The sequence below is a fragment of the Lissotriton vulgaris genome, chromosome 6 (assembly GCF_964263255.1).
Source record: "Lissotriton vulgaris chromosome 6, aLisVul1.2, whole genome shotgun sequence".
Taxonomy (NCBI): domain Eukaryota; kingdom Metazoa; phylum Chordata; class Amphibia; order Caudata; family Salamandridae; genus Lissotriton; species Lissotriton vulgaris.
Window position 1 is genome coordinate 1065410820 of NC_141694.1, and position 72089 is coordinate 1065482908.

A 72089-nucleotide genomic window follows, 5' to 3' on the forward strand; every position below is an offset into this window, starting at 1 on the left:
TAGTTCCAATGATGTAGAGACAAACAGAAAATGTAAATGCTGCCTTGTAACTCAAGGCTACAGTGAAGATCAGAGTCCGCTAAATAATCACTCCAGGACAAGGGATGTCAGGGAACTCTTTCTACCCTTCGGGAGAGGGGTCACAAGGGTAGATTCCTCCTGTCAGGCATTTAGGAAAATAACACAATGTTCCCCAGCCAAAGTCAACATAAAGGCTTTTTAGTAAACAAAACCATATAAGCCTTCCCTGCGTGAACCAGAGACGGTTCACCAACAGGGAAATCAGTGAAGGGCTAACTAGCCCCTTAGAAAACACTTGAGGGCTTGACCTCCCTGCATGCACCGGAGATAGCAGGCCAGCACGTATACCCCGGATTAAGGCGGCTGCTCCTTGCAGGGTCAGGGACCTTAGGCAAATGTTAAGGTGCAGAAATTGCACACCACGGAGGATGCAGGTCACCAGGAGAAAGTACACAACATAGTTTGCTCCGCAAGAACCAGAACCGGTTCAGCCAACGGAGCAAACGTCTGAAAAGCGCCAACCCCCAAGGCTGCCACACTATAAAGATGAGCGAGTCACTGCAACCAAGAGACTTGAACAAACAAACTGTGTTGGTGCCCTTCTGGTGGGCTGTAACAGTACATCCCTCTCCCGAAGAACAGTGACAGAGACCAGGTTTCTTGGGAAAATGCTTATGGAACAGTTGAATGTAACGAGGGGCATGTACTCCCAAAGCAGGTTCCCATGTATTCTCTTCATCACCGTATCCCTTCCAAGCTACCAAATATCACAATTTGGTTCTGTATATCTTTGAATCCAGGATACCCCTCACTTCGTATTCCAATTCTTCATTCACCACAGGGAAGCCTCTCTTGGTGGCTGCATGAGCGGGTTTGAGTAAGGAGGTGTGCAAGGCGGGATGAATTCTCAGTGAGGAGGGCAAGGCTACCTTAACCACTACAGGGTTGATGAGTTTGATGACTTTATAAGGGCCTATGTATTTGGGGTTAAAGATGCTATATCTCTTAAACCTTATGTTTTTAGTGGAGATCCATACGTAGTCCCCCAGTTTGTAAACAGCCCCACAGGTCTATGTCTATCTGCGCATGCCTTGTAGCTTCTGTTTGCTTCTTTCAGCCCTCTCTGCGTGTTCTGTAGTGTCTTTTATATATGAAGAACCCTTTGTCTTACTTCAGGTAAGGCCTCTGTCCTCACTGGATGCAAAAAAGGAATGAACCTCGGGTGAAACCCACATGTGCAGAAAAAAGGAGAGTATTTGGTGGAACTATGGATTGCACTGTTGTACGCAATTTCAGCCAACCAAAGACTATCTACCCAGGTTTCTGTTGTATGTCCACATAGCACCTTAAATATTGTTTTAAAGTTTGATTAACCCTCTCGGTTTGGCCGTCAGTTTGAGGGTGAAAGCTTGTAGACAGGTTGGGTGTTATCCTGAGAGCAGTACACCATGTTTTCCAAAACCTGGCAGGGAATTGGGAATCATGATCGGACACTACCACTTGAGGTAATCTGTGTAATCTTACCACGTGTATTAACAACAATTGAGCCAATTGACTGGTAGTGGGGACATTTTTACAGGCGATAAAGTGGGCCATTTTGGTAAGATAATCTACTACCACCAGAATGGTGGTGTATCCTTTGTCTGGTGGCATACCAACAATAAAATGCAAGGAAATATTCTCCCACGGTTGTTCCGGGGTTGGCAAAGGTTGTAGCAGTCCTGCTTGTTTGGCATGTGAGGCCTTCATCTGGTTACATGTCACACACTCCATGACCCAGGAACGGGTGTCTTTTTTAACTGTGGGCCACCAGAATTGGCGCGTGATTCTCTCTGTAGTTTTTCCACTCCATTGTGACCCGCACAGGGAAGGACATGACACCAGTTGAACACTTGTTTTCTTAAAGAACTGATGGGGATCAACAACTGGTTCCCACGTACCGGAAGAGCTTCTTTGATGGACCATTCCGGATGTTCTGCTAGCCATTTCTGCCAAACATTGTTTAGAATACTCCGAGCCACGCTTTTGAGAAAGAGCCCTGTAGCGGTGGCACATATGACATGTTGAGGATCAATAATGGCTTTCACTTCGGGTTCTTCCATTTTATGACTGTAGATTTGCCGTGTCAATGCATCTGCTTTCTTGTTATCTTTACCTGGCCGATAACTGACCCAAAAATCAAACTCTGCAAAGAACAGGGTCCACCGAAGTTGTCGAGGGAACAGATGGATGGGTGGCTGTCATAAACTGCAGATTACGGTGGTCCGTATATACCGTGACCACATGTCTGGCGCCTTTAAGAAAATGTCTCCACTCCTGGAAGGCGTCTTTAATAGCCAGAAGCTCCTTTTTGGCTATGGTGTAATTGCGTTTTGCAGGAAGGAGCTTCCTAGAGTGATATGCCACAGGATGGAGTTGACCTGTCTCAGAGTGACGTTGCGACAATACAGCTCCGACAGCATGATCCGATGCATCTGCTTCCACGATGTACGGTTGGTCAGGATTGGTGTGTACCAGAACTGGAGCAGAGATGAATGCCTCCTTTAAAGCCTCAAACCCTTTTTGCGGTTCTTCGGTCCATTGAAAAGGAATCTTCTTCTGTAGTAAATGCGTGAGAGGAGCTGCCAATGAAGAGAACTGATTGATGAACCGACGGTAAAAGTTGGCAAACCCTAAGAAACATTGGATGTCTCTAACGTTTGCAGGGGTAGGCCAATCTCTCACTGCAGCGATCTTTCTTTCCGACATTTCTTGTCCCCTAGGAGTTAACATCACCCCCAAGAATTCCACTGTGGTCACTCCAAACTCGCACTTGCTGATCTTACAAAAATGATGATGTTTTGCAGAGTTTGAAGGATGGTGCGTACATGACGTGGATGACTTTCAACGGAGGGACAGTAGATCAGTATATCGTTGATATACACAACGACAAAATGATCCAGGAATTCTCTTAACACGTCGTTCAGGAAGAAATGAAATGCGGCTGGCGCATAACGAGGTATTCATATAGGCCATAACGCGTCTTAAAGGCCGTTTTCCACTCGTCGCCCCTGCGCATTCCTACCAGAAGGTAGGCCCCTTTTAAGTCCAGTTGTGTATATATCACGGCATTCTTAACGTGCTCTAACAAAACCGGGATCATGGGTAACGGGTGCCAGTTCTTTACCGTGATGGCATTTAATGCCTTGAAGTCAATGAAAGCTCTCAATTCCCCCTTGGCTTTAGGAATGAAGAATAGAGGCAAAGCTGCCAGTGATTTGGACACGCGGATAAAACCCAACGCCAGATATTTGTCCAAGTATGTCTTAAGGTGGGTGTTCTCTGGTTCAGTTAAGGCATATACCCTTCCAGTGGGAACAATGGCTCCAGGTATCAAATCTATTTGGCAGTCATATTGCCGATGCGGTGGAAGGATTTCAGCCTTAGTATCATTGAACACCTCCGCTTAGTCATGGTATTCACTGGGGAGTGTAACTGGATGTTCTGCTGCCGTAGCTATCTGATGACAGGTAGACAGTATTTGTAAAGAACTAACCTCCCGGGACCTACAATGCTGAACACAATAAGCAAAGGTATATCGAACGCCTTTTTCCTTCCAATCTACCTGGGGGTTGTGCAGCCTCAACCATGGTAACCCCAATATTACGCCATATTGTGGTGCTTGGATCACATTGAAGGGCAGTCTTTCTTGGTGGTTATATCCTTGATGCACTTCCATGATTTCGGTTTGAAACCGAATGGGTCCTGCTTCCAAACTTCTTCCATCAACAGCGAATACTGCTTCTGGGGTGTTCTTGGCCTGTAAAGCCAACCTTAATAACGTGGCTTGTTCATGATCCATAAAACATCCAGTAGCACCGGAATCCAACATGGCAGATACTGAACACCACTCCCCATTTATAAACAAGGATAGATCTATGACGAAGTGTTGTCTGGTACTCAAGGTGTCATCACTTAAAGGGATGTAACTGGGGCTTGAAGAATACCTTTCTTCCTTCCTCAAGCTCGATCGTTTCCCGCCGCTGCTTCAGATGTAGCAGCCATTTGTTTGCGCGATTCCATGCGAGGAGACTTGCTTCTGAGTATACACTCCTTGATGAAGTGGCCCTTCTTCCCGCAATATATACAGAGTCCTTTTTTGCACCTATATTCCCTATCATCAGGAGTCAGAGAGGAACGCACCGTTCCTATTTCCTTAAGCTCTGTTTTATGAATGGTGGAATGGTCGGAGGTCCTTGTCTGATCCATGCGCTAAGAAGAACGGTCTCTTCGCTTATTTTCTCCTCGTCTTTCACTGAGATGGTGGTCTAAGTGCAAAACTAAATGTATTAAAGCTTCACAGTTCTCGGGTTGTGGTTCTATTTGTGCCAACACATCTTTCATGTCTTCTCTGAGCCATCTATGAAGATGGCTACCTGTTTTGCTTCCGGCCAGCCAGTCTCTGTTACTCGACTGCGAAAGTCATTCAAATAGGATACAAGATCCCAGTTCCCTTTTCGTAACTCCAATAGATCTTTGTCTGCTGAAAGGGTGTCTGACCTGTGATTAAAGGTTCTTTCAAAATCCCTTATGAAGGAGTCCCAATCATACAGCAAGGGGTCGCCTTGTTTCACCAACTGATCTGCCCATTGGGCTGCATCTCCTGCGAGATATGAAGTTAAGAAGGCTATCCTGGCATGGTTGGTAGCGAATACCTTGGGTTTACATGAAAAATGAAGTAGGATTTGGGTGAGAAAGACCTGAACTTTGCTGCTTTCACCATAATATCTCTCGGGCGGCCAAAGGAACGGGTGTGGGTATTTCCACAACTAAGGGAGGAGAGTGGGATGTTAATGACATGCCTGCATTGAAAGGATTTCTTTGCATCCTATCTACTGTGGCTTGTAAGGCAGCGGTCTCTGCCCTAGAAGCCGCTAATTCTGTCTGTACTAACTGTAACGCAGGAACTAAATCCTCTAGAGTGGCCATATCTCAACGTACAACCGGGAGGATGTAATCCGTAGGCCGATTACTCTGTTGTGGCCGGAATCTTCAGGATCGTACATTGCTAGTATGGTCCACCTCTCGACACCACCACGGTCTGAATGAGTATACACAGACTCCGCGGAGTGGTCAAGCGGGGGAAGAGAAGGAAGGGAACAGCAGGGAGGGCGACCTAGAAGAAAAGTATAACATGTATAAGAATCATGAACAACCCAGTTCCTTCTCATTCTACCTATCTCCTAACAGTGAAAATACATCTAGATAATGAAGTTACCTGTTTAGAAAATAAACCTCTCTCTTCTCTTCTTTAAGTTAAACTATGACTGCTGGTAGTTCAGAGGCAAGAACCCTATGAGAGAATGCCCTTGTCAGTAATGGTTCAATAAGTCATCACAATGAATCAGGAGGAACAAACAGGCTATCACATACCCTAATCACCACTCAGCAGACTGAGACAGGGAAGCGGAAGAGCTGTCCTTGTGCTCACTCACATAACCCCTGCTTCTGTGTATAAAAAGAAAACCAGCATGACTCCAAGAAAATATAGTTCCAATGATGTAGAGACAAACAGAACATTTAAATTCTGCCTTGTAACCCAAGGCTACCGTGAAGATCAGAGTCCACTAAATAATCAAATCAAATCAAATCATCTTTATTCGGTTTTCCATTATTTCTGAAAGACCATAAAAGTTTCATAAAAATACATCAATGTCATGTTCATATATATAAAAACCCATTAAAAACATAATAAAAATTCACATTTTTAAGTTTCAGGTATAAAAAACTGTTTTTACCAGTATTCATATGCACGAAGAACAGTTTGATCCAGTTTATCAGAGATTGGTGCGATGTCTAACACAAAATTTAAGGAAGTACACTATAGATTTTGTCATTGGTTTATTTTCCAAGAACTGTAAGGCCAGATAGGCTGGACGACACTGACGCAACTTCAGAACCTTCAAAAGTGGAACTATCCACCACCTGCGTGGTGAAACATAAAACTTACAGAAAAAAAGTACATGAATAGTAGATTGTAAAGAAATAAAATCACAGGGGCAGGGAGAAAGATTTACAGACCAATCATTTTGAGAAGGGAAGGAAATCATACGATGAAACATATTAAACCTAAAACGGGTCAACAGAAATTTGCCATAATGATTTAAGTTAAACTGTAGGTATGGGAGGATAGCAGTAAATAATCACTCCAGGACAAGGGATGTCAGGGAAGTCTTTCTACCCTTCAAGAGAGGGGTCACAAGGGTAGATTCCTCCTGTTAGGCATTTAGGAAAATAACACAATGTTCCCCAGCCAAAGTCAACATAAAGGCTTTTTAGTAAACGAAACCATATAAGCCTGCCCTGCATGAACCAGAGATGGTTCGCTAACAAGGAAAGCTGTGAAGGGCTAACTAGCCCCTTGGAAAACACTTGAGGGCTAGACCTCCCTGCAAGCACCGGAGCTAGCACGCCAGCACGTATATCCCGGATTAAGGCGGCTGCTCCTTGCAGGGTCAGGGAACTCGGGCAAATGTTGAGGTGCAGAAATTGCACACCTCGGAGGGCGCAGGTCACCAGGAGAAAGTACACAACGTAGTTTGCTCCGCAAGAACCAGATCCGGTTCAGCCAACGGAGCAAACGTCTGAAAAGCGCCAACCCCCAAGGCTGCCACACTATAAAGATGAGAGAGTCACTGCGACCAAGAGACTTGAACAAACAAATTGTGTTGGTGCTCGTAGCACCCTTACCAGCCTCCTAACAGCAAACTCCTCACAGGACGAAAGTAATCGGCAGCGCCCCTGAGCCTGATTCTTGTCTTCTCCTGTCAGATACCTTCTGACAGTGGTGAGTTTTTGGATACCGAGGCAATAGCCTCATTACTCCATATTCGTTTGGAATTTTGTAGTCGCTGTTTAGGTTGTCTTATTGGTGTGTGACGCTTTGTCACAGCCGCTGCCCCGGAACCGCTTTATCGTTCCGATGCTTTGACCGCGTCATGACGTCACCAACGTCCTGACGCCGAGGCTCCTGTGAAATGTAGTCTCACGCACGTATTAAGTTTTCCTAACACGCCACGTCAGTGTTTTCCGGCAGCTCTTCTGGTGGGCTGTTACAGTGAATGTCATGTTTAAATTGAACTTATATAATTGTATGTTCTTATAATTTCTTCCACCTCCAGAGTTTGACTACAGGGGTCTTCCCTTCTTTTGCCCTCCTCCCATGGGGCATTTAGGTCTCTACTCCAGGGTAAGAAGGACCCTCTCTCATGTATTATGTCTCCAAAATGCACACAAAAGAACCTCACGTTACAGATATCGCCACCCACTATTAATGAATTGTAAATGTGGCTGAATGGAATATTGTTAAAGTGATCATAAAGACTTTTCATTGTATTTTCATTTTCCTCTTGTTTTCCAGACTTTGAAATTAGTCCTTTTCCCTGTGTAGTGTGATATAGAGTCACCCCACCTCGTGGCATCTTATCACCAGAAGGCTGGTAAGAACGGAGCCCTTCATTAATTTTAGGTCCTGATGAATGCCACGGACCCGATCGGGCCATAAGGCAGAAACATGTGGACCGCACCTACAACGGTGAGGGGAACAGTAATTTCCATTGCTCGGTTCACTTGTTTTTAATACCATATAGTTGCCAGCTACATTAAAATTAATTTGTTAACTGTAATGTTTTTTAAATTTCACTCACTTGTCACAGGCTCCCACTTAGTTTAGAAGTGCATTCATGTCGTCAGGTGTATGCCCACTCTCCACCAAACCCAGTTTCTGGAGGGCGAGGATTGGTCAATGATGAAGAATGACACCAGGTAGTGTGTGAGACCAGTCCGTCACTTTTTGTGAGATGCCATCACTCACAATTTAAGTTTTACCTAGGTCACTACCCTGGGAGTGGTCCCATTTTGTGTTGAACATTGTATGTTGGAGGCTGGCCTGCTCCTAGCGCCCCGTGCCTCTAGTTCCCTCCCCCAGGAGCCACTGGGGATAGTGTGGTTATACGTTCAGTATTTCTCAAGAAACCATTGGCAGACCAAACGGACCTGAAAAACTACCACCCATCTCTCTCCTCCCCTTCGCAGCCAAAGTCACCGAGAGACTCGTAAACACCCAGCTGACCACTCATAGAAGAGAACTCCATCCTGGACGCCTCCCAGTCTGGATTCTGTAGCAACCACTGCACCGAGACCGCCCTCCTCGCCGCCACTGACGACAACCGCATACTACTCGACCAGGAACACACCGTGGCCCTCATCCTTCTGGACCTCTCTGCAGCACTCAACACAGTCTCTCATCGCACGCTCGCAGCCAGACTTCACAACACGGGAATACGAGGAGCTGCCCTCGACTGGATCCAATCTTGCCTCTCCAGCAGAACCCAGAGGATTCGACTCCCTACCTTCCTTTCTAAGCCCATGGAAATCAACTGTGGAGTACCCCAGGGATTATCTCTCAGTCCACGCTCTTCAACATCTACATGGCCCCCCTCGCCGCCATCATCAGACAAAATGGGCTCAGCATCATATCTTACGCCGACGTCACCCAGTTCATCCTCTCACTCGCTAAGAACCCCGAGGACACCAGACTATGTTTCCAGAAAGGTATGAAGGACGTGGCAGGCTGGATGAAGGACAGCTGCCTGAAGCTAAACTCAGAAAAGACCAGGATCCTCATCCTCAGACCCTGCACCTCCGCCTAGAACAACACCTCGTGGCCCACCACCCTTGGAGCCCACCCACCCCTACGGACCACGCCCGGAACCTCGGCATTATCTTCGACTCCTCCCTCTCTATGAACCGCCAGATCAACGCAGTCGTCTCCACTAGCTTCAACTGCCTTCATTCCCTCCGTAAGACCTTCAAGTGGATCCCCCCAGACTACAGCAAGACCGTCACCCTTGCACTCATCACCAGCAGACTGGACTATGGCAAAGCCCTCTACACCGGAATCAACAAGTCTCTTCTGCATTGGCTCCAGACCATCCAGAACGCCGCTGCCAGACTCATCCTCGGGACTTCGCTAGTCCCTGTTCAGCATAATGCGTTGTGGTGCTCCTGCCCCACCCCCAGTGAACGACTTCTCCGGTGCAGCAGGCGGTCCACTGCCCATACGACTTTGTAAGTTGTAATCGGCAAAACTGTGGACCACCACTACTGCGCCACTCACGACTGCCAGACTCGTAATTATGCCCTAATTTTTTTTCATGATCTGTTTTTCTAAATTGTCCAATGTATTTTTAGCACAATTTGTGCACTTTTGTCATTTTTTCTCTCAAAGGTATCAAAATCAGTTTTAAGTGACAGCTGAAAAGATTAAGAGGTTTATCTGCTTCATCACCACCAATGACCACCTGTTGTGTAGGTCACTGCCACATGCCGGAAAACACCCCGGAGGGGATACCATGTTCCTGAATCCCCCTGACCCTCAAAATATGTGCTATTAACTAAAAGGTTTTACCTTGAAGGGCTTCCTATTGACATGCCCCCTTTGTCCCACGCATACACTTGTTAGCATCTGCAGTCAGCGCTCCCTCGAATCGTAACCCTATACCCCTCTGCCCTTTCACATGACTGTCCAGCAACACACCACGTGCCCTTCCGCGATCAATTTGTAAAATAAGGATTAAGCTCTAGCGCCCTCTATGGGCTTTGCCTAGAAGTATATCTGATTGCAGATCTTTGTTGCGTGAGACAGTGGTAGAACAAGCGTCTCAGAGTTGAATCGACGCTCTTCTAAAGTATGCGGTCTCTTCGAGAAACCAAGATGGAGACCTGCTTTTGTGGAAACTATTAAATGTAGAGACTGAGTAACTGTGTGAAAATAAATTTCGTTCAAATGCTTACGAAATTTCTTCCCCCTAACCAAGGTCTTTTAGCCGAGAGAACCTTGCATGCTGGGACTTGTGTTTTTTTATTTCCACCACTCAGTATGTGCTCAAACCCGTAGCATACAAAGAGCTGTTTGGTAAGTAAAAATAAAAAAAGTATCACAAATGATAAGGGTATAACTTGAAACCTGTCCTAAAGAAACGCAAGTGTACTTACTGTATGTAAAAAGAAATTGACTCCCGACGTGTCGGTCGTGGTTTTCGAGACCGAAAACATTATGAGCCGAGTTAAGGTCCGCTTCATTTTTTTGTTAACGAAGGCCAGTGACTGAGTTCTGACGATTTCCCAACTCCGGTTTCATAAACGCCCAGGAATTAATGTATGTCTTCCTCTGCAGGGCAAGTGGTGGGCGCCCACATAATCACGTCACATGCTAGTAGTGGGAAGTGACTCTGTAAAAGATACTTCCAGGCGAACTTCCCTCCCAAAACACCAAGACATGCTAATGTTCCCTGTCAGGCTTTCCAGGCCTGCGCCCTGTTGCCTGCTTCAGCCATCTAGTGTGGAACCTACATTTACATCACCGCAGCAGAGAAGCGACCTCCGAGCCAAATGCAGCACAGATTCCTTCGGCTCCGGACCTCCGTCAAAGTCCAACTTCACGCCCAGAAACAAAACAGACATTCCCTGCCACCCGTGCCTGCTTGCATCTAGACCCTCTGTAGTTTGTAGAGATTTTCTTGCTTAATACTACAGCATAACAACAGTATTTACGTCACGGTAACACAATGACATTACATAACGACAAACAGGTTTACATCATAGAACATCTGCTATAAAGCAATGCTTTAAATGAGGCGGTACTGTCCGGTACTGAGTACTGGCACTTTTCTATTTTGAGAGGGAAAGTGCCTGCACTGCTCAAGAGAGACATACCGCTTTTATTTGGAGAGTGCAGGCACTTCTCAGAAACAAGCAGGGACTCTGATACAGGGTACCTGCCTTCCATTTTTCCATTTCAAGCCCTGCTATAAAGTATAGGATAACAGTAATAGTATATAAAACCTACATAAATAATATTGTAAGAATATTACGCAGCATTAAGTTTTAACATAATAGTGCCGATAGAAACAGCACTTCAAATATCCCAAGACATAAGACGCTACCGTGAAACCCACCGTGGCATAAAACAGCTCAGCAGTGCAATAGAGTGCACCGTATTATACACAATAAAACGTATGCTAAAGAGTGGTCTCCCTTTGAGGGGTTGGTGTGTACAAAGCAGGGCTCCCTATCTGCCTGGAAGCAGGCCCTGGCTTTCAAAGAGCCCGTGCCACTGTGCAGTGCCCCCACCGCTGGACGTGCACTGGCAGTGTCTCCTAGCAGCCGCATGCAGAAGGCCCATTCACTTAACAATTGAGGAGGGGGGATGCAGGGGCCCAGTTTGTTTAAACCGCCTCTGTCTCCATTCACAGCCTGGTGTCCAGGGGCATTATGCCGACGACAATGGAACCAAAGGCCTATTGTGCCTGAAAAGAAAGCAGAACGGAGAAAGAGATGCTGAACATGAAAAGAGTAATGGAACAAAATTGGTAAAAAAAAAAAAAAAATCTCAAGTCTCACAGCCGAGAGGTTGGTTACCTTTTGCCTGTTTGGCCTATTGGCCGTTGTTTGTGGGGATGGGAGCGGTTAGGGATGCAAGGAGAGCAACATTAGCCCCCCTCCAAGTGGCACCATGTAGCAGGGGGGAGGGGGGTCTCTGCTGAATAATAATTATTGCAAGTATGCTGGCACAACAATGTAGTTCTCATGCCACTTCTTAAGTTGCGATTCCAGTTGACAAGTTATTGAATGACTAAGTGCTTTCGTAGCACAGGTGGGATTTTAGGCGCCTGTTTACGGACTGGACAGAAGATGACCAGCAGAGCACCGGGAAGATATCGCCTGATTAATACAAAAAAAGCTAGTCAAACAAATAGGCGCCCCCGCACATTAATGCCACCAGTTGGCACTGGGGACCAGCTGGAAGACTCGGGTGAAATTGCACCCAGGGTAGTTTCAAATTAAACGGACAACCGTCCCAGTACACTAACGCATCACATGCAACAAATACTCACAATCCCACTGTGAGCAAAGTATGTTGGTCTCATCTGTGGTTGTGTACATGAAAACAATGTTCATTAAAATGGCAACAGGTTTATCAACAAATGTCGTCATTTCTGTCCGTTGTTGTTGCGGTAAAGTCTGTGATATGTAAAATGTAGCATCTGTAACTGTGTGACGTCAGGCTGTGCCAGGCTACAGAGGTCCTGGTGTTCTTGCTAGGGAAGGGAGCGCGCATGGCGTGCCCCTGGGAGCACAGATTAATATGTTTAGTGACTCGGCGAGCACAAAGGGCCGCCATTGTAGGCCCCTGTGAATGGCCGTCAATGGGAGGCGGCATATGCGGCCTGTCACTGCAGGTGCCCACATCTGTTCTTCTGTGGGCAGATGCTCTCAGAGAGGGGGAGCCGGGCACGCCCCGGACCAGCCCACCCTCTTTTCAAAATCACTTTCTGCAACACTTACTCTAATAACAACCTCCCCTTGCCTCATCCACCCCTTGGCCAGGATGTAAAAGTTAGTGCTGGAAAAACATACTGGTGTGTGTGTGTGTGTGTGTGTGTGCGAGGGGTGGGGGGGCGAGCGGGCCGGAGGGCTGAGTAGAGAGAGGAAAGAGACAAATGTACATTTGAGGCATATTGATTAAACTCCTTATAAGCTGTGACACAAAGCACAGTAAGCACACCAGTACATGTCCTGATAAGTGATTTATTTGGCAAGTGGAGACTGCTGAAAGCAGGTGAGATAGATCACTGAGTTAATGCTACTGCTGCATAAGGATGTGCAACTTGTAAGTAATAAGTTCGAAAGTAAGTTTGCTCAGATATGTGTGTAATGAGCAGGACTACATGCCAAAGCCTACTGAGATGGCCTTGTGAGTTACTGAAGCATTTACCCTACCGTCCTCTCACTTAAAGGGATCACATGGTAAGATCTACTAAAGCAAATAAACTAGGACATCTGAGATTTGCATATTCAGAATTTGACACATACAAGGCGGTCCTCCCCTTTTCACTGCATAGAGGAAAGAACCTTTGTACCAAAAGCAGTGTTAATGTCCACTCCCTGCATTATTCTATTTCAGGGTGGAAGCCCTCCTGGAAGGTTGTACCGTTAACGGTAAAGCGCCTGAAAGTCCATAAATTCGCAGTTCCTCCCTTTCAACCCCTAAATTGTCAACCTCAGACTCACCACGGACTGGTAATGGCGAGATAGAAAAAAGTAGAGGAGGTGGCAATATTGGAAGATGAAGACCCCATACTAGCCCAGTTCAGGAAGGACCTCAAGACCTTGCTATTCGGATGACCGCAGCACTCAACGGAGCCTCCCTCTTTCCCCCCAGTGCCTTAAGACCCTCACAGGTGAGTAGTTGTGCTTTACCAACCCTGATTGATTGATTGATTGAATTTCCTGTCAAATCATCATTGTTATTATGAGAAGATATCAGCATGAACGGGCCACGGAGGCGCAATCAGAATCACTGACGACTCTGATTAAATATCTGAGGACTAGAGGAAAGGGTGAGAAGGCCAAGAATTGGAGAGAGCGCCCACTAGGTCCCTTTCTCCTTCTTCCTTGAGCATGAAAGTTTGTGAAGTGTGTATAGTGCAGAAATCCCTTTCAAAGCCTACTCAGATAGTCCAGCGAGTTAAAGAGACTTGCAGTTGAGTTTGGTGCGCAACGTCAAAAGCAAGGTAGCTCAGATGGTTCGAAAGACTGCTCCAGGGATGTATTGTGGAGGTTCCCAGCTGAAACTCTAATCAGATAGCGCCATCCATCAGAGGTCGTGTTGACCAGTAGATCACAGGTTCGATTGTAAATCACTACAGACCTTTAAAACAACTCCCACGGATCGATCTCTGTGTAATGTGCAGGTCACGAGTTTAAATCCAAGTGAGACAGCTTAGCCAGAAAGAGTGCCTGTCTATAGAGGGCTTCTAGACCTTTAGATCACATGTTCAATCTAAAGAAACTCAGCTGGTTAAAACAACTGCATAGAATGTGTAGGTCAGTAGCCCAAATCCCATTACCATAGGCAAGCAGTTATTCGTTCGGACGCAGAGATCTGCAAATTGCGGGGCCAAGTTCCAGTGAAATAACTCAGCAGGCTAAGTTCCTGATGCAGAGAGCTGGGGGCACCCTGCAGCTTCAAACACCAGTTACATTAATGAGGGAGTAACTTGAAGCAGGAATTAGCAAACTGTTCCCTTATTCAAGTCCACGAAATTGTGAGAGCCATTGCTGTGTAAAAAAGTTTATTATCAAAGAAACAGAAAGCAGAGTTATGAAATGCACTGTTTATTCGAATTTTGATGCCATGAAGTTGCACCCAATGTCATGCTGTATGAATATTCTTTCCTAAATCTATTAAATTTCCAGTCATTAAAGTGGTTCAAATCCTGAAATAGCACACAATAAAATGTGGACTGTGTGTAGGCGTGCATTTCCTTAAATGCCCTGGCCTCTGGGGATCATGTAAGCATTAAATGGCTCTGTTGATTACACATGGTCGGTGGAACCCCGTGGTAATGCGGTTGTTCAAGCACTTCAGCAGGGGTGGTGTTACAGTTGCCATTTGATTAAGGAGCCTTGTTTAGCGCAAAACCACAAACGGAATCACCTTTAGGGGCTTCCTGGCTGCAGGGTGGAATGCAAGTTGGAAGATTTAACAAAACAAATCTTTTTGAGCATCAGAGGAAGTTTGGTTTCACTTAACACACATAGCTCTCCCATATTCAGAAACTGTGATGAGAAAGCACCCTAACAGGAGTGGACGTGTAAATTACCTTGTACTGAACCAGGTATGTGAGGATGGATTACATGAGGCACACGGTCTCCTTGGTGATGTAATGCATCTGTTCACATTTAATTCGTATTAATTTCGTAATTCAGTACACAAGACTGTCCTTAACAATGACAGTACCAAATCAGGATGAAAAAAAACAACTGCTTGCACACCGATAAACACAGGCAGAGAGTGAATCTCCCACAAATACCCATATAAAAAAAAAGAAACTTTTTGCAATTTGGGACTCGTGGAACCATAGGGTCAATGGAGAATGAGAAATTACAATTCCCAGAATGCAGAATATTGATGATAAAGGTTGTCCCATCTGGAGTTGGTAGTTTTTTAGACACAGGATGGTGGTCCATGTGCCTGGCCCTGTGTCCCCAGCTTTGGAGACCCATGGCATGAAAACAGGGATCAAGTCCATGATGGGGCACCTAGGAGCGGTACCATGGCATCAACCCCAGAGTCTGAGGGTGGAATGGACTGTCAAAAGCAATCTTTTTTCAGATTTATGTCCGTGAGTTAGTAAGTAAGTACATTTTATTGTTTGAATATTTAAAATCTTACAATATTACACATGCGATATAAAAAAGAAACAAATAAATTGCTATATTAATTTAAAAACAATTAAAATGCCAAGGCACCGTAAAATTCATTTGGTTGCATAAAAAATTACTTTTTTTTTAAATTATTGTTCTCCAATTTCTTTTTCACTGTCTATAGAAATCTTACGAAGGTAGCGTTTAAACTTATATCATTTGACTGTAGACACCGTATCAGGGCCTGCCTACATGTCCTTATTCCACGTACCCTAAGTGGTAATTTAATTAATGTTCTTCTCTCATTTAGGAGTTCGGGACAAATGCATAATAGGTGGAGAATATTCTCCTCACCTTTGTCACACAATCTACACGTTGTTTGTTCTTCAATATTTTTCCACGGGGGAAGATGACAAAGTACCGGCAGCATTCCAAATCTCGCTTTAAGAAGCACCTGTTTATTTTTCTCAGTCCAGGGTATTTCCAAGTATTGTTGTATTCCCTTTTTTTTTTGTAGCCATTTATTACTGACCAGGCATGTTTTCTCTCTATGAGGATGGCTTTGTCACTTACAATAGATAATTGCTTTGCAGTTTTATTAATTATTTTTTTGAACGATGCATTGGTTATATTGTTTTCCCAGATATAAGTAGCTGCAAAGTCATCTATTGCTACCTTGAGGTAGATCCATGCGGCTGAGTTTACGTTATTATTTATTTCCTTCCATAGTAGCTGTGATATCTCATTTTCATGGTCATTTTTTATACGCTTCCAGATCTTGATAAATTGCCCTTGCCTCGCATATTGTTGGTTGGTTAATCCAAACTCCAACCTAATTTGTGCGGATGACGCATTCCCAGGGAGTTGAAAAAGTACCCTTTATGTTCTTGTTAGGGCCTTATTTATTGTTTCCGTATCCTTTCCCATTAGTGCTTCACTACCATACGTGATAGTTGGGAGGAGTCTTGCCCCTATAATGCTCAGGAGTGGACCATATGTGAGGTTACTGAATGACTTCTGTACAGTTCTAAATGCTGCAGTTAATGCATTCGCCTTTCGTTGTATATCCTTTTTATGAAACAGGTAATTACCCTTTTCATCAAATAACACCCCCAAATATTTATATACCTCTACTTGTTCTAGTTGGGTCTTGTCCATGTACCATTTGGTTTTATATCTTATCTTGTTTTTCTTAGTGACTACCATAATCTTGGTTTTTGCTTTGTTTATCACCATCCCCTTTTCCTTTGCATACTTTTGCATTCGACTGATTAGGCGTTGTAGTCCAACTCTAGTGTGGCTTAGAAGGATAACATCGTCTGCATACAATAAATTAGTAATGTGCTTATCACCTATTTTTGGAGGGTGGGCATTTGTTTCATCAAGTATCCCAGTTAAATCAGCCAGAAACACATTAAAAAGGAGAGGAGCTAAAACACATCCTTGTTTTAGTCCTTCAGTTGCTGGGATCTCCTTTGATAATGTTTGTCCATCCCCCATCCTCACCCTTACCCATGTGTTACTGTATAGGAGACGAATCAGCTTCAATAAAGCCACTGGTATATTCTTTTCCTGAAGTTTTTTCCATAATAGATTTCTTTGGACACAGTCAAATGCAGATTTAAAATCTACACAATATAGGTAAAGAGGTTGCTTAGCTCTAATTGATTTGCTCATAAGCAGGGACAGAACCAATATATTTGTCATTGTCCCCAGTCCTTGTATGAAACCCGTTTGGTTCATAGGCAGAATCTTATTTTCCCGAACCCATTCACTGAGATTTATAAGCAAAATCCTGGCAAACAACTTGGCATTGGTGTCTTGAAGCGTAATTAGCCTATAGTTTTCTGCAAGTGCCAAGTTGCCTTTTTTGAATATTGGCGTGATTAAAGATCCTCTCCACGACTCAGGTATAACTCCTTTTTGAATGACTTCTCCATATAGTTTTTCTAGATGTAATGCCCATAGTTCTGGATTTTCTTTATAGAGTGCGAACGGTATACCATTTGGACCCGGAGCTCCATCCTTCTGTTTTTTAGTTAATTTTGTTATTTGCTCATTTGTTATTTCAATAGGTATTTCTGTATCACTGCCATTGTTCAGTGTTTCCGTTTCAGTATCGTAGCTGCCAATGGGATGTATTTCAGTTTTTCTTGTCCATGTGTTCTGGTTTAGATCCTTTCTCAGAAATGTGACCCATTCCTGCTCCGTTAGTGGAGATGAGACCACCTGTTTATATGTCCGTGAGTTAGGGCTATCAAGCATTTAGCCTTAATTATTTAATCTATGAGATTGCCTCTGGGTTGGAGCAATGTGTGACTCATATTTCATGGAAGAAGACACGTTGTGCTGTCTGCCCAACCAAGAGGGCAGCCAAAGAGAGATCACTCCTTTTAAAAAGACAGCCTGAGACAAAATACGTAGTTTGAATAGAGATATCACAATCTCAGGCCGTATTGATGAAAAAAAAGGCTTTAAAAAAACTTTGTACTAAACACATTACACATCAATCCAATTTACATAATAGTAACAAAAATCCACATTTTTTAACATAGTCCACTAGACATCAAGTCCCTTACAATCCACTACCTCTCTGTGCAGGAAAAATGTTCGGTGAACTCATGGTTTGCCTTCAACCCGGTCCCCTTTACACCTCTGCATTTAGGAGGGGGTGCTGTCTAAGGGCCTGCCCCAGAGATAAAACTGGAGTATCACTGTTATGCGAAAATCTTTGCTCTCTAATCTCTAATAACGGACAATCGCTCTTATAGGACCCGGAGCCCCGAAGCCGTGCCAGACCCCCTCCCAAAGCCACATGAGTCAATGACAGACAACAGCTCCTTTGGGAAGAGGGCCATGTTTATTACAAAAAGAAACACAAACATGACATTTTTAACATTCACAGCTTTACCTTATGTACATTGAGGAGTACACATCCGATAAAATTGAAGAAAAACACATTTTAAATGTTCATAGTTCTTTGTACATCGTGTAGCAAACCTTTACAATCGAACAGCTAAATTCAATGAAGGCATACAATCATAGTGGAGCCTTCCAAGCTTTACCCATCCAGCACTAGGGTCCAGTCAACCTTCATCCCAAGAAGAACCACACAGGTGTACTTCACCTGCGTCTTTGAGGGGCAGCCCCAGTCCTCTGATCGTTGTCCATAGCCCAAGGGGCCTGCCTCTAGGCTGTCTGTAGGGTTTGTAGAGTGTGACCAGAGGCTGGAGCCCCATATGCACGACACTGACAAACTGTGCGCCCTTGCCCCGAGCCGTTGTAAACATTCTCTTTTGGGACTATGCTTGCTGTTTCCCCCAACAGTGCTGCCCTAGAAAGTCAGTTGGAGGACTCCCCTTGCTGTTGTACAGCGATCTTGGTGTTCACTATTGCACCATAATGGTGACCAGGGCCAACCAGTCCTTTGCCCTCCCCACCAAAGACTAATTCCAGAGTAAAAGCCCAGATTCCATCGATAACCAAGTCAGTGCCCAAGTCTGACAAGTGAACCCCATCTCTGTGAAACATTTGTTCCCCCCTGAGAAACTTGTAAGGCATGTTCCAAAGCCCACCCCGTCCCGAGCACAGCTTGACCATTCCAGCATTGAGATGCCCGACTAATACATTCAGAGCCCTAGATCTCACGTCAGGACCCCACTTACGCCATGGAATCATGTGTGACCAAGCTATCAGCGCCACAGGAAAGGCCTTACCCTTCCAGGCAAACTCACCTAACTGTGCCTCCCTGACTGCCCTATGACACAGGTTAACCATGTCATTATCGCCGACGTGTATAAAGATCAAGTCCAGGAACTGCAGTCCCAAGTGACCCATTGTCTCCTCCACCAGTTGGTGAGGCTGAGCAATCCAGAGGTCCACTCCACTCCATAGAAAGAAGACATTATTCAAACTCACAGGTTTCAGTTTACAATACTGCTGCAAACTAAACGCGGCCCACTGCACAAAGGAGTGTCCCTGTACCCGTACCACTTTGGGAAGCATACTTCTAAAAGAGAGAAACCAGAGAGAGAAAAGCGGCATCACAACGCAAATAAGGTGCACAAAACAAATAATCAGAGCAACTCAGGGCGGACGTAGTGCTTAAAACACGATGATTACCGCCAGCCAATTCACTTAACCTCATTCGAAGACAACCACGCCCTGCTTTGGAAGTAACTGCCCCAATCCTGAATGAGTGAAACTAATACCCCCAACGGGTCAATCCCAAGACTGCCAGGCTTGTTGCGTAACACAGCCGAAAATTGATCCCCCAACATGCACTCTCCATTAGTATAAACAAACAGTGCAGGTATTGCACATGTGGTCAGACAGAAATGTATTCCCTCATAAGTGTAACTGGGCACATAGTGGTTCCCTGGATTGCCCTAAGCTCCACCATAGCTCCCTTCCCTGTGGGAATGGTGTTGAATGAATGAATGAATGAAATAACATTTATAGTGCGCAACTAAAACCCAAAGGCATCAAGGCGCCTAGCAAAACAGATCAAAACATAAAGGTTAATTTTCCGTCTGTCTAGATGTAATTGAGTGTCCATCAATTGCAGACTGCCCAATAAATCAGATTGTGACTTCTCAACTAACTCACCCACATTAAAGGCTCCATAAAAACCCCACCGAGAATGCAGCCGAAAACAAGGTTACCTCGTAAGGGGAACCACAGACTAGATGGAGATTGGCCAGCATTGCTCCCAAAACCTGCAAATCCAGCAGTCTCCTTCCATTCTTAACTATGTCTTGACCCTCCACGGAGGACAAGGTGTGCAACACCCCCAACCTCGATCCAGAATTGATAAGATTTATTTTTAATTCAGTAAGGAACCCAGGAAAGTGATAGAGAAATGCCTGAAACAGTGTCAGGATAAACTCCTTTATGTCCTTTGACCGATAACCAAGATTCTGGATATGACTGAAGAGGCAAGGGCCAATAACATTCCAGTCAATATTGATCTTCTGAGGGGTTGGTTGCAACAAACAATTTGTTTCTTAGGCAATGCCAACGCAAACCTAATTATGGAATGTCATAAAACGGTTCTTTTACGGATGAACCCTAAACTAGCTGATCTGTCCTCTAGGGAGGATACCAAAGGACTCCTATTCGGAGATAATTTTGTGAAATCTTTGGGCAAGTATGTTTCCACATTTACTGCTTTTAGCGAAGCACAGTCTAGCATGCGGGGAGTTTTTTGGGGAGGCCCACTTTTTGGAAAGGCTGACAGGCGGGGACTGGCTGTCAGCCGCAAAACCTGTAGGTCCCATTTCTACCCCCAGGACCAGAGAGATTTCTCTCACTTCAACAGAGGCTTTCGCACAAATTCAAATTTCTACCCCTAAAGAGGGAGGAGCTCTAGATCCCGTGGCGGGAGACCCAGTTCTTCAAATTAAAGTTACCAAGGTAAGCCCGACTTCCTGTTCCCAAACGAAGGTGGATGGAGATTAAAACACAATTGGTCAAGGATTGCACAAGATCCTTGGGTTTTAGAAACTATAGTTGGCTTCAAAATAGAATTTTGGAAATGTCCATTTCAAGTGAAGATTCCAAGAGAGATGACTCTAGACTTGGATAATTCAAAGCTGATAGATCTAGAGATTTGCCAGATGTTAGACAAGGGAGCCCTCATAAAGCTACCTTAACCGAGATTTCAAAGGGTTTTATAAGTACAATTTTCCTAGTCAAAAAGTAGGACAAGGGTTGGCATCATAAACCTAAAATACATAAACAAATTTTTAACTTACAGACATTTCAAGATGGAAGGGATCCATCTTTTGAGAGACATTTTACAAGCCAGGGACTGACTTGTAAAATTAGATCTCAAAGATGCCTATTTTACAACACCCATGGACAAGGACTGCCAAAAGTACCTCTTTCTTATTTGGAAATAAACTCTCTATCAGTTCCTTTGTCTTCCCTTTGGCCGGTCCTCAGCCCCTTGGTGTTTTACCAAAGTCCTTTGTCCAATTGTGAACTGCCTCAGAGAGAGAGGAGTTTGTCTAATTATTTGCCTAGACAACATTCTCATTATGTCTCAAGACAAAATAGAGATTCAAAAACACTTACAATTGGCTGTAGATCTTATTTAGAATCTAGGATTCATCATAAATATAGAGAAATCAATCATGGTTCCGACACGATTCCAGGTAAATACTATCCTTTCCAATCTGATTCTCCCTCACAAAAAAGTTACCAAGATAAAGAAACATGTATCTTCTCTCCAAAAAAGAAGAGTCAATACGTTTAAAAGACCTAGCCAGGGTCCTGGGTCTTCTGTCATCCTCTATCAAAGCTATTTCTCCCGGTCCACTTCATTACAGGGGTCTCCAAAGACTAAAGACTAAAGGTCTGTGAAAGGGTTTATGGTATGAACACTCAGTTCCTCTCTCAGACGACACTCATGAGGATCTACTCTGGTGGCTAAAGAACCTACAAGCATGGAACAAGAAGGCTATTTTCGGAAACATTCCAGACTTTACCCTAGAGTCCGATTCGAGCAACCGCTGCTGGGGAGCCCGCCTAAACAATCTAGAAACAGGAGGGGGTGGCCCTTAAAGGAACAATCCCTACACATAAACTCCCTAGAGATGTTAGCAGCTCTACAGGCCCTTATGAGTGTCAAAAAGTATCTAAATAACTCCAACACCTTGATCTGTTTAGACAGCTTCTCTGCTGTTTCATATATAAATCGTCTGAGGGTGCGAATTCTAAGACTCTTTCAGATATTGCAAAACAGACATGGTATCTTTGCTGGGATCAAAAGATTACACTCAGAGCGGAATTTATTCCAGGAATTCAAAATATCAGGGCAGACTGGAATTCTCATTTCCTCCACGATTCCAGCAATTGGAAATTGAATCCAGAGGCCTTTGCACTAATCCAGAAGTTATGGGGTCCAATTCAGATAGACCTTTACACAGCAGACTAACTTAACAAGTCCGAAAGTATTTTGGCTAGAGACCGGATCCCAATGCATCAGGGATAGATGCCTTTCTACAACCCTGGGAAAGGATCAAGGGTTACACATTTCCACCCTTCTCAATGATTCAGAGACTCTTGTGGAAAGAGAGGTTTGAGTTATGCTCCATCATTCAAGAAACCCCTTTTGAAAATCGCAAGTTTGGTGTCCAGGGGTAATGGAACTTTCGGTGGATTTTCAACGCCTGATCCCATCATCTTTAGGTCTACTCCAAGGTCCGGACGGAGAGGAACATCCTTTAGTCTTAGAAGGGAGGATAAACCTTCTTGTTTGGAAATTTTCAGGAGTTTTGATAGATATTCTGACCTTCTGAAAGATTCAAGGGCACCAGGAATAATAAAAAGATATAGAGGTGTTTTGAGAAAATTGAGTTGTTGGTGCATGGAAAGGGATCTCGATCCCATACAAAGCTCTTTACAACACATAGCCAACTATCTAAGAGAGTCAGGTCTCTCTTATAGAACTATCAATTGTTACAGATCGGCAATCTCTTCAGATCATGCCTTGATTAATAATCTTGCAATCAGTAGCAATCCCTTAATCAAAAGAGTTATGAAAGGAGTTAGACTAAGAAGACCCCCTAGCACATGCTACGAATCCCTGTGGGATGTCAACTTACTTTTCAATCTCTTCCTGGCCTGTCCTGACCTAATAACCCTTTACTCTTGCTTAAACAAATCTCCATGAAACTAACGGCACTCTTGTGTGTAATCTCCTTTAGAAGGGTCTCTGACATTAAAGCCTTAGAACATTTCAATACATTCTATTCCTCAGAAGGTGTCCATTTTTTGATATTTGGAAAAGAACAAAAACCATGTCAAAATCTATCTTCTACCCCTTTTTTCACCAGTGTGAAAAATTGTGGGTTGTTAATTGTATGAAGTGTTGAAGTGTTATGAGAGTAAAATTTCAACATTCAGACCCGTCAACACTGACCAACTTCTTCTGTAGTGTAGTTCCGATAGTACCCTTTCATGCAGGACCTACGCTGTTTACGGATAACATATACTGTGGGCTTGGTGGCAAACTGACTCAGTACACCCCCACTGAATATGTCAACCTATGTTTTCGCATTAGCTAGCTCGCAGTGCCACTATAATCTCCTGTTATCAGAGAAATTTGTTTTTGGCAACCTCAGAACATAAGAACCTCAGACGCTTGGAAACAATATACTATTTTCACTCAGTCACTCGTGCTTGCTTGTTTTGCTCTGAGAGAGATACACAGACGAAACAGTCAAGCCTGTTTACAATAAGAATTTATTGTATCGTTGTTCTTCTCATGTAAAATACGTTTGCTGCTACAACTGTAACACAGTAGCAGAGATATAGAACCAGCAGTACAGTGAATACAAAGACATAGTATTGTTCTACCATTTTGCAATAGTCATGAACACATACATGAATATAAAATGCATGTATAAAATAAAGTGCGTACTCCTAAGATGCCTGTCTAGATGTACCTAGCATGTGAGTGGGTGCAAAAAAGCCTAAGTCTAAGAGCCAAGAATCCCACTAGGATTTAGTCGAACCCCCATACCTGAATAGTGAGAGTGTGGGACTGCATCCTGGACTTGAGCTGGACACTCTGCAAGGGATTGTCAGACCACTGTCAGCTAGAGCGATGTCTTGCCGGAGCTGCAGCGTCTCTGGTCAGTGTGTCGGCCTTGAAGTCTCGGTTCCCTCCTGCTTACTGATAGCAAGAGGTGCTGTATTTACACAGTCTATGTGCGTATGTTCCCTATTGTTCAGTATGAGGATGACGTTGGGGATTAAACCTTGTGTGCCGAAGGGAGAGTTGAATTGTACCTCCTGGAGAGTGTAATCATAAATTATTCATATGTGCTAAGGATAACGTCTTAGCAATATCGATTGGGAAAAACCCACCCTCTGCATGGAACTAGGTGAAAGGTTTAGTCCCTAAAAGGCTACAGTCCTTATAAGGCGTTATGTCCTTACAAGGCATTCTGTCCTTATTTGGAGTTATGTCCTTATAAGGCTCGTTCAAATGAAATGATGGGGAGATGATGTAGGGAAAGTGTACGATGTTCCCTGGACCTATATCAGGGTACCGATATGAAATATAACACTCCTATCATACGTTAGTCCTTTTAGACCTGTTTCTTCAGCCACCGTAGCCAGATGGGTCCGTTTGATTATGCATGAAGCTGGTGTGGATCTCTCTAGATTTGGGGCTCATTCCTCTAGGTGCGCAATGGCTAGTACAGTATTTTGGGCAGGTGGATCCTTACCTGAAATACTTAAAGCTGCTGATTGGTCAAATGCAAGTACCTTCTCTAAGTTTTATTTGAGACCAATAGAGCATGTTACTAGTGTGACCTTTCATGGCTTTAAACATGCATAATGGTAGCCTCCGGTCTTGTAATGAAATGACAATTCTCCAATTAATATGCTGAGACAATCTTGATTTCATTAAAGACAAACGGATGCTAACATTATCCCACCCTCCTCTCCCTGAGGAGTAGGGGCTTGGTATTACTTGTTACCTTATGTTAATGTAATACTCACTGAAATTGTTCTATTCTCTGACTTGTATATATACACATATTTTTACTTTTGATGTAATTGTGTTAATTACTTTTCTATTACTGCTTCAGTATAACCTTTCCTTATATATTTACTATACAGTGTTTTTTTCCTTTGGTCCTCAGATAATAATGCTTAGGAGCAATCGGAATGCCAGGCTGTGTCCATTCGTTGGTGTCATTGCAGCCTAAAAGAAAGATGGGAGTATGCACTGTCTTCTTATGATGTTATGAATGTTCTTTGTTTTATGGTGTATTAACATTCTTTTAAGAGCTGCATGTTTGGGCAGCAAATAAAAGTATTTGCATAATGTTAGCCTCCATCTGTCTTTAATAAAATCAAGATTCTCTCTGCATATTAATTGGAGAAACGTCATTCTGTGACATTTTGCATGACAATCATAACACTCTGATATCCTTCAGGATCTTGTTCGCGCTGTATAAAACTTTATAAATAAAAATAAATGATTGTGATGAACTCCATCTCAGAAAATCTCCCCAGCATGTTCCCCTCCAACATGTGCCTGCTCAGGGCCATAAACATGAGCAAAGCATCCCAGAATGGAAAACCCTTTAGGTAACAAGCTATTGTACTGTGATCATAAAAAATACCATAAAGGGACTTGCAGAGCTGACCAAGCCTGTCAGCTTACTGAAAACCATAAACTGTGTGCCCGTCGCTCATATGTCTTTAATCCTTCACACTGTTAAGCGCTGCAGCCTATAACATGATAACAACACCCTGCCAGTCATCATATATGGCATAAAAACACTTTTCACATAGAATCAAAACTGAGACAACACCTTTCCAACTACACACAACGTGTAGCTTTCTACCTATGTAGGCAAGCACTTCATTACCTCAGTTCGGTATGGGAGACTTCAGTCATGAGTGCTTGGTTCTTTAAAGTGTGTCTTTTCATGGAAAGGAGTGGTGTGGAGTGTTCCCCTTTAGCTCCAGAGCTGGACCAGCTCAAACAGTTTTCATTGCACAAGCATGTGGAACAGCTGTCTATTCAGTCTTTGAGCAGATACAGAGAAACAGAACAGAAAGAGGTATATCTCAGTATGTGATGAATTGGGTTTCAGGTACATGCCATACTATGCAAACATAGTTTTTTTGCACATTTACATAGTGCAAACTCGACCTGAAGGATTTGGAGCACTTTAGATGAGCCCCCACTTAAATTACACAGGGACTCATTCACTTTTAGGTTTCACCTAGACAGCGCAGGTGCTGTCTCTACGAGACATGTTGTTACACACAGTGGGATTACAGCCCACCCATTTGCTTATCATTTGTTACCTGCAGCATCGCTCCAATTTCCTTTGTCCCAATATTTCATGGCATGCGGGCATCACGTTGTCTTCTTATGTTTGGCCCTCAGTTGGAGCACGGGCAAAGTACTTGTGTACATCCATTGCTATCGTTTTTGGAGCTACTATTTTCTTTGTGTTACAGCCCTCCATTTGAGTGCTTTTATTTTCAGTCCATCTCTCATATCCCCTTCCATGTTGCTTCTTTTCCCTCCCACCCCCTACCCTGTACTCTATGCCACTGCACTCTACTCTGCACCACTGAACTTCGCTCTATACCTCTGCACTCTATTCAATGCCACTCCACTACACGCCAATACAATCTACTCTGCACTACTTTATGCCACGCCACTCTACTCTACACCACTGCTCTTTAGGCCACTGCACTCTATCCCACTGCACTCTACGCCACTCTGCTCTTCTCTGCACCACTCTATGCCACAGCACTCTGCCACTGCATTCCATGCCACTGCACTGTACTCTGCACCACTCTACACCACTGCACTTTACTCTGCACTACTTTACACCACTCCCCTCTACTCTACTGCTCTTTATACCATTGCACTCTACGTCACTCCACTTTACACCACTACACTGTAAGCAACTCTACTCTTCTCTGCATCACTCTATGCCACTCCACTTCACACCATTACAAGCCAATATGCTCTTCTCTGTACTACTCTATGCCACTGCTGTCTATGCCACTGCACTCTATGCTACTCTGCTCTTCTCTGCACCACTCTGTGCCACTGCGCTACACACCACTGCACTCTACACAATTCAACGCCCCTTCACCCTACTCTGCACCACTCTACAACACTGTACTTTATGGAATTCTACTCTATGCCACTCTAAGCAACTGCATTCTACGCCACTCTGCTCCTCGCTGCACCCCTCCACACCACTGCACTCTACACCACTCTGCTCTTCTCTGCACAACTCTATGCCACTGCACTATACGCTGCTGCACTACTCTATGACTCTGTACTACTCTAATCTGCACCACTCTACTCTGCACCACTGCACTCCTTGCCACTCTACTCTGTACCACTCAGAGGAGAAGTGTGGTGCAGTGGCCTGGGCAGCTGACTTAGGAGCACAGGGTTCATGGTTCGATTCCTGGCTCTGGTGGCAGCTCAGCTCAGCACCATGTGACTCTGGGCAATAGCTCACTTAATTTCCACGAAGGCCCCAGCGCCTTGAGCCCCGTAAGGGTGAGTAGTTCCCGCTTTACAAATGCGGATTTACATTTTTTTAAAAACATTTTACTCTACTGTATTTCACTGTGCTTTCCACCACTGCACTCTTCTCTGCACCACTCTATGCCACTGCACTCTATGCCACTGCACTCAACTCCACTCAACTCTGCACTACTCTACTCCCCTTCCTACAGCACAGCACTCTATGCCACTCTAATCTACTCACCACTCTACTCTATACCACTGCACTCTACGCCACTCTACTCTACTGAACTACATGCCACTGCACTCTATTCTATGCCACTGCACTACCCACCACAGCACTCTACACTGCACCACTCTATACCACTGAACTCTACACCACTCTGCTCTTCTCTGCACCACTTTCAGCCTCTTCGCTCTATGCCACTGCACTCTATTCTACACCACTGCACTCTAGGCCACTGCACACTATACTACAACACTGCACTACACACCTCTGGGCCCCTCTGTGCCACTGCACTCTATTCTACACCACTGCACTCTAGGCCAATGCTCTCTACTCTGCACCACTATATGCCACTACACTCTTAGCCACTCTACGGCCCTCTACTCTACACCACTGCAGTCTATGCAACTACTCTTCTCTGTACCATTCAACGCAACTGCACTCTATGCTGCTGCACCACTCTACGCTGCTGTACCACTGCACTCTATACCAGTGCATTCTACCACACTCTACTCTACACCACTCTACTCTATGCCTCTCTTCCCTGGTGCACTATACACCACTCTTCTCTTCATCACTGCAAACCCCAACACTGCACTCCACACTCAGGCCCGGTTCTAGAGGGTGGACTTTGCCCACCCAAGATAGCCCCATGGCTACCCAAGGCCCATGCACAAGGAGAAAACATCTTATTTCTTTTGTTAGTTAAAAAAAATCACACGGACCATCAGACTTGCGATCTAAGTGTAATTGTGCAACTTTAATGTACAACGCTAATGTCTAGGGCTACTTTAAGTGCCTGGAGAGAGGAGTGGGGTCACAGGTTGGTGGCTGCTATTAATGTGCACGTATAAACTGAAGGGGTACCTGAGACACCCTAAGTGCTCGCAGAAGGCTGAGCTCTCTGATATAAATAGAACACATTTAAAGAACAGACACCACACTTTGGGGCGCCGGTGACTGCGCTTTTATTCTCTCCCAAAAGAGTCTCTCATTTTGTCATATAAATAGACTGAAATGGATTACAATCAGGGCCACTATAATTATGCAATTTACAGATGCAGCATTTTATGCCTTATTATGGATGGTCACATTTGCGACATAATCCGTCATCTGCTTCATAATTTACAGATTTTAACAAAAAGCCACCATAAGCATATCAAAAGCTACTAAAAACGCAATGTCCCTTCACAAAGGTTTACTTACTCATCATCTTTTAGTTGCTTATTGCTGTAGTTGTATTTTAAACTAGTACTAATGAAATGAAACTTTGCTCCAGACAGTTTAACGTGTAAAAAATGTCAAAATAATAATGAAAAACGACCCCATATTGCGCTACATAACGTAGTCAACCCTGCTATTTAGGTTGGTCCTCCCCCACATAATTCTGATGGCCTTGAGTGCAGCTGTTACCCCTTGGATGCTAAAATTATAAGATAATATAGTGGGCTCATGCACTTGCTGTGAAGATCTTTCTACAATCTCTGGTTTCAATAGGTCAAACCTTGCAAGTCAGCCTTCCATTTCTGGAAGAAAAAAGGAATGCAGCAGTGTTGAGAATCTGCCTTTTCTGCATGGTCACTACAAATGTTTGCACCTTTTTCAGGAAACTATTTTGTGGTTTTTTAACTCTGTACATCGTTCCTTGCTAAACAGGAATAAAGTGCCTGTGATCTCCTTTTAAACATGGCTAAACTAGCTTATTCCTAATTGACCCATTTAAATTGCCTAAACGTTTGTACTATATGGTCTAGAAAATCCACCTAGGGCCTGGAAGTTAACTGTCAATTAAATGTCACTTGTGGACTGCATCACCTATTGTGCAATCCATAAAGTGGGCCTGCAAAACATGGCTTCAGACCTACCATTGCAGCCTGACTGCTGCAGAGTAACAGCTGTGATACAACCTGTTAAAATAACCCTTTTTCACAGGCAAAGATCTCCCTTTAAATGGGAAAGAGTCTCCTCTATGTAAGCCTGGCAGCTCACAAGGTCGAGTGCATTATTTTCTGAAAGTCGGATACATAACTAATTAATGTCATCATGTTCATAGGAAGTAACAAGGCCCCAAAAGCTATTTTCACTGTGGCAGGCCTGTCTGTCCTATACAGATAGTTATTAAAACTCCAATTTAACTGTAAAGTTGGACTTTTAATAAGTATTAAGGAAAGGTAACTTTTAGAAACTACATTTACCATGTCTGGAGCTCCTGGAGGCTAATTTACATTAGCTCTCTTTCAGATCCCTACCCGGTACTCTGCTTTTAATGAGGTGTGAAATTCCTTCAAGGAGCCAAACATTAGACCCCTTTGATAGACAGGTCCACCTGAAGGGGCAGTTATGACTTCACTGAGCTCAGCTGAACATTCAGGGTGAAGGCTACTGCTCCTTCTGTTGGTACACAGTGTTACATCCTGCCTGGAAGCCTATCCGGGTCACATGTAAACATGTTGCGCCCTTGACAGGGCTCAAACAGAATCAGATCATATTTCTTGTGTGTCCGCTGTCTGATTGCTGAAGGACCATTCTTTGTCTTACGAGGCTTCTGTCCCATTTTTTGTTGTGGGCCCAGAGCCTCTTTTAAACTGTGTCATATGTGGCAGGACAATAGTCATTTCCATAGCACACTCCACACACAGCTATCAGCGCCCAAGCTTAATGTGTTGTAGACTTACTTGCTGTAGAATTACCCAGATACAATGTTGGCCGTGTTAGCAGTAAGGAAACAGGAACGACTGAAACAAGTAGATAGGCCAACACCTGGCAACTTTTACCTCACCTACGGGTAGCCCCCACCCACTAGCTAGAGCCAATCATAAATGTGTCACCCCAAGACACCCTTCTCAGAACACTGTACCGGCAGAAGATCAGAAGAGGACTGGACCTGCTGTCTGTGACCTTAGAGGAGCCTTGTAGGACTAGAGTTGCTCCCCTTTATCCAGGCAAGTAACTGCACTACAGGGATATATTTGCTGACCTTCTATATGACTTCAGGGACACGACAAGCTACAAGAGGCCTACACAAAATTATAACCCCTTAGGCAGCATTGAAGGTGAGGCTGACTGAAACGGGTGAGGCAGTGTGTGCAGGGTGAGGTGGAGAGATTGACGGGTGAGGTGAAGAGAGAGGAGGGTGAAGCAGAGAGACAGAAGGTTAATAGGGTAGAAGCTGAGGCAGAGGGGATATTGAGGAAAAAAAGGGAATGGTGAGAGAGAGAAGGTGGGTCAAAGACAGATGAGTGTGAGCAAGTGTGAGAGGCGGGTGAAGAAGTGAGAAAAGACTAGGAAGAGAGGACAAATAGGAAAAGAGAGACGGGTGAGGTGTAGATGGAAGGGGCAGTGGGGTGATAGAGAGGATGGCGAAGTCAGGAGAGAGTGGTACTTGGGTGAGGTGGAAAGAGGGGTTGAGGTGAGAGGAATATGAGGTAAAGTGGAGAAAGAGTAAGGCACAGTAGTGAAACAATTGGATTCATTGGAAAGAGACTAGCATGAGAGGAAGAGAGGAAGTTAGGAGGAAGAAAAGGACAGCTGGGTGAAATCAGGAGAGAAAGGAGGGTGAGGTGGAGCAAGGAGAAGAGATGAAGCCTGTAGGTTTAAACCTCTAAAAATACACAGTTAAAACTATCAGACCGAACCTGGCAGTTGATATGGTATGCAGCTCACATCCGTATAAGACCATCCTGCATGCACAGATCCATCTCTCGCACATCTGGGAGACTCTGGCCCACTCATGCTTCTCCATGGCCCTCCCTGATCCCAAACTCTGGAGCCGGGCCTGTCTCTACTACTACAATGTATTCCACTTCGCTCTATGCCACTCCATCCCACTCTATTTTATGCCGCTGCACTCAACTCTGTGCTGCTCTACGCCCCTCCACACCATGCCACTCTACCCCACTCCACACAATGCCACTTTACTCTACACCCCTTACTCTACTTGTCTATACCATGCAGCTTCGCTCCACTCTAGTTTACCCCACTCTTCTCAAATCTACTCTACACCACTCTGTCAGTCCACTCCACTCATGCCACTCTACTCTGTGCCACTGCACTGTACACTACACCACTCTACTACACTCCTCACTGCTGTACAAGATGGTGAAAAGACAGTGGCAAAGAAAATAGCTCTCACTAGACGAAAACCATTGGCTTTGCCAATGCTTGTTTTTTTAAAGGCACGGGGGAGCTTAAGCGGTTTGCCCAGAATCATCACACCATGTTAAGCCTCTACAAGACTCGAACATGGTTCTCCAGTTCCAAAGTCGTCAGCTCTGGCCCTGCGCACGCACTTAAAGTGAAGCTGCTTGGTTAGCGATTTTCCCTCGCGCTGGGCTGTTTGAAAAGGCCCGCAGCGCGTCCCTAAGGAGGGCCGTGTGGAGTGGAGGTATGTCCCGCAGCGGGGGAGCGTGCACGCACGGCGTGTGAAAGCCGTCCCGGGCGGCTCACACTCCATCCGCCCTCCCTAAAGTCGATGGCAATCTGTTAGCGGCTGCGGAGGGGGCGCGGAGGGCGCAGCAGCTCGGCCGGCCCATTGTCATGGCGGCTTTGTGCGCGGGGAGCAGGGGGCATCGGGTTTTGTTCTCTCCGTGGCCCGGAGGTATTTGTAATCCTGCGCATCACACTGCTTGCGTGTGCCCCCAGGGGCCGACAGATGTTCCCTGGCAGACATCGGCACGCGACTGACCTCCACCCTAGCAGGAATAATCAATGGGCCCTCAGCCAGACACACTCACAATGTGTATGTATGCATATACACACACACGTAAGCCACACAAACACAACCACTCATATACTCATGCCTGCACGCACTCAAACGCACAGTCACAAAAGCACGCACACTCAAATAGAAAAAAACATTTATAATGAGTGTTTATTTATACATAACCGTTGACGCACGTAATGGTGCATATGAACTCTCTCACAGAAACAGAAACTTCGGGCGGAAACAAACCACAACCGACACACAAAAACTAAAGCACACGGGTATACACCTGCACAAATAGATGCAGAGTCGCGTCTACAAAACACACACCCGCACTCTTGCTTGCACGCGTACTCGTAAACAAAACTGTACACCGTAATACACAACCCACACTGGCACACACTAACAACTTTCACAGGCTAACCACACACACGTGTTTACGGGCTCGACCGCATGATCCGCCTATACTCCCGCAAGCCCAACTATATACTAGGGCACATGCAGTCACAACCGCTGCTCATTTTACAGAACATACAGGAAATACTTGCGTAGCTCCTATATTATTCGAATTCCACAGTTGACCCAAACATCTATGTGCGCCCTTTGCAGCCAGTTTGTTCTTGGTATGTTTAAAAGACCCTGGGAGTAGGACACATGAAACCGAGGCCGCTTGGCGTGCAGTCTCCCCGTGGGCCGCGGGCCGCTCTGCTCGGAGCAGCTGGGCGCAGTAATCTGATCCGAGACAAAGGCATGCCCCGCCGGTGCCGGCCAGGTAAACAGCTCCCTTTCTCATGGAGATCAGGGTCGGGCAGATGATCTGCGATCCCTTTTCTCCCCACTCTTTCTCTCTGTGTGTTTTTAAAGGCAGGGAGGGCGCTGCTTATCCATCATCTGCCCCCCTCGCGCCAGCTGAGCCACGCGACCGGCCCTTTCTCATTGTAATCCGCGCGCATGCCTTCGCAAACTGCCCGAGCGCTACGCTCCCCTCACGCGCACCAGGCGAAGCAGGGGCTGGGCGCTCTCGCGGCCCAGGGGACGTTTCTTCACAAGACAATGACCCCCAAGGGCCACCGTACCTATCAGCTCCATTTCTCTATGCCTCGTTTAAATCCCGGCGAGTAGCGCAGCTGGGGTAGAACCCTACTCATTATTAGAGGTGCACTAAAGTATGCTCAAAATAGTTCGTGGAATACGTACACTACAAAAGAGTTCCTTGGAAAATATCTTCTTGTGTAACATCAACCATGAAGGAAATATGAACCACAATTTAGGTACATAGTATGTGTGTGTGCGTATGCACTATGTACCAGAAAAGTGCATTTACTACTCGTAGTTGTATTAAATATTTATACATTATCTAGTACTAATGAACAATAAAATTGTGAACCGGGCTTTATTCACTCCCGAATCCCCCCCCCCCCCCCCACCCCAGGATATCTTTTTGGTGGTATAATGCAAGTCAGACTCTCTAGTTGCCTACTGTGGTTGTTGTACATTTTGTGTTACAAGTGATATCTCTAGTGAAGTCATTGTCATTCATGATATTATTTTATGAATCCAAGAGTGGTGCATTAAGGGGGGATAGCTAATCATAGCAGGGGACATTTGGGGTTGTTTTCTATTGTAACCAGACAAGTTGTTCTACTGAAAATTTTTATTGGAATTTCTATGTGCTTGATTCATAGAGGTAACCTACGTTCTTGAGCAAGTTTACACTTTTGAGTAAGTTTACTACTTTTCAAGATTCCCAAACTGTACAATTGGAGTAACTTAGACATTTGTAGTAAGTCTAGCACTACATGTGGCCCGCCACTGGTACTGCAACACACTCCCATTTAAAATAATGAAGGTTGGGGCTTACTATAAAAGTTTAAGTTATTACAAAGTGCAGTTTGTGAACCGGGCTCAATGTGTTTTAATAATGAGCGTTATTTTACAATATGTGTAAATGAACACAGATTCTCTTAGACAAACTTGTTTTAGTTATTTTATTTGATATGGAATGCAATACGTTGCCCCTATTTGAATATCCATGGCTCTTGGAGCAGGGCGTGGCATGTCCAGTGCCCATAATCCAAGAAGCCACTGTGCACTGGGAGCACAGTGCGTTCTGCAAAAGTCCATTGCATCTGGCCTACATCAATGCACAGCAGACTTTGCCACAGAGCGTGCCCTTTGGAAAAACATCTGACCTATTCCAATGAGGTCAGAGCCCATAGTGCGAGAACCATTGCCATGAACAAAATGCTCTGGGCACAGGCCCTGGACTTTGGCCATGCCATCTGCCCAGTCCAACTGCTACCAAAGGCAGCAAAGAACAGCCTTAAGGCTTTATGTAGCAGAGTGTAGGCACGTTTTCTTCATAATCTTCAGCCATGCCCAGCAGGTTCTTTGCGGATAGTGTGGCCTTGAGTGCACCCAGTCCCTGTCTCTCAGAGTCCAGTGGATATAGTTTATGGCCTGCTCAGTGGCCTCTAGGCAAAGGGTGTGACTTCTGGGCAAAGCCAAGTTCTTCAGTCCTCATTGTCTATTGTAAATAGCCCTATAGTGATAGCCCATGTTGCCTTTTGCTATGATCTGCACCTGGGCTTCTGATCCATGACCACCACAGCCATAATCTGTGCAGAGTACACTGCACTAAAATCAAGCAGGTAAAGTCCTTTAGCCATGCCCGGAGGGCTTAGGGCACAGGGTGTGACTTTTGGTTACACCCAGTATTCAGCCCCCCACGGCTGGCAACCAGAGCCAGCAGGGAATGTCACCTGGATATTCAATGGGACTCTGTGCACCTATCATTTTCCATTGAGATTTTCTGCAATATGAATTCTGTGTAGTCCCTATAACTTCCTCTTCTCGCTCATAAATATTCAGCATCAAACATAGGCGGGCTTAAATCCTTTTGAAAGGAGAGCGTTGGATGGTTTTATTCACTAGCTGCATAAGGTGGTAGAAAAACATAGCAAAATAATACTCAAACAGTGTTAAGTTTTTTGATTAGAGAATGTTTCTCCATTGCAGTGGAGCAGATGGTTGGAGGGTGGCATGTGTTTTGAAAGAGGATCCGCAAGGATCACAGTCATTTTGACAAATGTACAGTAGTACGGCTCTGCTTTCAAATTTCCTTAACACAGCACTGTAGATAGATTTGACACTAACGCATTTTTCTGTGTGTAAAGGCCCAGCCAGGATTTTATTTTTAGGTTTGGTATTAACCTAGAACTTTTGATTTTACTGAAATTATATGTATAATATGCTTATGTATAAGCAGCAACACTGACATTTCATTGGAGAGGGGGACCAAATTATATGGCAGGGCTGACTAATTGAAGCAGCAAGAAAAAGCAAATTATGTGGCATAATGTGGCACACCTTGTTATAATATTACTTCATTCTTTTGTCATTGATAGAGCGCAGATATGCTCTTTAATTTGTAGGGGTGCATTATAATCACGAGTAGGATGCACCTGCATTTTTTTCTTTTGTCATATTAAAATAATGGTATAAGAAATGTGCAGTAATAACATGAAAAAGTGTCGTGTTACAATTGTATTGACATGAATGTGAAAGATGTTGCATTATAAAACAGTTGTGCTCAGCTGAAAGCCTAACGTGCAGAGAATCGTGTATGCCTCCTTACAGTTATTCACGTATTTGATCTGCTCATGTACCGTGGTGTATTAGAAGTGCTTAACAAGCATCCATTTATGTGTTATTTCATGAGGCTTGTATTCCATTTCCCTATGTTGGCCGATTTCTGTAGGCCTGATAATGTATTTTACCCTGGTAGCTCTCTAGAGGGAATTGACGTGTAGGTTTAAATCTTATGTGCATGTTGAGTTTGTTCTTTCTCACCATTTTCCGTTGTAGTTGGTGAATATATCATTGTTAGTTAGAATAACGCTTTTGTTTAGGACTTGGGCTCAGAGAACAGTGGATACAATGAGCATATGAGAAGCTGATATCGGGAGACAGTGTTCTTTTTTGCTGGGACAGGCCTGGGAAGCAAGGTAATCGCGCATGGAGCTGGGAGAGCAGAGGTGGAGTGGAAATTCACCTATGAGAAGGTACCCACTGGGATGGGTCTATGAGGAGACCCGAATGGGCATGTTTTGTGATCTTGAAGTTTGAATTAGTGTCCCGGAGGTTGAGTGAGAGGAAGAGCTGGAGACACTAGACGAAGAGGAGCATCCTAGATCGAGCTCCGTAGCTTATGCTACTTGACCCATACAACGTGAGTGTACTTCTTAGGAAGTCTCCACGCGCTGACACCTTTGCCTTTTACCTAATTAGCCTGGGGAAATGTTAAGTAGGTAAGTCACCTTAGTGATAGGGAGGGATAGATTAATGCTTTTCACTAATGAATCTGTGATGCAGTCTGACATAGACGTGGGGTCAGTTATTGCCTGCTTTCTGTTTGTAGAAGTTGTCATTCTGTTTATACTTCATCGAGTCAACTTTGCTCGTAGGTTTGGCTTTGTATTAGTTCTGATGTATTTCTATAACCTTGTCTTGAGGTGACTGTATGTCCAACTATTTTTGGCTTTGTAATAAATAAATTAACTTGGGAATTGGAGTCTGTGATCCTTAGGAGTCATGAATTGTTGGGCCCACAAACTGTGTTGTAAATAGTGATTTTAGTATATCTCTTACCTCTACACTGCCTAGCAGGAACCTATGGTCCATCCACCAGAGAGCGTTCCAGAGTAAATCATAGGTGGAACCTCAGCCCCATCATCATTTTGCCATTTTTACACATGTTACATTGTTTGGGCAAATGTTTCACATAATTAGCATCAGTTTAACATCCATTTAACATCCAAATACAGCAATAATCAACTGAAAGGTTACCTGTCAATTTTTACGAAGACGTTTTCACTGCACAGCCGCACATGTTGCCTCATTTTTCATAACTTTGGCTCCCATTGAGTTAGAAACAAATATTTTGTTAAAATCTGTATATTATGCAGCAGATCATTATGCAAAACATGCGCCATTATGCAAAAAATGCAGCAAATCCAAATTATGCAGAAAATACAGAGGCTGTAGAATCGCATCATTCCTGTGGCCCTGCCTATAGAGGCTTTCAGCCAGCCCTCTTCTACTATTAGCATGCTGTTTTATCCTTTACATATTTCGTCCATCCACTATAGCATACAGAATGGGACAGTGGGTCAGCCCGCTTCAGCTTTTCGTTAACTTCACCGTCAGTGACAGCATTCAGCTCTTTCACAAGGAGCACGTCCATAAACAAAGTAGTTCTGTTAAGTGCCAGGCACTACTATGAGAGTGCATGCTTTTTAAGGGCAAACATATTTTTGCTGTAAGCCGTTTTTAGGTCTCGCAGAGAGACCTATTGCCGCCGATCCACAAATCTGGCTTTTATGACCCGGATTTGTAGAAGTGCACGAGCTCGTGACTGCGCTTCTATCCCCCTGCCTTGCTCTTCAAAGGCTTGCTTGATTACCATGACTCACAGCCCTCCCCCTCCCCAGCCAGCTCTGTCGAAGTGCACATGCTTGTGACCGCGCTTCTATCCCCCTGCCTTGCTCTTCAAAGGCTTGCTTGATTGCCATGACTCACAGCCCTCCCCCTCCCCAGCCAGCTTCCCCCAGGCCGTGTTCCCTCCCACCTTTCCTCCTCTGTCAAACACACAAACACTTCTCGGCAGGAACTGCCTGGTGCTTATTAAAAGTCGGGTCGAGCTATTCCTGCCTTTCACTCGCGGAAACACGCACAACCAACTCAAACAGCCCACAGACTCTCTCCATTCACGCACGTCAACACCACGCACGTCAACATGCACACCATAGCTTCTCACTCATTCATCTGCACGTTCTCCCCTTCTCACTCATTCATCTGCACGTTCTCCCACCAAACTCAAACAGCCCACAGACTCTCTCTCCCACCCCACCACACTCCCAGTCTCTCCCCATTCACGCACGTCAACACCACGCACGTCAACATGCACACCATAGCTTCTCACTCATTCATCTGCACGTTCTCCCCTTCTCACTCATTCATCTGCACGTTCTCCCACCAAACTCAAACAGCCCACAGACTCTCTCTCCCACCCCACCACACTCCCATCTCTCTCCATTCATGCACGTCAACACCACGCACGTCAACACGTACACCATAGCTTCTCACTCATTCATCTGCACGTTCTCCCTGCACGTTCTCCCACCAAACTCAAACAGCCCACAGACTCTCTCTCCCACCCCACCACACTCCCAGTCTCTCTCCATTCACGCACGTGAACACCACGCACGTCAACACGCACACCATAGCTTCTCACTCATTAATCTGCACGTTCTCCCCTTCTTACTCATTCATCTGCACGTCCTCCCACCAAACTCAAACAGCCCACAGACTCTCTCTCCCACCCCACCACACTCCCAGTCTCTCTCCATTCACGCACGTCAACACCATGCACGTCAACACGCACACCATAGCTTCTCACTCATTCATCTGCACGTTCTCCCTGCACGTTCTCCCACCAAACTCAAACAGCCCACAGACTCTCTCTCCCACCCCACCACACTCCCAGTCTCTCTCCATTCACGCATGTGAACACCACGCACGTCAACACGCACACCATAGCTTCTCACTCATTCATCTGCACGTTCTCCCCTTCTTACTCATTCATCTGTACGTTCTCCCACCAAACTCAAACAGCCCACAGACTCTCTCTCCCACCCCACCACACTCCCAGTCTCTCTCCATTCACGCACGTCAACACCACGCACGTCAACACGCACACCATAGCTTCTCACTCATTCATCTGCACGTTCTCCCTGCACGTTCTCCCACCAAACTCAAACAGCCCACAGACTCTCTCTCCAACCCCACCACACTCCCAGTCTCTCTCCATTCACGCACGTAAACACCACGCACGTCAACACGCACACCATAGCTTCTCACTCATTCATCTGCACGTTCTCCCCTTCTTACTCATTAATCTGCACGCTCTCCCACCAAACTCAAACAGCCCACAGACTCTCTCTCCCACCCCACCACACTCCCAGTCTCTCTCCATTCACGCACGTCAACACCACGCACGTCAACACGCACACCATAGCTTCTCACTCATTCATCTGCACGTTCTCCCTGCACGTTCTCCCACCAAACTCAAACAGCCCACAGACTCTCTCTCCCACCCCACTACACTCCCAGTCTCTCTCCATTCACGCACGTCAACACCACGCACGTCAACACGCACACCATAGCTTCTAACTCTCAAACACGCAAACACGTCTCGGCAGGGACACTCACCAACTGCCTGCTGCTTATGAAAAGTGCTCTGATATATTCGGGTAGAGCTATTCTTGTCTTTCACTCACGGAAACACGCACACCAAACTCAAACAGCCCAGAGACTCCCAACACACTCCCAGTCTCTCTCCATTCACGCTCGTGAACACGCACACCAGAGCTTCTTACTCATTCATCTGCACGTTCTCCCACCACCCACCTACTTGTTTACAGAATTAATTTTACTACTCAACCAACAGCCCCCACACTCTTTCACATTCACGCACACCATCTGATTCTTCCTTCTACCCTTTCGAAGGTCCAGCGCGTGCCTTTTGATGAACCCACTTCTTCCTCTGTAGCACGACAACATTCAGACGTGCACTCTTTCCAAGCATACCAATTCCTGCCTTTCATCTCGCGGCAATACGCACACGCACTTCTTTCACATTCATCTGCCCGCCCCCCCCCCTTCTCTAGCAGGACAACATTGGCGCCGTCTGGTGAGGATCCCACACCACGATACTGGAGTGCTTGAAGCACAGCCATAAAGATTCTTATCTGTTGGCGGACATCCCCTGTGAAATGCAAATCGCAGCTAAAGGAAACAAAAACAACGGCCCATCCACAGTCACATCATAAGTAGCAAAAACACCACGCACGTCAACACGCACACCATAGCTTCTCACTCATTCATCTGCACGTTCTCCCCTTCTTACTCATTCATCTGCACGTTCTCCCACCAAACTCAAACAGCCCACAGACTCTCTCTCCCACCCCACCACACTCCCAGTCTCTCTCCATTCACGCACGTCAACACCACGCACGTCAACACGCACACCATAGCTTCTCACTCATTCATCTGCACGTTCTCCCTGCACATTCTCCCACCAAACTCAAACAGCCCACAGACTCTCTCTCCCACCCACCACACTCCCAGTCTCTCTCCATTCATGCACGTCAACACCACGCACGTCAACATGCACACCATAGCTTCTCACTCATTCATCTGCACGTTCTCCCACCAAACTCAAACAGCCCACAGACTCTCTCTCCCACCCCACCACACTCCCAGTCTCTCTCCATTCACGCACGTCAACACCACGCACGTCAACTTGCACACCATAGCTTCTCACTCATTCATCTGCACGTTCTCCCTGCACGTTCTCCCACCAAACTCAAACAGCCCACAGACTCTCTCTCCCACCCCACCACACTCCCAGTCTCTCTCCATTCACGCACGTCAACACCACGCACGTCAACACGCACACCATAGCTTCTCACTCTCAAACACGCAAACACGTCTCGGCAGGGACACTCACCAACTGCCTGCTGCTTATGAAAAGTGCTCTGATATATTCGGGTAGAGCTATTCTTGCCTTTCACTCGCGGAAACACGCACACCAAACTCAAACAGCCCAGAGACTCCCAACACACTCCCAGTCTCTCTCCATTCACGCACGTCAACACGCACACCAGAGCTTCTTACTCATTCATCTGCACGTTCTCCCACCACCCACCTACTTTTTTACAGAATTTATTTTACTACTCAACCGACAGCCCCCACACTCTTTCACATTCACGCACACCTTCTGATTCTTCCTTCTACCCTTTCGAAGGTCCAGCGCGCGCCTTTTGATGAACCCACCCCTTCCTCTGTAGCACGACAACATTCAGACGTGCACTCTTTCCAAGCATACCAATTCCTGCCTTTCAACTCGCGGCAACACGCACACGCACTTCTATCACATTCATCTGCCCGCCCCCCCCCTTCTCTAGCAGGACAACATTGGCGCCGTCTGGTGAGGATCCCACACCACGATACTGGAGTGCTTGAAGCACAGCCATAAAGATTCTTATCTGTTGGCGGACATCCCCTGTGAAATGCAAATCGCAGCTAAAGGAAACTAAAACAACGGCCCATCCACAGTCACATCATAAGTAGCAATTGTGGCGCCCGGCTGGTACTTTGCTCTTTTCGGGATTGCATCTCGATATATGATACAAGTTACATGCTTTTGGGAGTTGTTTTTTAAATAAAAGCTAACATGCAGACGAAAAGCTATCTCACTTATTCGTCCATTCCAACACCCCCCCTCCCTCTAATGCACGGTCTTCGCTCTCCAAATACAATACGCAGGCCACATACTCCTTGGTCTCATTTTTTTTAACACTTACAATATTCATTTGGACACAGATTCATCAATAAATTTGAGTGAGAAACATGCAAACACGCACACCACAGCCTACCGATCACTCAGCTGCACGTTCGTCCACTCCATCTCACCCCCTCCCTCACAGGCACGGTCTTTGTTCGACAACCACAAGACTCAGGACACAGACTTCATTACTTGCGTCCTATTCTTTTCGGTGATACAAGTCGACATTTAATACAACACTAACACCCTGACACGCTCCCTCTCTCACACATACTCTGCCTCCTCCCTCACATGCTCCCTCCCTCACACGCTCCCTTCCTCACACACTACCTTTACTCACACGCTCCCTCCCTCACACGCTCCCTCCCTCACACAAACCCTCCCTCACACGCTCCCTCCCTCACACATACTCTGCCTCCTCCCTCACATGCTCCCTCCCTTACACGCTCTATCCCTCACACATACTCTGCTCCCTCCCTCACATGCTCCCTCCCTCACACGCTCCCTCACACGCTCCCTCCCTCACACATACTCTGCCTCCTACCTCACATGCTCCCTCCCTTACACGCTCCCTCCCTCACACATACTCTGCTTCCTCCCTCACATGCTCCCACCCTCACATGTTCCCTCCCTCACACGCTCCCTCACACATACTCTGCACCCTCCCTCACACATACTCTGCACCCTCACTCACATGCTCCCTCCCTCACACGATCCCTCCCTCACACATACTCTGCCTCCTCCATCACACGCTCCCACCCTCACATGCTCTCTCCCTCACACATACTCTGCACCCTCCCTCACACATACTCTGCACCCTCACTCACACGCTCCCTCCCTCACACGATCCCTCCCTCACACATACTCTGCCTCCTCCCTCACAAGCTCCCTCCCTCACACATACTCTGCCTCCTCCCTCACACGCTCCCACCCTCACATGCTCCCTCCCTTACACGCTCCCTCCCTCACACATACTCTGCTTCCTCCCTCACACGCTCACTCCCTCACACATACTCTGCCTCCTCCCTCACATGCTCCCTCCCTCACACGCTCCCTCCCTCACACTCTCCCTCCCTCACACATACTCTGCACCCTCCCTCACACATACTCTGCACCCTCACTCACATGCTCCCTCAATCATACGCTCTCTCCCTCACATGCTCCCTCCCTCACACATACTCTGACTCCACCCTCACATGCTCCCTCCCTCACATGCTCCCTTCACTCACACAATCCCTCCCTCACACGCTCCCTCCCTCACACATACTCTGCCTCATCCCTCACATGCTCCCTCCCTTACACGCTCCCTCCCTCACATATACTCTGCTTCCTCCCTCACACGCTCCCTCCCTCACACATACTCTGCCTCCTCCCTCACACGCTCCCACCCTTACATGCTCCCTCCCTTACACGATCCCTCCCTCACATATACTCTGCCTCCTCCCTCACACGCTCCCTCCCTCACACATACTCTGCCTCCTCCCTCACACGCTCCCTCCCTCACATGCTCCCTCCCTCACACGCTCCCTCCCTCACACATACTCTGCACCCTCCCTCACACATACTCTGCACCCTCACTCACACGCTCCCTCACTCATATGCTCCCTCCCTCACACGCTCCCTCCCTCACACATACTCTGCCTTCTCCCTCACATGCTCCCTCTCTCACACATGCTCCCTCACTCACACATATTTCCTCCCTCACACATGCTCCCTCACTCACACATGCTTCCTACCTCACACATGCTCCCTCCCTCACACATGCTCCCTCCCTCACACATGCTCCCTCACTCACATGCTCCCTCCCTCACACAATCCCTCCCTCACACATACTCTGCCTCCTCCCTCACACGCTCCCTCCCTCACACATACTCTGCCTCCTCCCTCACACGCTCCCTTCCTCACATGCTCACTCCCTCACAATCTCCCTCACACACTCCCTCCCTCACACATACTCTGCCTCATCCCTCACATGCTCCCTCCCTTACACGCTCCCTCCCACACATATACTCTGCTTCCTCCCTCACACGCTCCCTCCCTCACACATACTCTGACTCCTCCCTCACACGCTCCTACCCTCACATGCTCCCTCCATTACACGATCCCTCCCTCACATATACTTTGCCTCCTCCCTATCACGCTCCCTCCCTCACACACACTCTGCCTCCTCCCTCACACGCTCCCTCCCTCACATGCTCCCTCCCTCACACTCTCCCTCACACGCTCCCTCCCTCACACATACTCTGCACCCTCCCTCACACATACTCTGCACCCTCACTCACACGCTCCCTCACTCATATGCTCCCTCCCTCACACGCTCCCTCCCTCACACATACTCTGCCTCCTCACTCACACGCTCCATCTCTCTCACACATGCTCCCTCACTCACACGTTTCCTCCCTCACACATGCTCCCTCACTCACACAAGCTTCCTCCCTCACACATGCTCCCTCCCTCACACATGCTCCCTCACTCACACGCTCCCTCCCTCACACGATCCCTCCCTCACACATACTCTGCCTCCTCCCTCACACGCTCCCTCCCTCACACATACTCTGCCTCCTCCCTCACACGCTCCCTCCCTCACATGCTCACTCCCTCATAATCTCCCTCACACGCTCCCTCCCTCACACATACTCTGCCTCATCCCTCACATGCTCCCTCCCTTACACGCTCCCTCCCTCACATATACTCTGCTTCCTCCCTCACACGATCCCTCCCTCACACATACTCTGCCTCCTCCCTCACACGCTCCCTCCCTCACACATACTCTGCCTCCTCCCTCACTCGCTCCCACCCTCACATGCTCCCTCCATCACACGCTCCCTCCCTCACACACTCCCTCCCTCCCTCACACATACTCTGACTCCTCCCTCACATGCTCCCTCCCTTACACGCTCCCTCCCTCACACATACTCTGCTTCCTCCCTCACACGCTCACTCCCTCACACATACTCTGCCTCCTCCCTCACATGCTCCCTCCCTCACACGCTCCCTCCCTCACACTCTCCCTCACACGCTCCCTCCCTCACACATACTCTGCACCCTCCCTCACACATACTCTGCACCCTCACTCACACGCTCCCTCAATCATACGCTCCCTCCCTCACACGCTCCCTCCCTCACACATACTCTGACTCCACCCTCACATGCTCCCTCCCTTACACGCTCCCTCCCTCACATATACTCTGCTTCCTCCCTCACACGCTCCCTCCCTCACACATACTCTGCCTCCTCCCTCACACGCTCCCACCCTTACATGCTCCCTCCCTTACACGATCCCTCCCTCACATATACTCTGCCTCCTCCCTCACACGCTCCCTCCCTCACACATACTCTGCCTCCTCCCTCACACGCTCCCTCCCTCACATGCTCCCTCCCTCACACGCTCCCTCCCTCACACATACTCTGCACCCTCCCTCACACATACTCTGCACCCTCACTCACACGCTCCCTCACTCATATGCTCCCTCACACGCTCCCTCCCTCACACATACTCTGCCTTCTCCCTCACACGCTCCCTCTCTCACACATGCTCCCTCACTCACACATATTTCCTCCCTCACACATGCTCCCTCACTCACACATGCTTCCTACCTCACACATGCTCCCTCCCTCACACATGCTCCCTCCCTCACACATGCTCCCTCACTCACATGCTCCCTCCCTCACACAATCCCTCCCTCACACATACTCTGCCTCCTCCCTCACATGCTCCCTCCCTCACACGTACTCTGCCTCCTCCCTCACACGCTCCCTTCCTCACATGCTCACTCCCTCACAATATCCCTCACACGCTCCCTCCCTCACACATACTCTGCCTCATCCCTCACATGCTTCCTCCCTTACATGCTCCCTCCCACACATATACTCTGCTTCCTCCCTCACACGCTCCCTCCCTCACACATACTCTGACTCCTCCCTCACACGCTCCTACCCTCACATGCTCCCTCCATTACACGATCCCTCCCTCACATATACTTTGCCTCCTCCCTCACACGCTCCCTCCCTCACACACACTCTGCCTCCTCCCTCACACGCTCCCTCCCTCACATGCTCCCTCCCTCACACTCTCCCTCACATGCTCCCTCCCTCACACATACTCTGCACCCTCCCTCACACATACTCTGCACCCTCACTCACACGCTCCCTCACTCATATGCTCCCTCCCTCACACGCTCCCTCCCTCACACATACTCTGCCTCCTCACTCACATGCTCCCTCTCTCACACATGCTCCCTCACTCACACATGTTTCCTCCCTCACACATGCTCCCTCACTCACACAAGCTTCCTCCCTCCCACATGCTCCCTCCCTCACACATGCTCCCTCACTCACATGCTCCCTTCCTCACACGATCCCTCCCTCACACATACTCTGCCTCCTCCCTCACACGCTCCCTCCCTCACACATACTCTGCCTCCTCCCTCACACGCTCCCTCCCTCACATGCTCATTCCCTCACAATCTCCCTCACACGCTCCCTCCCTCACACATACTCTGCCTCATCCCTCACATGCTCCCTCCCTTACACGCTCCCTCCCTCACATATACTCTGCTTCCTCCCTCACACGATCCCTCCCTCACACATACTCTGCCTCCTCCCTCACACGCTCCCTCCCTCACACATACTCTGCCTCCTCCCTCACACGCTCCCACCCTCACATGCTCCCTCCATCACACGCTCCCTCCCTCACACGCTCCCTCCCTCCCTCACACATACTCTGACTCCTCCCTCACATGCTCCCTCCCTTACACGCTCCCTCCCTCCCACATACTCTGCTTCCTCCCTCACATGCTCACTCCCTCACACATACTCTGCCTCCTCCCTCACATGCTCCCTCCCTCACACGCTCCCTCCCTCACACTCTCCCTCACACGCTCCCTCCCTCACACATACTCTGCACCCTCCCTCACACATACTCTGCACCCTCACTCACACGCTCCCTCAATCATACGCTCCCTCCCTCACACGCTCCCTCCCTCACACATACTCTGACTCCACCCTCACATGCTCCCTCCCTCGCACGCTCCCTTCACTCACACAATCCCTCCCTCACACGCTCCCTCCCTCACACATACTCTGCCTCATCCCTCACATGCTCCCTCCCTTACACGCTCCCTCCCTCACATATACTCTGCTTCCTCCCTCACCCGCTCCCTCCCTCACACATACTCTGCCTCCTCCCTCACACGCTCCCACCCTTACATGCTCCCTCCCTTACACGATCCCTCCCTCACATATACTCTGCCTCCTCCCTCACACGCTCCCTCCCTCACACATACTCTGCCTCCTCCCTCACACGCTCCCTCCCTCACATGCTCCCTCCCTCACACGCTCACTCCCTCACACATACTCTGCACCCTCCCTCACACATACTCTGCACCCTCACTCACATGCTCCCTCACTCATATGCTCCCTCCCTCACACGCTCCCTCCCTCACACATACTCTGCCTCCTCCCTCACACGCTCCTTCTCTCACACATGCTCCCTCCCTCACACATATTTCCTCCCTCACACATGCTCCCTCACTCACACATGCTTCCTACCTCACACATGCTCCCTCCCTCACACATGCTCCCTCCCTCACACATGCTCCCTCACTCACATGCTCCCTCCCTCACACAATCCCTCCCTCACACATACTCTGCCTCCTCCCTGACACGCTCCCTCCCTCACACATACTCTGCCTCCTCCCTCACACGCTCCCTTCCTCACATGCTCACTCCCTCACAATCTCCCTCACACGCTCCCTCCCTCACACCTACTCTGCCTCATCCCTCACATGCTCCCTCTCTTACACGCTCCCTCCCTCACATATACTCTGCTTCCTCCCTCACACGCTCCCTCCCTCACACATACTCTGCCTCCTCCCTCACATGCTCCCACCCTCACATGCTCCCTCCCTTACACGATCCCTCCCTCACATATACTTTGCCTCCTCCCTCACACGCTCCCTCCCTCACACATACTCTGCCTTCTCCCTCACACGCTCCCTCCCTCACATGCTCCCTCCCTCACACTCTCCCTCACACGCTCCCTCCCTCACACATACTCTGCACCCTCCCTCACACATACTCTGCACCCTCACTCACACGCTCCCTCACTCATATGCTCCCTCCCTCACACGCTCCCTCCCTCACACATACTCTGCCTCCTCACTCACACGCTGCCTCTCTCACACATGCTCCCTCACTCACACATGTTTCCTCCCTCACACATGCTCCCTCACTCACACATGCTTCCTCCCTCACACATGCTCCCTCCCTCACACATGCTCCCTCCCTCACACATGCTCCCTCACTCACACATGCTCCCTCACTCACATGCTCCCTCCCTCACACGATCCCTCCCTCACACATACTCTGCCTCCTCCCTCACATGCTCCCTCCCTCACACATACTCTGCCTCCTCCCTCACACGCTCCCTCCCTAACATGCTCACTCCCTCACAATCTCCCTCACACGCTCCCTCCCTCACACATACTCTGCCTCATCCCTCACATGCTCCCTCCCTTACACGCTCCCTTCCTCACATATACTCTGCTTCCTCCCTCACATGCTCCCTCCCTCACACATACTCTGCCTCCTCCCTCACACGCTCCCACACTCACATGCTCCCTCCCTTACATGATCCCTCCCTCACATATACTTTGCCTCCTCCCTCACACGCTCCCTCCCTCAAACATACTCTGCCTCCTCCCTCACACACTCCCTCCCTCACATGCTCCCTCCCTCACACTCTCCCTCACACTCTCCCTCCCTCACACATACTCTGCACCCTCCCTCACACATACTCTGCACCCTCACTCACACGCTCCCTCACTCATATGCTCCCTCCCTCACACGCTCCCTCCCTCACACATACTCTGCCTCCTCCCTCACACGCTCCCTATCTCACACATGCTCCCTCACTCACACATGTTTCCTCCCTCACACATGCTCCCTCACTCACACATGCTTCCTCCCTCACACATGCTCCCTCCCGCACACATGCTCCCTCCCTCACACATGCTCCCTCACTCACACGCTCCCTCCATCACACGATCCCTCCCTCACACATACTCTACCTCCTCCCTCACACGCTCCCTCCCTCACACATACTCTGCCTCCTCCCTCACACGCTCCCTCCCTCACATGCTCACTCCCTCACAATCTCCTTCACACGCTCCCTCCCTCACACATACTCTGCCTCCTGCCTCACATGCTCCCTCCCTTACACGCTCCCTCCCACACACATACTCTGCTTCCTCCCTCACATGCTCCCTCCCTCACAAATACTCTGCCTCCTCCCTCACACGCTCCCACTCTCACATGCTCCCTCCCTCACGTGCTCCCTCACACATACTCTGCACCCTCTCTCACACATACTCTGCACCCTCACTCACACGCTCCCTCCCTCACACGATCCCTCCCTCACACATACTCTGCCTCCTCCCTCACACGCTCTCTCCCTCACACATACTCTGCCTCCTCCCTCACACGCTCCCACCCTCACATGCTCCCTCCCTCACACGCTCCCTCACACATACTCTGCACCCTCCCTCACACATATTCTGCACCCTCACTCACACGCTCCCTCCCTCACACGATCCCTCCCTCACACATACTCTGCCTCCTCCCTCACACGCTCCCACCCTCATATGCTCCCTCCCTCACACGCTCCCTCACACATACTCCGCACCCTCCCTCACACATACTCTGCACCCTCACTCACACGCTCCCTCCCTCACACGATCCCTCCCTCACACATACTCTGCCTCCTCCCTCACACGCTCCCTCCCTCACAATACTCTGCCTCCTCCCTCACACGCTCCCACCCTCACATGCTCCCTCCATCACACGCTCCCTCCCTCACACACTCCCTCCCTCCCTCACACATACTCTGACTCCTCCCTCACATGCTCCCTCCCTTACATGCTCCCTCCCTCACACATACTTCGCTTCCTCCCTCACACGCTCACTCCCTCACACATACTCTGCCTCCTCCCTCACATGCTCCCTCCCTCACACGCTCCCTCCCTCACACTCTCCCTCACACGCTCCCTCCCTAACACATACTCTGCACCCTCCCTCACACATACTCTGCACCCTCACTCACATGCTCCCTCAATCATACGCTCCCTCCCTCACACGCTCCCTCCCTCACACATACTCTGACTCCACCCTCACATGTTCCTTCCCTCACACGCTCCCTCCCTCGCACGCTCCCTTCACTCACACGATCCCTCCCTCACACGCTCCCTCCCTCACACATACTCTGCCTCATCCCTCACATGCTCCCTCCCTTACACGCTCCCTCCCTCACATATACTCTGCTTCCTCCCTCACACGCTCCCTCCCTCACACATACTCTGCCTCCTCCCTCACACGCTCCCACCCTCACATGCTCCCTCCCGTACACGATCCCTCCCTCACATATACTCTGCCTCCTCCCTCACATGCTCCTTCCCTCACACATACTCTGCCTCCTCCCTCACACGCTCCCTCCCTCACATGCTCCCTCCCTCACACTCTCCCTCACACGCTCCCTCCCTCGCACATACTCTGCACCTTCCCTCACTCATACTCTGCACCCTCACTCACACGCTCCCTCACTCATATGCTCCCTCCCTCACACGCTCCCTCCCTCACACATACTCTGCCTCCTCCCTCACACGCTCCCTCTCTCACACATGCTCCCTCACTCACACATGTTTCCTCCCTCACACATGCTCCCTCACTCACAAATGCTTCACTAAGCATGCTCAATTATGCTACAGTGGTGCACAGTGATGCTGTTGTGCTAATAAGTGCTGCTGTACTGGTGTTAAGTAATGCTGTTGTGGTGCAAAATGTTACTGTTATACTGCTAAGTGATGCAGAGGTGATGAAGAGTGAGAATATGGTACCAATGAGTCATGCTGGTGTGTTGCTAAGTGTTGCTAGGGTGGTGGGGAGTCATCCTGCATGTGTTGCATAGTCATGCTGGTGTTGCTCAAAATGATGCTGCTGTTGCACTAAGTGTTTTGGTGGTGCTAAGTGCACCACCACAGGAACACCGTGCAACAAAACAGCATCCCTCAGCATCAACATAGCACATCTCACCAACAGAACAGCACCACTAACCACCACCATAACACCACTCATCAGCACAACATTATCACTCAGCAACACCACATTAACACAATGCACCAACACAACACCAGTCAGCACATTAACATTATTACTCTGCAACACTACAACATCGCTCAGCACCACACCAACATCACCCTCCAGCACCACATCATCACTCGCAAACACCACATTAACACTATACAGCACCACATCAACACTCCAAAAAACAACTGTACTCAGCACAATCACAACACCACTCAGCATCACCACATAAGCATTCTGCAACACAACAATGATCCTATAGTTTAATAAATGATGCTACATCTAACATACACAAGCATCACTAAGCATGCTCAATTATGCTACAGTGGTGCACAGTGATGCTGTTGTGCTAATAAGTGATGCTGTACTGGTGTTAAGTAATGCTGTTGTGGTGCAAAATGTTACTGTTATACTGCTAAGTGATGCAGAGGTGATGAAGAGTGAGAATATGGTACCAATGAGTCATGCTGGTGTGTTGCTAAGTGTTGCTAGGGTGGTGGGGAGTCATCCTGCATGTGTTGCATAGTCATGCTGGTGTTGCTCAAAATGATGCTGCTGTTGCACTAAGTGTTTTGGTGCTGCTAAGTGCACCACCACAGGAACACGTGCACCAAAACAGCATCACTCAGCATCAACATAGCACAAATTACCAACACAACAGCACCACTAACCACCACCACAACACCACTCTTCAGCACAGCATTATCACTCAGCAACACCACATTAACACAATGCACCAACACGACACCACTCAGCACATTAACATTATCACTCTGCAACACTACAACATCGCTCAGCACCACACCAACATCAGCCTCCAGCACCACATCATCACTCGCAAACACCACATTAACACTACACAGCACCACACCAACACTCCCCAAAAAAAAGTACTCAGCACCATCACAACACCACTCAGCATCACCACATAAACATTCAGCAACACAACAATGATCCTATTGTTTAATAAGTGATGCTGGTGTGTTGGTAAGTGTTGCTAGGGTGGTGGTAAGTGATGCTGCATGTGTTGTATAGTGATGCTGGTGTTCCTATGACTAATGCTGCGATTGCACATAGTGCTCTAATAAATTTTCGCAATAGACTGTAAAGCACATATAACATACACATAAGCAGCATACTTCCAAATAGTAAAAAGCAGGACATATAACACCAACAAGCAACACATTTACATAAGTACATCACTAAATAATAAGTACATCGGCTAACGAAACAAAAAATTTTGCCACAAAGGTTGCAAATTATTAAAAAAACATTGTTAGACATTAACAACATCTATAAAATAGATAATTCTTTCGCATATTTAAGTATTGAGTAATAAAGTTTAAACTTACCTGTCAAACGACGCAGGAACAAGACTGGGAGAACAACGCGGCTTTACCATGCAACTGTTCACGAACATCTAGGAAAGTCCAAAAAGACAAAAACATACAACCACGTATCCCCTTATGCCCATAAATAGAAAGCAACACCCTTATGCCCACTGTTGCATACAGCAAAGATAGTTGGCATACACTTTATTATCTAACACATCGAAAGCAAAACAACAATAAAAATGTTTCAATAAGAAAATAGACTGCATACACTACTACAAAGTCACACATACTCTGGAAATAGACTGCTACATATTCCGTCCATGACTAAACAAATAAATCTACAAAATGGCAAACACATTCACAAAATAATCTATATTGTATTACAATTTAGACTTAACTGCCAAACGACGCAGAAAAAATACCGTAAGAACAACGCGCCTTTTCCACACGATGGTTCACTAACATCTACGAAAGTGAACGTTTACGGACGTCAAACGCAACCCTACGTCACCAAAAAATAGCGCTGCGATTGGCTCTAAATTACGTCATACCTCAAATAATAACAAAATCTAAACTAAAACTAGAACGCAACAACAAAAACGTAAAAAACGTGAAGGGCACACATCGCGTCCGCCATTTAAAAAAAAAACTTTATTAAAAACGTTACAACACTACACATTAACACACTGTGCAAATACGTACATAGAAAAAATACAAAAAATAGTTCTAAATCAAAAAAACATGCAACACACTCACACTCACATGTATATTACTAGTCCATCTGTTCAAAATTTCAACACCCCATTTCAATTTTTTCACAAACAAATGTGCTCTTTACAAGGTATAATTGTCACAAACACTTGCTGGATACACTTATTATCTAGCCTCATCTTCCTGTATTGGGTCACCCGTGTTTCACATTCTCTTACTTTCCTATCCCTATCTCTCTTTCACTTCCCTTTTCGGATCTCATGCTACATATGATTCCTTGTCCCTGTGCTTTGGTGTTCTAATGCCTGTATGTCTCTGTGACAATATTTACGGATAAAAAAAAGCATCATCACAACAACTCACAATCACACCCAATGACACCCTCACCCTCAGCCTCACACACCCTCACTCATCATCACCCTACCTAACACCCTCACACCCTCAATCACACTCACACCCTCACACACCATCACTCACCAACACACCCTCAACCTCACTCACAACATCAACTCCCTCACCCACCCTCACACTCCATCACTCAACATCACCCCCTCAACCTCACACCCCCTCACACAACCTCACCCTCAGAAACACTCACCCTCACTCACACACTCAACATTCAAACTCGCAGACCCTCACTCACCTTCACAACCTCACAACAATCACCCTCAGACTCTCAGCCTCACTCACCAACACCTATCATCACACAATCTCACACCCCCTTACCCTCACCCCCTCATCCTCACACACACTCACAACACTCACACCCTCACTCATACTAAAACTGTCACACTCAATCACCCTCACACACCATCACACACCCTCACACCCCCGGACCCTCACATCCACTAACGCTCACACTCACACTATCCAAGTCCACCCTCCAACTACACCCTATAACTACAATACCACCCTACAACTCTACCCTCCAACTACAACTACACCCTCCAACTCCACACATAAATAGCGTTAGGCAACATTTATTTTAAAAATTAAAAGTAGGATAACACACTTGTAGCTATTCAAAAATTAAAACTTAATGCAACGCAAGGACAGTGCAGCAATTAATACACAAAAATGCTGAAAAAGATTGTAAAATAAAACAATTTTTTAACAAAAAACATAAATGCACACAAAATAGGGAAACATCAGAATACACAGCTAATAATACAACACTTTAAAAGTGGACAAAGCCATCTAAAGGACAACAATTCACAACATAAAGCACTTACTAAAGTAAGGGAAAATAAAACATTAAACAATGCCGGAATAAATAAAAAAAAAAAGAGTAATCACAAAAGCACGGAAATTCACAGCCTAATTGCAATTCTTCAAAAACTACAAACAAGTATTCAACTCAAAGTAAGCAAAGGAATCTAAACAATTCATTAAGGTATGTGAAAAAATAAGGGAAAGAAGCTGTCTACAAGCAACAACTTGAGTCCAATAATTAACGGTCTAATACAAAGAGAAATGAGTCGAAAAAATACACGTTCAAATAATCATCAGTCACAAGATGGATAAACTTGCACATTGTTAGTAAAGCTGGTTATAGACAGTGACCATTAACATGCAAAGGTACACGGTACAAAGCTTACTTAACAAGGGCCAGAACATTTATAACTGTCTTTTCACAATAGCTTTCTAAAAAGTGCCAAATAAAAAATACACTTAGACTGCACAAAAAACACTGTCTTCACTACACTATCTCAGAAAAACATCCAATCAGTAAGGATTAAAATAGACTGTTACACAAAATGAACTCAATAATTATAATCCCTAAATTAAATATATCACGAACATTATTACATACAATTACAAAATAACAGTTTGAAAAAAATTAGAAATAAACACTTTAAATCACAGTACATCCTCTTAATACATAAACATACTCAAAACAAAATAGCCCTTCTAAGTGCTAAAAACATTTCATGTACGTCAAATAACTAACACCAGCTAAAAAATCAATAAATTAGAGTTGTCACTAACATATACATTATATATCAACAATAAAAAAACTTAATTAAATTTCATTCACATAAATAAATGACTTTAATTAGAATCACTAACAAAATATTTCAAAATTTATATAAATACACTCACAATAATTACTTTATACATACTATGGATACTACATTACATTACATAACAAAACACTTACAAATAAACTCTTACCTGTCAAACGACGCAGCAACAGCACACAAACAAGCACACACCTTCCGCGCCCGACGATTCTCGATCTTCTGGGGAATTCCACCGTTGACGTAAGCAAATCGGAAAGCTACGTCAAAAACGTAGCGCTCCGATTGGCTAAAAATAAACGTCAATCAAATACAATCATTCACAATACATAAAAAACTAGAACGCTAACGTAGGTAGCGTCAAGGTGACGCATTGCGTCATCCATTTTACAATTACTCACTTTCATACGGGAGTCAACAAACACAAAACACACACATAACACAACACATATTACAGAACACGCACACATTTACATTACATATAAAAATACACATAAGGCAGGGAAATTCAAAAGGGAAGCTCAATCACATTTTTTTTAATACTACACATATTAAATAACACACACACATTTAAATTACATATAAACATACACACCCCCACACCCTCACCCTCACACCCCCTAACTCTCACCCTCACCCCCTCACACACCCTGACACACCCTCAGTCACCCTCAAACACCCTCACCCACAAACACCGTTACACACCCACACCATCACGCATACGTGTCTTATACTTAAACACACGATCTTTCGTCAAACATCATGTTGACCTTTTTATCCTACTCACTGATGAGTGCCCTGATATCCTTTTAATCACTGAGACTTGGCTAACTGATGACTCACTCCCCGATATTTTGGCAGCCCTACCCCCTGACTACTATATGTTTAACATCAATCGTCCCCCCGGCCGCGCCGGTGGTGGGGTGGCAGCTATCATACGGAAGGAGTTTAAAATCATCTCCACATCCTCCTTCACTCTTGTCGATGTAGACAATCTTATCATCAGTCTTGAAACAGGAGAGGGAGCCCTTACTCTAATTGCTAATTGTCCTCTATCGTCCCCCATCCCCTATGCCTTTGTTTCCTGCCATTTTTAGCGAACAATTAGCCAATCTGATCACCTCATCTGCCCGGCTCGCCATCTTCAGCGATTTTAACTATTGGTACAATGACAGCGATGCTGGCCCCCATGCTGCAGAGCTGTTTGAAGTCCTCTCTAGCTTCAACATGAATCAACTTGTCTCTTCCCCCACTCACGTCAGGGGTCACATATTAGACCACATCTGGACCTACAATCTCACTCTCTCCTGTCCTGTCGTTACCCCCTGTATTTGGTCGGACCATCACCTAATCGACACGGTGATTACAGTCAGGGGCCGTGTTAAAGCTCCTGCCGTAGCAGGCGGGATCGCTCGCAAATGGGGCACCCTTGATTCGCAAGGTTTCCTATCTTCCTTGGCTGACACTCAACCTCAATTGGGCAGCAATGCGACAGTCCAGGCCTTGGAAAACGACTTTTTCAGTTGGATCACCAAAGCCAGTGATGTTTTTGCCCCCCTCTCTAAATTTCCCTGTTCTCGCCACAGCAATTCGCACAGGTGGTTCAATATCTCCCTGAAATCCCAGCAGCTCAAACTGCGTCAGATGGAACGCAGGTGGAGGTGTTTCTACTTACCACTCGACAGAGAGGCTTACGTTGAGGCACGAAAAATATACAAAAGTGCAATTATAGCTGCGAAATCTTCATACTTCTCAGAAAGAATCTCTGTCGCCCCCAATAAGTCCAAGGAAATATTCAGAATTATGGGCGAGTTGACGTCTGATGCCAGAACTCTCCCTTCCCAGGTCCCCACCCAACAATCCAGTGATGCTCTAAATAGCTTTTTCACTGAAAAGATCATTAAGATCAAGAACACTATCCCCACCGCCCCCCCTGCTGCTCCACTTGTCCCCTCCCTTGGTAACCCATGTTCACTGTCACACTTTCCCCTCCTCGACTCTCCTTCCCTCGCCAAACTTGCCTCCTGAGTCAAATCTGGCTCCCCCAATGATTGCTGCCCTCCCTCTGTCTTCAGGGACATCTGCTTGGCTCTGCCCAACGGCATCTTGCCTCTACTAAACACCTCTCTTGAGGCCGGCATCGTACCCAACTCCTTCAAGGAAGCTGCCTTGGTACCATTGCTGAAAAAACCCGGAGCCGACCCAGAGGACCTTGCCAACTATCGGCCTATTTCTCTCCTGCCTTATTTTTCTAAGATCTTGGAGGCACATGTCACCTGCTGCCTCTCTCAAGTCATCGAGTCCTCCGGCTACCTTGAGCCTAACCAAGCTGGCTTCAGACCTGCCCACTCTACTGAGGCTGTGATCTTAGCGGTTATGGACTCTCTCAGGAGCAACGCCGACAAAGGGTCTCCTCAGGCCCTTATCCTTCTGGACTTGTCGTCAGCGTTCGACACGGTGGACCATAACATCCTTCTCCACCGTGTCGAGCAAGCCGGTATCCGGGGCTCGGCTCTGGTCTGGATTAAATCCTTCTTGACAGGCAGAACCCAGGCTGTTCACCTGGGTCCTTTCACGGCTACTAGGGAACCATTCATCTGTGGAGTGCCTCAGGGTTCCTCTCTGTCTCCCCTGCTTTTTAATCTTTATCTTCGCCCGCTCATCCATACCCTGAAGAGCTGGGACATTACCGTCTTCAATTATGCAGACGACCTGCAAATCATCTTCCCTCTTAACACCCCTAACGCAGCTCTCGGCTGTCAGGCGGTCATGTTACATATCCAGCAATGGATGAACCTTAATCAGCTCAAGCTGAACCCAGGGAAGACTGAGCTAATTCTCCCTGGCAGTAGCTCCACTCACTGGGGCCCACAGTTTTGGCCTACAGAGCTAGGCTCCCCGCCCATCCCGGCTAAATCGGCAAAGAGCCTGGGGGTTATCATAGACTCAGAGCTCTCCCTCAAGCCTCAGGTTGGTGCAGTCGTATCCTCGTGTATGTTTCAGCTTCGGAGAATCAGGAAAGTTTCCCACCTACTCTCGCCTGAAGCCCTGATACAAGTTTTGATCGCCCTTGTGCGCTCCCGCCTGGATTTTTCCAACTCCTTGTATCATGGCCTACCGAAATACCTGCTAAATAGGCTGCAAGTCGTGCAGAATCAGGCGGCCCGACTAGCCTTTAAGACCCCGAAGTGGCAGTCTGCAAAACCACTACTCTGTAAACTCCACTGGTTGCCGGTCGAACAGAGAGCTGCATTTAACATCGGCTGCCTGACCTACAAAGCTGTGACTGGTATGTCCCCCGTCTTTCTGAAGTCCCTAGTGACTCCTTACCGTCCGGCACGCAACCTTCGGTCCTCCCACCGTCAACTTCTGACCGCAGTCCCAATCAAACTAAAAAAATATGGTGGTTGCAGATTTGCTCATCTGGCTCCCAAACTCTGGAACCAGTTGCCGTTATCTTTCAAATCCTCCATGTCTCTGCTGGAATTCAGAAAACTTCTTAAAACCAATCTTTTCACACAGTCTGGCTAGCTCCCCCTCTCTACATTCCTCAGTACCACCCAGCGCCAGGAAACCTATGGTGACAGAGCGCTATACAAGTCCCTCTTAAGATAAGATAAGATAAGATAAGATCACACCCCCTCACTCACCCTCACACACACTCAGCCTCACACAACGTCACACACACTCATCCTCAAACACCGTCACACACCAACACACCCCCTCACTCACACACCCTCACCCTCACACACCGTCACACACTCAAACTCACACCCCCTCACTCACCCTCACCCTCACACATACTCACACCCCCTCACACTCACACCCCCTCACCCTCACACACCGTCGCTCCCCTCACACCCTCACACCCCTCACAACCCTCTCACACTCACTACACCTCACACCCTCACACTCACACACCCTCACACACACTCACCCCCTCACACTCGCACCCTCTCACCATCAACACCCCTCACCCTCACACACCCTTACCCTCATCCCCTCACCCTCACACACCCTCAGTCACCATCACACCCTCACCCTCACACCCCCTAACTCTAACACTAACCCCCTCTCACATCCTCACACTCCCTTACTCACCCTCACACACGCTCACCCTCACTCACCCTCACACACCATCGCCCCTCACGCTCTCAAACGTCCTCACACACCATCACTCACCCTGACACACCCTCACCCCCTCACAACCCCTCACACACCTACACTCAACCTCACACACTAACCACCCTCACTAACCCTCACACCTCCTCACCCACCCTCAAACACCCACTCATCTTCACACACTCACTCACCCTCACACCCTCAATCACCCTCACTCACTCACTCACTCACCATCACACACCCACACACTCTCACACCCACTTACCCTCACATAGCCACTCACCCTCACACTCACACCCCCTCACACTCACACCCCCTCACCCTCACACCACCTCACCCTCACACACACTCACCCTCACATCCTCACCATCACAACACTCACCCTCACTCACCCTCACACATCATCACAACAAAATTGCACTCACAACAAATTACAAACACTCACCCCCCTCACACACCCTCACACCCTCACCTTCACACACCGTCAAACAGCATCAATCAACATCACACCCTCACCCTAACACCCCCTCACACCTTCATACACCATCATTCACACTCACACACACCCACCACCTCACAGCACCTCACACACATACACTCACCCTCACAACCTTACCACCCTCAATAACCATCACCCTCACTCACCCACACACCTCCTCATCCTCACACACCCTCATACACCCTCACTCACCCTCACACTCCTCGCCCTCACACACACTCACACACCCTCACTCACCTTCACACCAACACTCACCCTCACACCATCAATCACCCTCACACACCCACTCACACACACTCACCCACTCACCCACAGACTCTCCCTCACACACCCACTAACCCTCACAAACACACTCTAAACTCACTCACCCTCACACACCCACTCACCCTCACACACCCACTCACCTTCACACACACACTCACCTTCACACACCCACTCACCATCACCCCCTCAACCTCACACCCCCTCACCCTCACACCTTCACACACCATCACTCACCCTCACACCCCCTCACAACACCTCACACACCTACACTCACCCTCACACCCTAACAACCCTCACTCACCCACACCCTCACTCACCCACACCCTAACCACCCTCACTAACCCACACCCTCACTCACCCACACCCTCACTCACCCTCACACCTCCACACCCTCACACACCCTCACACACCCTCACACACCATCACTCAACATCACCCCTCACCCTAACACCCCCTCACACCTTCACACACCATCACTCACCCTCACACACCCCCATCACCTCACAACACCTCACACACATACACTCACCCTCACACCCTAACCACTCTCAATCACCCTCACCCTCACTCACCCACACACCTCCGCATCCTCACCCACCCTCATACACACTCTCACCCTCACCCTCACTCACCCTCACACCCTCACTCACCCTCACACAACCAATCACACACACTCACCCACTCACCCACAGACTCTCCCTCACACACCCACTCACCCTCACAAAAACACTCGAAACTCACTCACCCTCACACACCCACTCACCATCGCACACCCACTCACCTTCACACACACACTCACCTTCACACACCCACTCACCATCACCCCTTCAACCTCACACCCCCTCACCCTCAAACATTCACACAACATCACTCACCCTCACACACCATCACAAAACCTCACACACCTACACTCACCCTCACACCCTAACAACCCTCACTCACCCACACCCTCACCCACACCCTAACCACCCTCACTCACCCACACCCTCACTCACCCACACCCTCACTCACCCTCACACCTCCACACCCTCACCCACCCTCACACACCTTCACTCACCCTCACCCCCTCACAACCCCTCACACACCTACAATCGCCATCACACCCTGACCACCCTCACTCACGCTCATCCTCACTCACCATCACACACACACACACACCCTACCCACTCATCCTCACACACCCTCACACACCTACCCCCTCAGCCTAACACCCCCTCACACCTTCACACACCATTACTCACCCTCACACACCCCCATCACCTCACAACACCTCACACACATACACTCACCCTCACACCCTAACCACTTTCAATCACCCTCACCCTCACTCACCCACACACCTCCGCATCCTCACCCACCCTCATACACCCTCTCACTTTCAACCTCACTCACCCTCACACCTCCTCACATTCACACACACTCACACACCCTCACTCACCTTCACACCCACACTCACCCTCACACCCTCACTCACCCTCACACACCCACTCAAACACACTCAGCCACTCACCCACAGACTCTCCCTCACACACCCACTCACCCTCACAAAAACACTCGAAACTCACTCACCCTCACACCCCCACTCACCATCGCACACCCACTCACCTTCACACACACACTCACCTTCACACACCCACTCACCATCACCCCCTCAACCTCACACCCCCTCACCCTCAAACATTCACACAACATCACTCACCCTCACACACCCTCACAAAACCTCACACACCTACACTCACCCTCACACCCTAACAACCCTCACTCACCCACACCCTCGCTCACCCACACCCCAACCACCCTCACCCACACCCTCACTCACCCACACCCTCACTCACCCTCACACCTCCACACCCTCACCCACCCTCACACACCTTCAATCACCCTCACCCCCTCAAAACCCCTCACACACCTACAATCGCCATCACACCCTGACCACCCTCACTCACGCTCATCCTCACTCACCATCACACACACACACCCCCTACCCACTCATCCTCACACACCCTCACACACCCACCCCACTCATCCTCACACACCCTCACTCACACTCACCCCCTCACAACCCCTCACAACCAAACTACCCTCACTCACCCTCACCCTCACTAACCCTCACAAACTCACACACCCACTACACCCTCTCCAACTCCACCCTCCTACTCCAACCTCCAACTCCACCCTCCAACTCCACCCTCCAACTCTACCATCCAACTACACCCTCCAACTCCAACTTCAAACTCCACCCTCCAACTACACCCTCAAACTCCACCCTCCAACTCCACCCTCCAACTCCACCATCCAACTCAACCCTACAACTCCACCCTACAACTCCACCCTCCGACTCCACCCTCTGACTCCACCCTCCAACTCCACCCTCCCACTCCACCCTCCAACTCTACCCTCCAAATCCACCCTCCAACTTCACCCTCCAACTCCACCCTCCAACTCCACCATCCAACTCCATCCTCCGACTCCACCCTCCAACTCCACCCTCCAACTCCACCTTCACACGCCACCCTCAAACGCCACCCTCCAACGCCACTCTCCAACGCCACCCTCCAACGCCACACTCAAACTCCAACCTCCAACTCCAACCTCCATCTACACCCCTCAATCACACTTCACCAATCAATGACACAGCACCACTTAATGCCACTGCAACACTCAATAACACAAACCAGCACAACACAACAACACCACTCAACACAACAGCAACACTGAACGCCACAGCACCACTCAACACCACAGCACCACTTAACGCAACATCACCACTCAACGCAACAGGAACAATCAACGCCACTGCACCACTCAAAGCCACTGCACCACGCAACGCCACATCACCACTCAACGCAACAACACCAATAAACACAACATCACCACTCAACGCCATAGCTCCACTCAACAACACAGCACCACTCAACAACACCACATCACTCAATGCCACCGCATCACTGAACGCCACTCAACGCCACAACAACACGCAACACCACAGCAACACTCAACAAAATAGCAACACTTAATAGCACAGCAACACTCCACAACACTGAAGGCCACATCATACATCAGCACCACTGAAGGACACAGCATCACTCTGCACCACTAAAGCCCACAGCATCGCCCAACACTACTAAAAGACACAGCATCACTCAGCAACACAAAAGGCAAAAGCATCACTGAACGCCACAGCATCACTCTTTAAAAACAATCAACAACAAATGGTTCTAAGATGTTCTCTCAATGATTTAAGCTTTAGTAAAAAAATTTAAAACAAAAGGCAATATTCCACTTACAGTCTTCAATTTGCCTCACAGTTAAATACACTAAACATAATCTTCCCATTACTTATTTACAAAACTTTACAATATTGCCACTATACATTACATTTACCTTTAAATAATTAATAATTATTTATCAAAATAAACAAAATTCACATTTATAATATTAATACTTCTAAATCATATAAATACAAAACATATTGCATTGCAATGCTATAAGTCTCACTTTTGCAAAAGTTAAAAATATTGACATTGAAAATAACAAAGCTAATAATTTCCCCACTTTCAATACAGACACATAAATACAATATTTGCCATTTGCAATACCAATACCTCTAACTTTCCTAATGCGAGACCTATTGCATTGCAAATGCTTGTTTGTTTTATATTGATGAGGGCCCAAAACTAAACTTAACGAAAAATGTTTTGGACTGTTGCCGAAAGATGTCATCCATAAAGTTTTCAAAACATTTACCCATTGAGGGGATTGGTTTATTTACCCAAAATGTATTAGTTAAAGTGACGCTCATCACTAAACAGTGGCAACGAAGGACTACATCATTCCAAAAGGCAACAATTACAATCCCCTCAATCCTCTTGTAATCAATGACAGATCATACCAGGCTGTTACCAGACTGAAAACGTTCATCCAAGATTTAACTTGGGTACTCCACAGCAACGTATGGTCCTTGCCTATAGTCAGGATCTCAACAATGCTCTACTCTTCTGCACTTTGGCACTCCACAGGAATGAGTTATCAATCATATTCCCCAAATAATCAAACTTATCAACCATGTCTAACACTTGTCCACCCATCCCCACTCTCCTCCTAAAGTATTTGTGTTTGTATTTACTCAGGAAGTCTTTATTTAGATATAAAACAAATATCTTTAAAAGAGAATTTCCTGTTCATATTATTTGCAAATACTAAAAACAGTACAAACAGTCAAATGCACAGCAAGAATATAAATAATCATCTCCTCAGTCTCATTGTTACAAAAATTATTAAAACTGCTCCCCTGAGCTGTGATTACATACATAAAGCAAACCATGATCGCAAGGTGCTATTTAAACTATTCTTATCACTAATTGCCTAGTGGTTTGAGATTTTTTTTAAATGCGTTAATTAATTTAAAACAGGTGGGGGGGCTGTGATAGACCGCTTTTGTTTATGATTGCGATATGCATACTGGATCAAGTTTGTCAGTCTTATATTTAGATCTGTGTTATCTGGGTTCAATGCCGCAATAATGGCTTGCCTACAGGTCCAAACACCCAACCGATTCCATTCCCCCCTCAACTTAAGCCTACGTTGGAGGTCGAAGGCGGGGCAAATGCAAACCACATGCAGTAGCGTTTCTGCTACTTCGCCGCCCCCTCTGCAAGTTGTGTCCTCCTCCGTACGACGCCAGAGGGGTAAATTTAGCAAAAATCGCCAGTCGCCCATTCTGATAGTTATGAAACTGCGTTTTAAGTACAGTGAATAAGGGCTGGAGAGGTAAGTGGCAGGGATTAGCCAATTGTAGGAGTTAATTACTGCCCACAAGTGACTTCGTTTTGAAAACAGTGCTTTGTCAATAATGAATGATCGCATTATTACACATTTTTTCATTGCGAGCTTAAATGCAGGCTGACTGGGATTGAGAGCCCAGAGGCCGTATGCTGAGATTTGTCGGATATAATCCTTAAAAAGACGGCCAAATGTTCCTCCTGGGTTTTTCTCAGTTATTTCTTGCCAGACTAGGGACTCTAGTGTGCTTGGGTTGGATTGTCTTAGTTTTTGGCAGAGATTAAGAAAAACCCCAATACTGGAAACATCATAATTCAGTAACCCCATCTCTAAGCTAATCTGTGGAGGGGACGCAGAATATGGCAACTGAAGAACCTTTTTATAAATTTTAATTGTATGCTGATTTAAAGCAGTGTTCAGTTTGCCCTTAAATATCCCTATACCATACGACAGGGTAGGGCCAGTTTTCGCTTTCAGGACTTCCAGAAGGGGTGACAAAGTGGGACCTGAAAGGTTTTTCGAAAGCTTAGTCAATGACACCGCAAGCGTCGTTGCTTTGACCGCAATCTCATCACGCTGCTTTATAAGGTTGCCCCTGGAGTCAAGGTGGACCCCGAGATATTTATACGACTTGCCTGTGGCGAGGCCATTGTTATTGAATGACCATCCACCGCAGGCATATCGCTTCTTCCCAAACGGGACAACCTGGGTTTTCTTCATATTGACTTCTAATTGGTTCTTAATCGTATATTGCAGCAGTGTGTCAAGAAGCCTTTGCAACCCCACCCTGGTGAGGCTAAACAGAACCAGATCGTCGGCATATAGAAGATTGCTTAATGCCATACCTCCTACCTTTGGCGGGTGGCTATTTACATCATCCAGGGTGCTAGATAAGTCAGCTATGAACAAGTTGAAAAGGAGAGGGGCCAGCACGCATCCCTGCTTAACGCCTCTCGTTGTAGAAATTTTTCGCGAGAGATGCGTGCCAGACCCTAACTCCACTCGAACCCAGGTGCGTGAGTGCAGTTGGATTATTGCATTCAATAGTTTATCAGGGAGTCCCCACTTCCTCAGCTTATCCCATAGGGCCTCCCTAGGGACCCTATCGAAAGCGGCTTTGAAGTCGACAAAGCAACAGAACACAAACCTGGATCTAAAAAGGGCTTTGTCGACAATGGATGACACCACTAATAAGTTGGTCATGGTCCCTGAGTTGGTCTCTTTGGTTAACTGGCACCCGATTGTGATCGTTTGCCCAATGCCTCAGGTCCTCCAAAAGGAGCCCTGCATAGTGTTTCGCCTCAATATCCAGAAGGGCTATGAGTCTGTAGTTATTGGGGACAGCACGCAAACCTAATTTAAAGATTGGGTGAATTATTGCGCCCCGCCACGAGTCTGGGATTGTTGCAGTTCTCAGTGCATAGTTAAAAAGATTTGTTAACAGTCCAGACCAGAAGGTTATGTCCGATTTAAACAGGTTTTGTGGAAGGCCGTTGGGACCGGGTGCTCCATCTTGTCTAACCTTTGTTACTGCAATGATGACCCTGTCTTCGAGCACCTGATAAGCCTCGTCAGACAGGTTTGTTGGCTCAATGGGGGTACACCCTTTAATTCCGAGGCCGGTGCCCTTTTCTCCTGTCGATCCATGTCCTGCAGGATCTGGGTGGACTTGTGACTTAAAGTGGTCCGTAAGGTATTTTACCCATTCTGCTTCTTGAATATTTGCAGATCCAAAACTTGAAAAGCTCGGGTTTGAATGATTGATTAGGGCCCAGAATTTCCTTGAGTTTTTACTCTTACTCTCCCACACTAGTTTGCACCAGAATTGGTTTTCGTATGCCCGCTTGTCCATGGTGATCGCCAGCCTGAAAGCCTTTTGTGTTCTGTGATATGTATTTAAGATTTCACTGTTCCCAGGGAATTTGACGAGTTGCCGTAGCGCATTGTTTCTTGCCTTTTTAAGCGTTTTTGTTTTTAAGGATACTGCAAACTTACGAGGCTGGGTTCGGCTATGAGCTTGCGTTTTAGCTGGAAAACTGCTGGTCAGGTGGGAGCAAAGCATCGTTCATGTAGCAGACGGTGAGGCACCTAGATTGTTACAGTCTTTTATGAAATCATGCACACTTGTAGAATTTTAGGGCCGGTGTCGTCGCTCCACTTCAGGCGCTTAAGATTTTCAGTGTATATACCCTGACAGGTTGGGGGTGCTGATTTATGAGTCCCTGGCCTTGTGTTGAGAGAGATAACCTGGGGCCTGTGGTCGCTTTCAGTATGTGGAAGAATACTAAAGGTGTCTAGATAATAAAGCAGATCAGCATTACAGATGGTATAGTCCAAATGGGAAAATTTGCTGCCATTTGACCAGGACCAATTTGGCGGAGTATCACCTGCAGACCTACCATTCATTACTAGGTAGCCCGCACTATAGAGTCTCGACACGCAGAGTTCTCCCAGTTGGCTACGGACTTGATTTAGCGGTCTAGTTTGGGTTACGGCCTCGATGATGTTGAACAGAAAAGGCTCATCAGTATCCGCTGTTTTTCCCTGGAATAGATTGATGTTGAAGTCCCCCGAAGCGATACAATCTGAATTTGGGTGCTCAGCGGCTATGTTGCTCATGAGTTCTATTAGGCAGGCCAGATGGACTTTTTTGGTGCGAGGGTTTGGGTCAATATACACATTTAAAAGAAATAATGAACGCAGATTTCGCCACCGATTGATTTTAACCCCTAATATCCAGTCTTCTTTGATGGGTGGTTGTTTAATTGTGCCTTTTAAATTGGTGGATATATAAGTTGACAGGCCACCTTTAGCATGTCCATGGGGACTATCCCTAAGGGCTGGATTCCAAAATTCAATAAACCCAATAATGGGGTGGCCGTCAGTTGCCCAGGTTTCCTGCAGAGCTATTGCTGTGTGCTCACATAGGAAAGAAAAAGTTTCTTGGTTCTCAATTTTTTGGTGAAGCCCACTGATGTTCCAGGAGCACATTGAGAATGTAGCATGCCCTTGATGTTCATCGATAATGGGAAAAACTACTGACCGGGTTGGCACGCCCAAAGGTTTGTTTATCGTGAACAGAGGCCCTGCCACTGGGATTCATTCTGTACAATTAGTTGACAGAATCGCTGGGAGCCACTCCCAGCCTTGACTAAGGTCGGCATCAGGAACCTCTGTTTGTGGAGTTTTACATTGATCTGATGGCCCTGATGCATTTTTTAAGATCGAATATGGTCTGACATTTGCAGCCAGTCTTGTACTCGCGGCTTGTTGGAGTGGTGGCGATTGAGTTAACAAGGAAATAGGGTAGCCAGGGATGGAGTATGGGTAAACTCTGATACCCCAGTTACGCAGGGTGGTCTTGTGGTCCAGGAAAGCTCCCACCCAACTGGCCGACTTAAATGACACCAGGGTTACCTCAGACGGTTGGGTGCTTCTGGGAGGGAGGAACGCAATAGATTCAATGTCCTCCGAGGCCAACCCTTACAGCCCCGGAATACCTACCACCAATTTTAGTATGTTTGATCTATTCAGGATGTCTTGGCGGCCCTTTGATTTGTATTCCGGGACCAGTAGGAGCTGATGATGTAGCATATAATTTTTATTTGCATGCTCATACTTATTTATTTCATTGGGTAGTTGGCCTGCATCTGGTTCGTGCTTCTGATGGGTCTGCCAATAAGAGGTCTTCAGCGGTTGTTGTGTAGGACTGGGCAGATTTACATGTTTATTGTAAATTGGTTTTTTGTAGGTCATTCTTGGTGTAGCACTGACTGCTCCAGGCGGGGTTAGGGCCGACGCTAGATTAATTTTTCCTTGTTTCATCATCGGCCTCATTGGCTTAGCCTCGTTGGTTTCGTTGGTTTTCAACCTTGGGATTTCTATAGCTGTGCTGGGGTCGTCTGTTACTATTTCCATGATTGGTTCGCTTAAGTCAGGGACATTCGTCACGCCCTGTTGGATGGCGGACCCTGATGTTTCTTCTTGAGGATTCGTCACGGGTGAGGGGGCACACATCTCACTTAGGGACCTGTTATTTGCCGTTTTTTCAAAAAGGGGAAAGAACTTCCGATGAGCCGTGTAGACGGGTGCCTTTGTTTTGTTTCTGTTTTTTCGCTGGTGTTTACGTTCTCTCTTACTGCGCTGTGGAGGAGGGACTGATGGTTCTTCCAGTATGGACCCATTCAGAGACACTGAACTGGCCTTCAGCCCTGTGACTGAGTGGTCCGGGCTGACTATGCGCCCACACGGAGCCCCGCCATTTTCGATCGTCGGTTTGGTTTGAGCAGCGCTTATCGGCAAGGTTTGTGATTGCCCGCTATTCACCTGCCCGTTGTGTTGAATTGTGCAGGGAGCTGTTCCATCGGATAACTCAGTTTCTTCATTTATGATTGGCCAAGAATTGGCGGGGTGTTGGGACAAGGCAGACTGGTTTTGATATTGCAAGCAGGATTTTGTTGGTGGATTGCCTCCCTTCATACACTTAACTTCCTTTATGATACTAAATATAAGCTCCGGGAGCGAAGAAAGAGAGTCAATAATTGGGGAGCAACAGCAAACCGATTGTACGAACTTTGTGGACGCTTGCGCCCCTAATATTAAGTTATTCAATTTATTGAGTTTGCTGTCAATCCCTGATGTAAATAGCGCTAAAGTGTTTAAAAGGTCAACCTGGACCTCCAGCTTTTCCGAGTGGTAATTTAAAGCAGTGACTGTATGTTCAAAAGTCTGAAGAAGTTGTGGCCAGACGCTACTTGCTGTGTGCTCTTCTTTATGAAGTTTTTTATTAAGCGTTGAATTAGGCGTTGAATTGGGGGAGTTTTTGGTGTTCTTAAAATAGATGGATAAGTCCGCCAAAAGCTGCTCGCTTGGGTCAGGAGATTTTGGCTGTTTTTGAGGTGATATCATAATAGCTCCTGGTGGTGAGAATGAAATATGCTCGAAGCTTTGCGCAGCTAACTGCTCCTTTTGAGTAGTTATGTTTTGAGGTGAGTCAAGCAATTGACTATTATTTGTGCATACGTTGGTGCTTTGCACGTGGATTTGCGCGTGGGTTAGTTGGTAAGGAAAAACCTTTAGGGGGGCCATTGGCGCTACCAAATTTTATTTAGAGTGTGTTTGTTGGAATTCTGACGGCTGTGTTGAATCAAGAAGGGGGCTTAATTCTGGCTTTGAGCCCCCCGACTGGGGTTGCAAATGGCCTAATACTTCTGTGTCCACTGTTGGAAATGTGGGCAACTGGCCCAGTGGCGGCTGAACTTGATGGTTGACATTGAGATTTTGATTAAGAGTTACATCGCCCCCATAGTCTCTGGGCTGATCGCTGAGTGATGATCCAAAGTAGTAGACTCTTCAGAGTTGGGCCGACTTTTTGATTTCAAATGGCCAAGGTTGGGAAGATGTCAGATGCCAAGGGGAAGCACTTAGTTTAGCTGGTTCAACCGGGGCTCTAAGCCTCATTGCCTCCGAAGGCTGAGGCTGCCGCTGAAATGACGAATTGCTCCTTGTTAGATCTTTTTTAAAATAATTCAGCAAACTTGAGGGTTTTAAAACTTTTGACCTGTCCATCATACTGTCTTTATGGAGGTCACTGCCGTCGGTCAATGGTGGTTTTACCACTTTTGCTGTTTCTTGCGGGGTTCTAGGCGGTTTTTGGCTGCCCAGGAGGGGCTCCTCTTCCAGGACAGGCTGTTTAGATCTCCTCCGTTTGGGGGCCGCTGCAAACTTCCTTACTTTTCCTGATCTCATAGTTCCAGCTGCTAGAAATGGGACTAGTGCTACGCGAACTCCGAATACGGAGCACTGCCGCGGATGATAGGGTTTTAAGTTGTCCTGTCCCCAAGAAAGAACAAGGGGTTGTCCGACGATCAGTGGCTGGGTGGTGGGTTGGCTGGCTGACTGGCTGACTGACTGGTTGGAAAGCTGGCAGGCTGGCTGGCAAGCTGGTTAGCAGAGTGGTTGGCGAACTGGCTTCCTCTTATCTTTAAGGAGGGAGAGCTTAGAAATTTCTGCGGCGTGTCCTGGCTTTTACCCCGCGCCACAATGAGTGCCGGTGCCGGTGCCGAGCTAGGTCAAGAGGCACCCGCCAGCTCAGCTGTACCCACCCGCCCAGAACACCGACCTGCAGTAGCCCTCACACACCGCTCCTCTCACGCCCTATCCGGGGGTCAACAAGTGGCCGCACAATTATGGTAGCACGACCAGGCTGACTCACCAAATGGGCAGAGGTGGCAGCGGGACTGGCCACCACTAGGCTAGGTCTGGGCAGGCACAGGGAGAGGAGGCGGAGGGAGCAGCCCCAGAGCTGGGAACGATGGCCAGCCGACCTGGCAGGGGAGCAGGGACTGCAGGGAGAACGAGGCGAGCGAGCTGGTGCGTTCCGGAGAGAGCAGGAGCAACACAGGGTTAACGGGCGAGGCCAGGAGTGGTCAGTAAACTCACGGTGGAGGGGCTCACAACGTGCGGCCCCAGGCAACATCGGAAAGCAATATGGTGGGGGGGATAGAGAGGGAGCGTCCCGCAACAACAAGAGAAGCAGCAGGCAGCGCCTCTCCGCCCACACCTCCAACACGGTCTCAAACTCAGGCACAGTTGCTTGATAACTGTCTTGTGCCGTCTGCGCCGACTTACCGGTGAATGCCCGCACCGCTCCGTCCGTCTCCGCCTCCGACCTTGGCACTCAGAGCCCCGAAGCCAGTAACGGGGCAGATCACCCCGGTCGTGGCCTTCACAGCCCCGCGGGACCGCCGGGCTCTCTGTTCTCCGCTCTCGGCTCCCGAACGGCTCGCACACACGCCCACACGCTCGCCCGCAGCCCTACCGCGCCTACCTGTCGACACACCTGTGCTTCCGTTAGTGGGGCGCGGCCAATTCTCAATCACTGGAATCACTGAGCTGAGTACAACTGTGTTTGTATTTAGTTCTATTGACATTTATTTCCAACCCTTTTAGAGCACAGAATTGATCTAGTAAATGGGGCACGTGATATGAGAAGAGTATCATCCGCAAATAAATGTAAGTACAGGTTTGCCATTAAATTTAGAAGCGTAATGGACACAGTTGTTTAAAAAGGCAATAGCTTCATTGATATAAAGAGAAAATGAGGTTGGGGCTAAGACGCACCCTGTCTTACAACACGGTCTACAGGAATACAGTCAGTTAAATGTCCATGCATGCCCCAATGCACTTGAGCATTAACTTTTTCATGGGGCTGATTGTGATGTCTAAAATATTTGATGGGATACCCATTGATTTGCGGTTGTTTTAGATTCTGTTCATGGGAACAAGATCGAAGGAAGCCCAGGGCCGGACTGGGAACCAAAACCGGCCCTGGCAAAGTCATTGGCCAGCCCCTTTCCCCGGTGAGGGGGGGGGGGGGTTGGGGGTGCCGCCGAGCTCTTTGCCAGGGCTGGTTTTCGGGAGATTTGTTACAGGGCCGATTTTGCAGCTCTGCTGCAAAAACTGCTCTGTAACAGAAATGGCCCCCATGGTCCCAAAACCTACCACCACCCGTGCGCCGCACCGGGGGATTGCCTGGTGCCCGCTACGGCCAGTCCGATCCTGAGGAAGCCCAA